Source organism: Coffea arabica, chromosome 10e, assembly GCF_036785885.1.
Source record: "Coffea arabica cultivar ET-39 chromosome 10e, Coffea Arabica ET-39 HiFi, whole genome shotgun sequence".
NCBI lineage: Eukaryota > Viridiplantae > Streptophyta > Magnoliopsida > Gentianales > Rubiaceae > Coffea > Coffea arabica.
Window position 1 is genome coordinate 41,125,915 of NC_092328.1, and position 72,089 is coordinate 41,198,003.

General features: G+C 35.7%; 6 protein-coding genes, 1 non-coding gene and 1 pseudogene across 7 annotated transcripts; 5 read left to right on the plus strand and 3 right to left on the minus strand.

Moving 5' to 3' along the window:
- Window positions 1–1,234: 1,234 nt before the first annotated feature.
- LOC140015237 (uncharacterized) lies at window positions 1,235–6,577 on the minus strand. The gene is made up of 5 exons (XM_072067152.1): window positions 6,338–6,577; window positions 5,030–5,584; window positions 3,101–4,915; window positions 2,279–2,313; window positions 1,235–1,880 (listed from the first exon to the last, which is right to left on the minus strand). The coding sequence occupies exons 1-5, from the start codon at window positions 6,575–6,577 to the stop codon at window positions 1,235–1,237; spliced, it is 3,291 nt and encodes a 1,096-aa protein (XP_071923253.1).
- Window positions 5,934–6,040, plus strand: LOC140015546 (small nucleolar RNA R71). Its single transcript, XR_011822199.1, has one exon. It is a non-coding gene; the product is annotated as a small nucleolar RNA R71 (small nucleolar RNA).
- A 7,168-nt stretch (window positions 6,578–13,745) lies between the features above and the next one.
- On the minus strand, window positions 13,746–14,267 carry LOC113711471 (protein SRC2 homolog). Its single transcript, XM_027234635.1, has one exon. The coding sequence runs from the start codon at window positions 14,265–14,267 to the stop codon at window positions 13,746–13,748; it is 522 nt and encodes a 173-aa protein (XP_027090436.1).
- A 13-nt stretch (window positions 14,268–14,280) lies between these two features.
- Window positions 14,281–17,125, plus strand: LOC113711472 (kunitz trypsin inhibitor 5-like; annotated as a pseudogene).
- Window positions 17,126–20,096: 2,971 nt separating this feature from the next.
- LOC113711864 (kunitz trypsin inhibitor 5-like) lies at window positions 20,097–20,874 on the plus strand. The gene has a single exon (XM_027235092.2). It carries the CDS (start codon window positions 20,137–20,139, stop codon window positions 20,749–20,751), a length of 615 nt encoding a protein of 204 aa, XP_027090893.1. The 5' UTR covers window positions 20,097–20,136; the 3' UTR covers window positions 20,752–20,874.
- A 6,779-nt stretch (window positions 20,875–27,653) lies between these two features.
- Window positions 27,654–31,259, minus strand: LOC113712148 (pentatricopeptide repeat-containing protein At5g56310). The gene is made up of 3 exons (XM_027235438.2): window positions 29,180–31,259; window positions 28,045–28,124; window positions 27,654–27,907 (listed from the first exon to the last, which is right to left on the minus strand). The coding sequence occupies exon 1, from the start codon at window positions 31,202–31,204 to the stop codon at window positions 29,720–29,722; it is 1,485 nt and encodes a 494-aa protein (XP_027091239.1). The 5' UTR covers window positions 31,205–31,259; the 3' UTR covers window positions 27,654–27,907; window positions 28,045–28,124; window positions 29,180–29,719.
- Window positions 31,260–55,513: 24,254 nt separating this feature from the next.
- LOC113711470 (protein SRC2 homolog) lies at window positions 55,514–56,032 on the plus strand. Its single transcript, XM_027234633.1, has one exon. The coding sequence runs from the start codon at window positions 55,514–55,516 to the stop codon at window positions 56,030–56,032; it is 519 nt and encodes a 172-aa protein (XP_027090434.1).
- Window positions 56,033–64,408: 8,376 nt separating this feature from the next.
- LOC113711474 (probable prolyl 4-hydroxylase 3) lies at window positions 64,409–71,686 on the plus strand. Its single transcript, XM_027234637.1, has 8 exons — window positions 64,409–64,429; window positions 64,790–65,100; window positions 67,919–68,009; window positions 68,729–68,826; window positions 69,196–69,293; window positions 70,011–70,107; window positions 70,334–70,515; window positions 71,589–71,686. The coding sequence occupies exons 1-8, from the start codon at window positions 64,409–64,411 to the stop codon at window positions 71,684–71,686; spliced, it is 996 nt and encodes a 331-aa protein (XP_027090438.1).
- Window positions 71,687–72,089: the final 403 nt, after the last annotated feature.

Consider the following 72,089-nt stretch of genomic DNA (forward strand, 5'->3'; position numbering starts at 1 on the left):
CACAAATAAGCATGAAAATAATTATTACAGCTGATTTGAGCACAATGTAGCACAATTATATCACGAATTTGCAACAATTAAGCAAAATGTATTGAAAAACTAAAAATATACAAAAATGAGAGATATAAAATGTCACAGAAATTCGAAATTTGTTACCTCAAATAGATGGAGTGATGATGGAGGATGATAATGATGCAAAAATGGAATAGAAACAAGCCCAAATTCGACCTCAAATTGCTAGATTTCAGTTTGGCCCTATTTTGCGTCTTGAAGATCAAAACCCCTCAATTTGATGTTTTTGATTCTAAATTGTTGAGGGTTAATGCTCTCAAGAGGTTAGGGAAGGTTTTATTGTGAAAAATTGGGAATTTTATGGATGAAATGGAAGATTGGAGGAAAGGGGATAGGGTTTCGAAGAGAGAGAGAAGAGAAATCTGGAAAAAATGAGGAACCGAGGCCTCGTTTCCTTTCTTATCGCGAAGAGATCCGAGGTCGGATCCTTTCTGGAAGGCCTCGGATCCTACATGGCTCGGATCAGCCTCAACAGAAACACAGACGAGCCCTCGGATTTATCTGGGTTGGAAAAGATCCGAGCTCGGATCTATGGATCCGCGGTCGGATCTGTCTGGGATTTTAGGATCCGAGCTCGGATCCTGACTTCTCTGCACTAATTGCAGAAACTGCAATTTTTCAAACTTTTTCTCCCTTTTCCGGCCAATTCCAAAACACACATTGGACAAACTTTTATCAATTCTAACCTCCCACGCACATGCAATATACCTTAAACACAATATCCATCCTCTCAAAACACAACAAACACATTTACATTGAAAATCGAGGGGTGAGGTTCTTTGATCATTTTTGCATTTTTACATCAAAATGGCATTTCTGAGCATTAAATACACATCAAATGAATCCATGAACCTTTATAACCATGATATCACCAAAACTCACTTGAAATGCACAATGTATGTATAGGCATAGAAATTTTAAACACTTAAAACACAATTTGGTAAGAAAACTCCCTGCCAACATGATCTTCAAGTGCACCTCCAAGATGGATGATAAAACTCCCGTATCTCCTATAAACAAGTGAAATACATCTAATTAGTCAATTAACTTACACCAAAATGTAAGAAACACATAAAAACACACAAATACATTATTATTATTAGGTTGCCTCCCAACAAGCGCTTTTGTTTATAGTCGTTGGCTCGACTTTCCTATAACTTCTTTAATTCTCCATTGCATTTCCTAAGGAGTAATTTACTCCTTTAGGAACCTTTTCTCCGGCCAAATAGGGCTTCAATCTTTGCCCATTTACTTTAAATGGAGAACCATTTTCTCCTTTTATTTCCACTGCTCCATAAGGAAATACTTGAGTTACTTCAAATGGTCCCGACCACCTTGACTTCAATTTTCCTGGAAATAACCTCAGGCGTGAATTGAACAAGAGTACCTTTTGCCCTACCAGAAATTTTTTAGGAATAATATGCTTGTCATGCCAATATTTGATCTTTTCTTTATAAATTTTGGCATTTTCATATGCATGTAGTCGGTGTTCCTCCAATTCACTTAGCTCAAGTAATCGCTTTTCTCCTGCAAAATTACAATCCATGTTAATAGATTTAATTGCCCAATAAGCTTTGTGCTCAATCTCCACAGGTAGGTGACAAGCTTTCCCATAGACTAAACGATACGGTGACATCCCTAGGGGTGTCTTAAATGCCGTTCGGTAAGCCCATAGTGTATCATCTAGCTTTGTAGCCCAATTCTTGCGTGATTTATTCACAGTTTTCTCCAAAATGAGCTTTATCTCTCTATTAGCTAGCTCTGCTTGTCCATTGGCTTGAGGATGATATGGAAGTGATGTCTTGTGCCTACAACCATATTTAAACAATAAGGAATCCAATTGTCTGTTACAAAAATGTTTCCCTTCATCACTTACTATGGCCTTGGGTATACCAAATCTACTGAAAATATTCTTTTTAAGGAATCTAAGTACAATTTTAGAGTCATTAGTAGGTGAAGCGATTGCTTCAACCCATTTAGAAACATAATCCACTGCTACTAAGATGTACTTATTATTAAAAGAACTAGGAAATGGTCCCATAAAATCAATACCCCATACATCAAATAACTCAACTTCCAAGAACGTAGTCAGGGGCATTTCATTCTTTCGAGATATATTTCCAGTTCTTTGGCATGCATCACAATTTTTAACATATTCCCTAGCATCTTGGTACATAGTTGGCCAATAAAATCCTGATTGCCATACCTTTGCCACAGTCTTTGAAGTACTGAAATGACCACCTGTTTCAAGGTTATGACAATGATATAAAACATTATGTACCTCATCTTCAGGAATACATCTACGTATCATACCATCGGCACAATGTCTGTATAGCAATGGTTCCTCCCAAAAGTAACTTTTTACGTCATGTAAGAATTTCTTCTTTTGATGATAATTAAATCCCTTTTGAATCTCTCCACTGACCAAGTAGTTAGCAAAATCTGCATACCATGGAGAATTTCTAAGTGCTAGGACAAACTCATCCGGAAAATTCTCTTGAATTGGAACCTGATCTTTGATTGGGATATATTCCAAACGTGATAAATGATCTGCAACTAGATTCTCCGATCCCTTTTTGTCTTTTATCTCCACATCAAATTCCTGCAATAAAAGAATCCACCGAATTAGTCTAGGTTTTGCATCCTTCTTATGCAGCAAATATTTAAGAGCTGAATGGTCCGTATATATAATGACTTTAGATCCTACTAAATAGGATCTAAATTTGTCCAAAGCAAATATCACTGCCAATAGCTCTTTTTCTGTCGTTGCATAATTGAGTTGAGCCTCATTTAGCAACTTGCTAGCATAGTAAATGACGTGCAATCGTCCTTCTTTCTTTTGTCCCAAAACTGCTCCAACTGCATAATCACTTGCATCACACATCAATTCAAATGGTATTGACCAATCTGGTGAAGTTATAATTGGGGCAGAAATCAATTCCTTCTTCAACCTTTCAAATGCAACCAAACAATTGTCATCAAATTGAAAAGGAGAATCTTTACATAATAAATCACATAATGGCTTTACTATTTTAGAAAAATCTTTAATAAAACGTCTATAAAAGCCAGCATGTCCTAAAAAACTCCTTATCCCCTTGACATTGCTTGGGGGTGGCAATTTTTCGATGACTTCTATTTTGGCTTGATCCACCTCAATTCCCTTGGAGGAAATCTTGTGTCCTAAGACAATTCCTTCTTTTACCATAAAATGACATTTCTCCCAATTCAGTACAAGATTTGTTTCCTCGCATCTCTGCAAAATTAATTCCAAATTATGAAGACACTGATCAAAAGATGAACCATACACAGAAAAATCATCCATAAATATCTCCATAATTTTCTCAATATAATCAGAAAAAATAGCCATCATGCATCGTTGAAAAGTTGCAGGAGCATTGCATAAACCAAATGGCATTCTTCTAAAGGCAAAAGTGCCATAAGGACATGTAAATGTGGTCTTTTCTTGATCCTCTGGAGCTATAGCTATTTGATTATATCCTGAAAAACCATCAAGAAAACAGTAAAATTCATATCCAGCTATTCGCTCCAATAATTGATCAAGAAATGGTAGGGGAAAATGATCTTTTCTTGTTACCGTATTTAACTTACGATAATCAATACACACTCTCCACCCTACCACAAGTCTAGATGGAATTAATTCATCATTTTTACCCACGATTGTAGTCATTCCACCCTTCTTTGGTACCACATGAATTGGACTAATCCAAACACTATCGGAGATAGGAAAAACTATACCTGCGTCAAGCCATTTAAGAATTTCATTTCTTACCACCTCTTTCATGTTTGGATTGAGTCTTCTTTGTGTTTCCACCACTGGTTTGCAATTGTCCTCCAATAAAATTCGATGCATGCATATAGAAGGACTTATACCTTTAATGTCTGAAATTGTCCATCCAATTGCCTTCTTACACCTTCTTAGAACTCTTAGCAACTTTGCACACTGTTCATCATCAAGGTCAGCACTAACAATTACAGGTAAAGTTTTATTTTCTCCAAGAAATTCATACCTTAGATGAGTCGGAAGTGGCTTGAGCTCTAACCTTGGAGGTTCAATTTCTGAAGGTTGTGAAAACCCTTTTCCTTGGCCAAGACTTTCATACAAATTACCCCTTTTATAAGGTGCTTGAAAATCCAAGTACTTGGCCAATTCTTCAATTTCTTCACAAACATCTTCTTGCTTACCTAAACTCATTAAACAATGCTCAAGAGGATCTAAGTCAAGGTTGACTTGACTCATCTCTTGGGTTAGTTTATCAATTGTGCCAATAGAATAAGCATGATCGGTAAAAGAAGGGTATTTTTCCATTTCATTCAAATTAAATTCTACTTCTTCTTCACCTACTTGAAACTTAAGCTTGCCATTTTTTACATCAATAATAGTACCTGCAGTAGCTAGAAATGGTCTACCTAGAATAATTGGCATAGATATATCTTCTTCCATATCTAATACCACAAAATCCACTGGAATGATAAATTTTTGAACTTTTATCAATACATTCTCCAACACTCCCACTGGATATCTAATAGACCGATCCGCTAGTTGCAAAGTAATATTTGTGCGTTTAAGCTCATGCAAACCCAATTGTCTAGCCACCGTTAAAGGTATTAATGATACACTAGCACCAAGATCACACAATGCTTTAGAAAAATCAACGTTACCTATGGTGCAAGGTATAGAAAAACTCCCTGGATCCTTCAACTTCGGTGGTAGCTTATTTTGAATAATTGCACTACATTCCTCCGTTAATGCTATTGTTTCGCAGTCTTCCAACTTTCTTTTTCTAGTCATGATTTCCTTGAGAAATTTCGCATAAGACGGAATCTGCAAAATAGCATCGGCAAAAGGAATGTTAATGTGCAATTGTTTGAAAAGTTTAACAAATTTTTCAAAATCTTTATCAAACTTATTTTGCTTTAATCTTTGTGGGAATGGAACCGCAGGGGGTATTGGAATGGTAGTGGAAGATGATGGTTGCTTTTCTCTTGGATTCTCCCGACTATTTTCCTCCACAATCGCCTCTTGGTTCCACTGCTTTTCTTCTTGTTTTTCATTCTCATCCTTCTCAACTTCCTTCACTGGAGGATCTTCTAATTGTCTACCACTACGAAGAGTAATGGCTTTCACATGCTCCTTAGGATTGACCTCTGTTTTGCTAGGTAATTCTCCTTGATTTCGATTATTCAAAGAACTAGCAATTTGACCAATTTGGACCTCTACATTCCTGTACATTGTAGTGAGTTGGTCCAACCTTCCTTCTACTCGCTCAAATCTGTCCGAGGTAACTTTTGCAAGCTTTTCCACTGCCATCTCCCAACCAGATTTAGTTTCAGCTTGTTGTTGCCTTGATTGAAATCCCGGTGGATTGGTTGGCCTTGGTTGATTTCCTTGATCCTTCCATCCAAAGTTTGGATGATTTCTCCACCCCGGATTGTAAGTATTCGAGTAGGGGTTATTTTGAGCATTACGATTGTAATTATTGACGAATTGTACCTGTTCAGAATCAACACACTCATTAGTATCATGTTCACCTCCACATACAGAACAGCATGCTACATGTGCATTAGATGAGCTTGGACCTTGTCTACTTAGCAATTTCATCACATTATTCATTTGAGCACTCAGCATATTAAGAGTGTCCATTTCTATCATACCTGCGTGACGTCTTGCATTACCTCTCTCATTGGCCCATTGGTAGTTATTTGCTGCCATTTCTTCTATCAAATTATGAGCTTCTTGGGGTGTTTTACCCATTAAAGCTCCACCTGCAGCTGCATCGATCATAGTTTTAGTAGAAAAAACTAAACCATTATAGAAGGTTTGTATGATTAACCACTCCGGCAGTCCATGATGTGGACATTTCCGAAGCAGATCTCTAAACCTTTCCCATGCCTCATATAATGATTCACCTTCTAATTGGCTAAAACTAGTGATATCCATTCTAAGCTTAGCAGTCTTACCTGGTGGAAAGTACTTATTTAAGAATGCTCTTGATAATTCATCCCATCCAGTGAAAGTATTGGGAGCATGAGAGTGTAGCCAAAGTTTGGCCTTATCTCTCAATGAAAATGGGAACAATCTTAGCCTTATAGCATCATCACTAACTCCATTCATTTTAATTGTATCACAAATTTCCAAGAATGTAGCTAAGTGTGTATTAGGATCTTCTACTGCATTACCTCCAAATTGAGATTGTTGAACCATTTGGATAAGTGAAGGTTTAATCTCAAAGTTGTTAGCATTTACCGCAGGCCTTGCTATGCTCGTTTGTGAACCTTGTGTTCCCGGTATAGTAAAATCTCGCAGAACTCGCCTATTTAGGTCATTTTCCGCCATTTCTTCTTCAAATGGTAATTCTATCAAGATATCTTCTATTGGCTGCCAAACCTCTTGTTCCTCTTGATGCAGTGTATTCCTCCTTTGTCTCCGCAATGTTCTTTCAATTTCAGGATCAAAATGTGCAACTTCTCTATTTGATCGGTGCATGCACTACAAATAAAAATAAGAGAAATTTTTGTAGTTTTAATTCAACAACTTGGATAAAAACAAATGAAAATGTCTAAATTAATAGAGATGACTAGGCCCTAATATTGCCGCTCCCCGGCAACGGCGCCAAAAACTTGACGGGTTCTTATTGTATCAATGCAAGTTTAATTCCGATTTTACACCCGTTGGACTGCAAGTATACAGGTCGAAATTTTAGTACAAGATGTGTATCGGGTCGATCCCACGAGGAGCAATTTAAACAATTACTAAGCCCCTGTTCTCTCTATTATTTAGACTTACCATTAATTTTGAGCAGAGAAAATCTAATGCTGTAATCTACAAATCTGATGTACAAATCTAGTTTAACAAATGCTGAATGCAAATAGAGAAATTTCACTTAATGAAGATTCTAGGGATGTAGATTCCACTTATGGCATAAACTACACAAATAAATGGATTTACTTATTGCTATTATTCTTGCTTAACCAGAGATTTATTTCCAAGATTACCAAGTCTCATTTCCATGATGAAATGGCTTAGAGCAATATAGATTTCCCTATTTCCATGGTGAAATACTACTACAACTCTGTTTTAGTTCATGAAATACTAAGTAATCCACTTAAGTGTATTTCTATTTTCATGAACATACAACTCAAGCTCTACTCATGTGTTTCCATTGTTATTACCAATTCTCATTGAACAATAACAACTGTAAACAAGTTATTGGTGATCAAACAATAACAAGAAATCACAGCTACACAAGTAGACAAGTTAACTCAAGATATAACAAGTGTAAATCACATTCAATTAGTATTATTTAGCCATAAGTTTCATCTACTCCCTAGATGAAGGAGTTTAGCTACTCATGAATGATTTAACAATCAAATTCACAAGTTTATTAATACAAAACATCATAAAGTACAAGTATAAGAAAGATAAAAGAAAGCTTAGCCAATTGAAGGTGAAGCTCTCCAATTCCTGCTATGTTCTTGCACAATATGATTACAAGTGAAAACTCTCCAAAAAATGCTTCTCCAAGTACTCCTAACTAGAGAGAAAACTTGTTGCAAGAAGGAAAACTAGCTACGTATGGTTATCCTTGCTTCTCCCTTGTGTTTCTGCATAAAAGGTGGTAGAAATTCCATTCCTCTCACTTCATAATTTCCTCCACTTAGATTTTGTAAAAAGAAGTCAAAGATATGATGTTCCTTTTGTCCACACTCATTTGGTCTTCTCTTTTATTGCAGAAGCATGTGCCACCGATTTCTGTCCCTCAAAATAGCTGTAAAAGTTGTGAGAAAGGTAAAGAAAAACGGCTGTGCCACTTGCTGAGGAGAGAGACAGATCCGAGCCTCGGATCCGAGGAGTGATAATGGATCCGAGCTCGGATTATAGGATCCGAGGCCTTCCCATGATGGATCCGAGGTCGGATCGTCCTGACCTCGGATATACTCCGCCAGAAGTACAGACGAGGGGTCGGATCCCTCTTGTACACACGGATCCGAGCTCGGATCCGTGTTGAACATTTTTCCAGTTTTTCACTTCTTCCCTTTTTCTACATTTTTGCTCCCACTTTCTTGTGTACTTTGTCCTCTGGATGACCCTGACATTTCTTTCAACTTGTGCATGAATTTCATACATCAATTACCTTCACAATTTCACAAAATTACGCATTAATCACTCATTTATCAATTTCTTAACTCTTAAACAATATTTAAGCAATTATCACCAAAAGAGTTTAAATATGGCTTTAATCTTCTCAAAACATACCAAAAATTCATGCCAAATTCATACAAAATGTACGTTAAATATTCACTTATCAGACTTTGGGGGGCATTTGAATTTCACTAGACCCGTTGATCAGCAGCGATATGCTCAAGTCTGTGAGAGACTTATCATATCCTGCAAGTATTGTGAGAAACTTGCTATGACTGCTCTAGGGCTACGGGAGGAGGTTGAGCAGATGTTTACAGCCATCGGATGGCACCCTTATCTTGATATCTTCTGTCCCGTTTTTGTCGAGCTGATTCGGGAGTTTTACTCCACTTTTGAGTTTGAGTTGCCTACGAGATATACTGTTGAGACCCCAAATGTCATTCATTTCCGTCTAATGGGTCAGGAGTTCAATTTCTCTATTACCTAGTTTAATCGGCATTTGGGTTCATTACTCAGGAGTATGTGGAGACTAGAGAATATGCTGAGAGCGCATGTGATTACGTAAAGACATTTCTCTCCTCTTACCACGAGGTGTGGAAGGACATGTCTGTCGACAGGCATTGCTATAACCCTTCTCGGTCTAGGAGCTCCTACCTTAAGGACCCCAGTGCCTGGTATGTTCAGCGATTTCTGGCCTACAGTTACTCGGGTCGCAAAGATAGCTTGGGTATACTCTCCCGACCCGAGTTCTTCTTCATCTGATGTATGAAGAACAATGTCAAGGTGAATTTGGGGCACAGTTCAAGACCGTTTTACCAAAAAAGAACAAACCCCTGATCCTCGGGTCCTACATCACACACTTGGCAGTACAGTTGGGGGTTCTTAATCTCCAGGATCATGACCTTCATTTGGCATTTGAAATGGAATTTCTGAATGCGGAGTGCTTGGAGAGAATGGGAGTTCTTGAGTACGTCGATGGTTCCTACCGATTCACTCCTCCGGGACCTCCTCGCGCCCCCCATCGATCCTCATTTGCCCATTCGTCCCCTATTGGCGATGATGCCGACCCTTCTACCTCCGCTCCGCCTCCTCCACCCCCAGGGGCTGACGAATGGCATCAACTCCGGACGCAAGTTCAGAATCTGGAGGCTTGGATGACCAACATCGATGCTAACGTGCATAGCATGGCGCAGAATTTGGCGGCATTCATGCATCATGTGGGTCTTGCGCCTCAATTTGATTTTCACCCACCACTTTGACTTGATTTCAGGGCAGTTTTGTTGCTTTTTCTCCTACTTTTAATGTTTATTTGCTACATTGAGGGCAATATATCGTTTAGGTGTGGGGGGGATCAGTTGTGGTGCTAGTTTTTCTAGTTTTTAGTTTTTAGATGTTTGTCATTTATTTTTAGTTAGTTATTTGTTTATCTTTCGTTCATTCTCTTTCTTTCTTTTTAGTACTTAGCTCTCATGTGATTACCAAGGTTTGATGTTGGGTTGTTGACTCTAATTCTACTATTGCCAAGTTTTAATAATAAAAGTGTATCTAGTTAATGTGATTGAATCCAAAAACATCTCTTTGGTGAATATCGGTGATTGCTTGACTTTTTTTATTTTTTTGTTAACTTTTCTAAGTATAGGGAATGATTGTTGGTATTTTCATGTGAATTGATCCAGTATTAACTTTAGTTCTCCATATTTGAAGAAATGAGGCTAACGGCTGCTATTTTTGTTTTCTTTTACTGTGTTATTTTGAGTTATTGTGTTATCTGGCTGTGAAATAAAGTTGACTGTACTCCGCTAGTCGTTACTACTGAGTAACTGGAGGTTTTCACCAAAAGTATCGATTCCCGTATCAAAAGGTAGTAATTTCTATGAGTACATGGTCGTATAGCGATAGGAACTGAATAATCGGGCTCTTTCATCTGAAAAATGTTGGAGATCGCGTCAAAAGACTCTAATTGCTAGAGACTAAGTCTTTTGTGCTATTAAAAAAATAATAATAATAGAAAACGTGAAAAAAAGAACAAGTGAAGGTTGTGTTAGTGTGTGATAGAAGTCAGCTTGTCGATTTATGGATTTAATGTTGAGATTTTGGTTAATATTTGGACCATTTGTTGATAAATGTTGTGCGCCATTCCTTTTTCTTGGATTAGTTAATCTAGATTTGAAGGAGTATGTGGTTGAGAAACTAACCGGGGTGATGTTTCTTGGATCTTGATCACTGATGCTTGATTTATGTTTTTCTTGGTAACTTGGCAATATGATAGATAGAGCAATAGCCACTGTCAAATATTGGTGTTTGTTTGCTGTTCTCATGCTTGTGAACAAGCATGGTTTAGATGTGGGGGAAATTGATAGGTTACAATTTTATCATTTATTTTATTATTAATTTCCCCTATTACCTGATCTGATGTGGATCAATTGTTAGATTCTACTCACTTTTGAAAATTTGAATTTATTACAGGGAGTAGAACGAAAATACCGTAACAAATACCAATTTGGCAGTCATCAGGAAGGAGTTCAAATAGCAGGCGTCCAAAGGCATTTTTGGAATATCAAGACTCGACCCTTTTTGGTAATTTGCGGGAGATAGCATTGGAAAAAAAGAACGAAAGGCTGAAGTCTTCCTGACCGCTGGGGACGCCGCACAGTAGCTAGGCATTAGACAGAAGTAGGGAAATTAGAGTAGGAACTAGATATTAGATAGCAGAGAACAAGCACTACGGAGGCTGAGCCTTTGACTTTTTCGTTTTGTCTTTTAGTAGCTTTTTCTTCCTTCGTATATCCAGATGAAGTGAAGACATTTAATCACTTCCTGTAGCTTTGCTTTTTCGTCAGTATTCCAACGAATTGAATTTACCCAATTGATGGCCGTGACTGTTGCTTCAATTTTGTGTGGGTTTTTCGCATCCGAGATGAATTAAATCCCCTTTGTCAGTCCAGGAACAATGGAGGCTTTGATTCGCCTAGAAATTGTGAGATCGATTTAATTTTATCTTTTTCTTTTATTTATTGGTATTCGCATATTCTTTGATTACAGTGCTTATGGGTGCCTAATTAATCGATTGTCTTGGATCCGGATAATTAGTTAATTTGGTAATCTATTGTCAATTAGGGCATTAAATCCGTACTTGTTTAATTGTCTTGAAATAGTGACAACTGACATGATTGGGTTGTGGCAGGGGAATACGCGAGCTAATTTAAAATAACCCTGATAGTGCATTATTTGGTTAGAATATGGCTCTTCTAATACGTAAGGCAATTGGGGAATTAAATCTTACGGGCTTACCTAGAATTATTTCTCAATTAGAGAAGTGATTAACGGGCGTACCTTAATCACCGATACAGTAAGGAGGGGTTGACTGTCATTGCTAGTTTGGCAGTTATAACCTATTTATTAATAAATAATTGGAATTGCTTGTGCATCGATGATCAATTAGGTGAACCATTGCTGATGTTATTTCTTGGCTAAGACCTTTAATTATTATTACTCTGATTTAAGTGAATTGTCATTTAATTTTTAGTTGGCTATTTAATTTTTAGTTGAATTGTTTTAATTGTCATCCTTTATACAAAAACATCCCCTGTGTTACTTTGGATTTCAAAAGAGACAAATATCCCCAGTTCTTGAGGATACGACCCTACTTACCCTGTTTACAAATTAATAATTATTTGTGAAAATGTTATCCCATTCGGGTATATCGGATCAAGCAAATTCTTTGGGTACAGGGTGAATCAAGTAACCCATTGTACACCTAGAGTCCCTGCTCCGGTACTTGGAATCGAGTTTTGGATATTTTAATTGGCAATTAGGTTTAATTTTATTATTGCACAGGCATCGACAACCTGTCACCTATTCATAAGAGTCATTATATTTTTTGATGTTCTATGCTTGAGCCATGTTGACCTTGCAAAATTGGAATTGAAATTAGTTATGGGATTGGATTGGTGAAAAAATTGGGCATAATTTATGTACAAGTTGAAAAGAAATACACTAGTTTCTTCTACGCCTGTTAGCTATTTGAATAAATGCCCGAACGAGGAAAATCTCTAATTATGACAGGATTTTGTGCTTCTGGTCTAGGAGTAATTTAGGAAGTTGAGGCTTTTACTTATTTTCCTGGATTTTTCTTTTCTTTAAATCCTATTAAGACCTACCGACATCGTTTGGTGATAATATTTGGTTTTGGCAAGGTAAAGGCCATGTCCTCTCCATTGCTCAAACATGCTTGCAAGAGCACATCCTCATAAAAAGGGATACATAAGCCGCAATCTCATGATTTCTCGCCAATAACATAGAAACTTTGGCCCACTAGAATCAGTATTTGGAGGGAAGCTTTCCCGCAATCCTTTTGGCGGAAATTTTAGGCTGGGTATAGGATGGCTCCAATCTTTGGTGAGGTCTTGTTCTTTTCCTTGCTATAAGCCTCTTAATAGCGTCAAGCCTTCTACTTCTTGCTAAAGTTGTCGTCGCTAATGCCTTTTTTGGTTGTAGTAAATCATCCAATAAGACTAACGCATGTTATAATCTACTATGGGAGGATGTTGAATTTCAATCATTTGTAAGAAAAACATGTGGGCGTTTATTAGAAAATAAGTTAATTGAACATAACCTAAATGAAACTACTAACTGAAATTTTGACCAATATGGTAGTTGGTTGATTAAGTTAAAATTGTGGATGTGATCCTTAAATCGTGGACATTATATTTAACATAAAGGGCTTGTTGTCAACTGATTTTGATTAGAACTGATTCTTAAAAATTAGAATTTTTAGAATAACTTATGTGTTCTTGTTTAATATTAAAAAATCTATTTTAGTGAATGCATAATTATTGCAAAAGAAACTAAAAAGCTAGTTTTGAAAAGAGATAATCGAGTTACCCCTATGTGCTGCATAAATCGATTTTTGTGATAGTTAAATAAATATTTGGTTGTGATTAATTACTTTGATTATGGAGACTAAATGTTGCAGGAAACAGGGTAGTAAACTGCCTAAAGACACAGGCAAAATGGGCTATGAGCTCATGCAAACAAAACAAATCTACTAGCAGCGCTATGTAATAAATAAATTAGGTTTGGACTTTTGTTCCAACAGTATTCATTAATTAATGATTTGAAGAGCATAATCTTCTTTACATCACCAATCTTTATCTTCTTTATATTACTATATTTTTTTTTGGGTGAATTAGATTAGCAATTCCATTTCATAAATGTTTGTAGTACTTGCCTGTGAAATTAGGCACTGGATCATGTATTTTGTGATTAGTTGTGGTTGACAACTTGATACAAGATATGTGTTCATTATTTTCTATGTCAACTTATGCTTTGCTAATATAATATAAATGAGACAAAGTTGTGATAAGCAATTCAAATGTCATTAATTTATTCTTCAATCACCAGACTTGTAATGATATTTCAAATACAAATATTTCAAATTCTCCCAAAACCACTTTCTAGCAAAAAACAGCTCAACCTGAAAATAACTCTGGTAAATTTCTGATAGTAATACTCAATGCAAAATGATATGTATAGCTCCATGGATAACTGCATGTAAAACTCCATGGCCAACTGCTTCTAGTACTTGCCCCCGAAGACTAGATTCACTCTTAGAAACTGTAATCTTCGTTTTTGCGAAATCATATGAAAGTTTCAGTTTGCCAAATATACCATCAGCATCATTCCTATCCACATCATATTCCAGGTTTTCTTGTGAAAATCCACAGTCGAAAAGTTTCTTCAATGACAAGTTCACTTCCCCTACGTATTTATCAGGCAACAAAGATCTTTCACAGTACAATTTGATAACAAGAATAACACCATCCTTCTGCACAGCTATCTCAGGGAGAGTGTACTTAATCTTGCAATTCCAATAAGGATTTGTCTCTCTTTCCCTATCCACAGGGGTAACCCAGACCGAATTTGAATGTCCTTTTACTGAAACCTGCGCATAAACTTTCATTTTGCCTAGCTCTCGAACATCTGGGAGATTATTGGCACAAATTAGAGTGACCTCGAACTGCCTACACTCCATGCTGGAAAATAGTATGAGATGGATTAATAGTGTAACTAGGAATATTGGAGGGGTTGTTGAAGAAGGGAAAAGAAAGCTTACTAATAAGGAAGCAATTGGTTATGTGAGTTTATGCAGTGCTTATCATGGAAAAGGAATGGTATATATAACCATGAAAATGTTGAAAAGGTCAAATTTGTTTAAGATGCATGACACACTTGCTGTTAAAATATAGAGGCTAAAGATACATGGCTGTAATTCAGAAACATCCAAGCGAATTTCCTAATTGCAACTTGAATTGGATTAAGTAATTCAAGTTGTTAAGATGAGAGTTTTGATTTGGTATAATAGGTATGCATTGTATGTTTGCAAAAGACTAAATGAACTCTATTTGGTTAAAAATTCACCTTAATTCAACTAAACATTTTTTGATGCGTTAATAATGGGGTTTGCCTGGCATGGTCCACATAGTTAGCGGGTATCTCAAATATTAGCTTTTATCCAAAGTGAAATTAAATTCAGAAATCGTCTGGAGATAAGTGGGCAATAGATGCTTACTATATACGGGTAAATAATAAATTAGGCATAACTTATGTACATGTACGATAATCTGTTTAATAAAAGCTTTAATAGTATGAAAAGTATACATTCATAAACTACCTCTTTATTTTTATAGTTATCGCTGTATGAATTAATTTTATTTAAATATATAGACATTAAATGGCCAAAATCATATGTAACAGTTTTCTTTTCTTTTTTTTTTTGGGTGGGTACATATACAACACTTGTTATGTCGTGTACGACTGTACGGTGTACCTATTCTTGCTGAAAAGCACCAAATTAAGAATTCCCAACTATTAGTCTTTGGTAAAAACAAATGGATTCTGTATCCATCCAAGTTGTCCACTAATTTTATTAATAAACAGCAAGTTGTCCTCCTAGTTGTCCACCTGTATTACGAGTCAACTTAGAGTAGTTCGGCAGATAAAGCCAACCTCCTAAGCTGCCCTAAAAATTATTGTTGCATCCCATGAATAAGATACCATTTCAGCTCTTGATCCCAAGTTCATAAGAGTAAGCTCGAAGAATAATACATAAGCGCTGGATCTTTGGGAATATATTGGAGGACATAAAACAGGCAAAGAATAAATATTAGCAGTTTCCTTAATTTGCTTGATGGCACAAGACACATTCCATATTTCTGGCTAGACTGTATTGCCTCAATTGATCATTGGTCGTCAAATTCCCCTTGCAAAGCAATAGAATTAGGTACAGAAGCAAATTAATATTGCGTACAATTCTTCTGCCACACCACAGCATCTGAGTACTTCGTCAATAGGGCTCCTTTGGGTGCCAATTATCAAGCCAAACAAATTATCCCTTTTGTTTCAAAGATGCACCTTATTCTACAGTCTACCAATAGATCTTTTTTGTAATATATTCCTCCATATCCATCCATGGTCATTTGGAATTAGCCAATCGTGGAGACACTGTCGGGGCATTGAGGAGGGGACAAGGGGCCGGGGATAACGGAAGCGGGCGATGAGGCGAAAGCGGGAAAGATTTTAGAACGCGATGGGGGACAAGAGAGGATTTCTTTACCCCAAATTTGCCATTTTTAGTTATTATTTTGTTCTTTTCACTTTATACCGATATTTTCACCCGTCAAACAACTAATAAAAACGAAAATCTTTAAAATAAACTTGCAAATTCCAAACAATTATTTTAAATTTTGTAAAGCATTCTCTATGAGACCCAAAAATTACTTAAAACATGAATACCTAGATTATCTCCGTAAAGCATTAAACTACTATATGTTTTCTAATGGAACTGAGTAATTAAAGGACTGAAAAGTACAGAGCTAATCTGTTTAAAGGATGGATTACAGACAGTTGACCAAGTGCTAGTTGAACATTTTGTCATTCAAAACTCATCTAAGATATTTTCTTAACACCCACATGCCGTTTTCCGTACCGATGTGGATTTCGAACAGCTCCGGAGTCAATCGCCCTTATCCGTGTTATCTTCTCAGATTTATCTACATATAGCGAGTGATTATATCTCAAGATCCAAATCATTCATCTATTCTCAGAAGTCAAAACTCCAAACTTCAAAACTGTACTACAGTCTACAGTGAAGAAAACCCTTTTCTTTCTTTTATTTCTTTTTTTCAATATTGTCCTCTCGCCAGCAGCTGAAGCGCCTGATCCGGTGCTCGACATCGACGGAAAGAAGTTCAGGGCAGGCTTGGACTACTACATTTTACCAGTCATCCGTGGCTGAGGTGGCGGCCTTACTCTAGCCAGCCCGGCGGGGGATACTTGCCCTCTCAGCGTGTTTCAGGAGCAATTGGAAGTCAAACCCGGCCTCCCGTTGATTTTCACACCAGTCAACCCTAAAAAGGGTGTTGTTCGTGTTTCCACTGATTTAAACATCAAGTTCTCAGCTTCAACGACTTGTGTTGAGTCAACTGTGTGGAAGCTTGAGTATGATGAAATATTAGGGCAGTACTTCATATATGATGGTGGAGTTGAGGGAGACCCTGGTCGTGACACTCTAGACAATTGGTTTAAGATTGAAAATTTTGATGATAAAGACTATAAGCTTGTTTTTTGTCCCACGGTTTGCAAATTCTGCAAGGTGATATGCAAGAATGTTGGCTTTTTTGTTCAAGGTGGAACTAGACGTCTTGCTTTGAGTGATGTACCACTCAGGATTATGTTCAAGAAAGCTTGAAAAACGAAGATGTGTCGTTAACTTGTTATTGTAATTTTATCCTTGACTTTTTTCTTCCTCCTTTTCATGTGAAGGCGTGACATAATAAGGAAGCATGTATGATTTATATTTGTCTAGTGAATAATACTATATCATTTAATCATATAGAAGCCTTCATCTGGTGATCCCTTCCTTCTGGGCTTTTTGGGTTCAAATCCCTATTGGAGAAATTACTTATTTTCAACTTCCCCTCAATTCATCTCATCAATTGTTTGAACCACCATAATTACAAGTAATGTAATTAAGCCTTGAACGCATGGATGTAATTTAAGTCTTACAAATGCTCTCTCGTCTTGGTTAACCACATGCATATTTTTTTAGTTTGTAAAAATAATATGTTACATTAGAAATGTCAAAATGGGTGACTTGAGCAGCTTTAGGCGGGTTATAATTGGGTAATGGACATAATTAGATCAATCCATTTATATTCATTTAATAATTGGATATGGGTATATCCAATTATCCATTTATAAGTCACTTAAAATTTTACTTATTTCTTTTTATTTTTCGGATGTTGTTTAATAAGAAATAACGGTATTTTGTTGTTATTAAATTGATACAAAATTTAAATTTATTTACTTAACATTCACTAAAAGTTGAGTTTAAATGTATAATTATTTTTAAATGGATACAAATGGATGAACCAAAATCAATCCACTATTCACCAATTAAATGTATTTAATTGAATACTTATTTAAATCCATTCAAATTTAATGAGCGGATTTGAACAAATTATTAGTGGGCAGATCTGGACGGGTCAATGTAATTGAGTTGTAATTGACATATCTAAATTACATGCAATAAACCGCTCCTTCAATAAATAAAATTACATGTAATTGAGTTGTAAGTGACACGTGGTATCGTTTTGTAGCTTCTCACAAAAAATTGTCAAGTGTTCAAAAAATCTATGACCACAATGATATGGTAACTTTTCAAACACTGAACGCGTATAGTTTTAACAAACAACGAGAATATCTGTGAGAAGGAACTACGCCTGTTGCCCCCTTTCTATGGATCTGGGGTGGTACAGTTGGGTCTACCCACTTCAAGTTATTGGACATTGTAGGCAGGCTAATCGATCCTTTCTGTTGGGCCTTAGTATATTTGGATCAAATTCATCTCTCACCTTTGTCAACCACGCTGAAATTTTTAGGTTATTGAAGGACTCAAAAAAAAAATGTTCATTACCCACAGTTGAAGGTTAGTACAAGATTTACATTCAAGGTCTCGTGTGATATTACATATTTCTAAAATGTTTACAAAAAGGAGAGATTTGCACTTTGCAGTTTGGTAAAACTTGCAGTTTAAATGCCTGATAAATTGGGCAAAGTCAAATTGACATGAGAGGACAGGTTCTATCTAGTTTTCTGCTTTATTCTGTATTTTGTGATGATACCACCACTTTGGCACTTAGAAAGATGTAACAACTTATTTTTTTATGAATGAATGATTTGATTATCAAAAAATGAAAAATAAAAGTGTCTGATTCATCGGAGGAAAATTATTTACACAATTTTTTCCTGGATCAAAACTGTTACTGAGCCTTTCTTGTCAAGCATTCTTTATTTTTTTATTTTTCTTTTGGTTCTGTGTATAAGCCTTAGTGTTCTACCAATCCTGTTAGTAAACTTGATTCAGTTTTGCTTCAAATAAAAAAAAAAAGTGAAATATTTTCTTCAAAGACTGTTTCCTCCACACAATATTCCCTATCCAGCGACACCTACCCCCACACAATATTCCCTATCCAGCCACACCTACCCCACAAACATGTAAACAAACCACGTTAGATGCCCAGATGGATCAAGGGCGATATTCAAATATTGTACCGGCATTTTCTTCTGTCCGAGGATTCATAGTGAGAGTTTCAATAGTTTTTCCATTTTCTTTAATTATTAGATCTATGTTTTCTTTTTAAGCTTTGATTACCGGATTTGGAATTTTTTGACTCTATATAGCAGATTTTATCATGATATCTGAATTTGTACTGAATTAATCTGTAGATCTGACGATTGAAAGCATGTACAAACATTCTTGAAGTTATAATTATTTTATTTTAATTTTTACTCGTTCTTTGGATTTGTAGTATGCATTCTTCTCAAATCTATTTTTTGATATCTGTATATAGTTAATAATATAATTTCTACTATTAGTGCAGATTTCAATGAAATTATAATGTTTTATAAAAAAAAACAAAGTACCTGCATTATCATAGACAATAGACGTATATGTGAACACCGCAACCTGTAGAATCATAATAACACTTATGCCCACTTTGAAAATAATTTTTCTCATTCAAACTTAACAATCAAAATTTAGAACAATTCAATTTCCATAATTCCCATCACCAACCTTACTCTGACTCTAGAATCAATCACAAGGTAGGATTGTAGAGAACCCTCATACTTTTAAATCTAATTCAAGTGAGTAATTCCTCTATAGATGTACACCAGGATAAGATAATAAATAGATATGCCAGTCAGATAAAAGAAGAGCAATTAATAGAGGGGTTGACTACTATCATAAATAAGTGTTGATTGACCATACTCGATTCAAACTTCAAAGTCAGCTTTGGTAGATCCAATTTTGTTCGGTTATATCTTTTATACTGGTAATTTAGTGTATGCTTACATAATTTTTTTTTTTTTTTTTGACAAACATATGCTTACATAAGTTGTTTTATGATCACGGTTAAGATAATCTACACTAACAACAAAATTATATAAATTTAATTAAATCATGCAAAAAATACAACAACATAATATGATTGGACAAAACCCAACTTAACGTATCTTCTTTCCTTCGATGTTCATCGATTTGTCTTGTTTAAATGACAATTTTTCAAAAAAAAAAAAAATTTATTATTTATTATTATTATTTTTAATTAACTTTTTTATTTCTCATACATCAAATCATTACTATATATTTGTATAAAAAAATCTAAATGAGACTTTCTTACCTACCAAAAGTCATCAACCTTGTGCCATAGACTAGTAGGGTCACCTCCAAAGTCAATTACGTTTATCAGGGGAAAATCATATTAACCCTAGATCCCTATCAACTCCAATAATTCTCATAAATCTTCCAACTTCAAACACACTAGACATACAGCAAAGAAATGAAGGAAACGCTGCTACCTTTCTTCCTCTCATTTCTTCTCTTCACCTCATCCCCCTCTTCAGCCGCTCGACCAGCCAGTAATGCCGTTCGTGACATCGACGGAAAAAAGGTCATCGTCGGAGCCCATTACTACATATTGCCTGTTATTCGCGGCCGCGGTGGCGGCCTAACTCTTGGCAGCGCCGACAACGAAACTTGCCCTCTTGATGTCATCCAGGAGCAGTTTGAAGTTAAAAGGGGCCTCCCGTTAACGTTTACACCAGTAAACACCACTAAAGGCGTGGTCCCAGTTTCAACTGATCTGAACATCAAGTTCTTTGCTGCTACAATTTGTGTTCAGTCAACTGTCTGGAAGCTTGAATTTGACGCAGATATATCACAATACGTGATAGTCAGTGGCGGAATTGAAGGAAATCCAGGCCGTGAAACCATAAGCAACTGGTTCAAGATTGAAAAATATGATCAGGATTACAAGCTCGTTTACTGTCCTACTGTTTGTAACTTCTGTAAGGTCATCTGCAGAGATGTTGGGATATTTGTGCAGAATGGGAGGAGGCGTCTTGCTTTGAGTGATGTACCATTCAGGGTTTTCTTCAAGAAAGCTGAATATTGAATATTATCCTTGCTCCCTTCGATTTTAAGTTTCTTATCCCTTTTTGTTTCAAGTTAAATTATGAGTAATAAGAAAGAATGTACAACTCCAGTGAATAAGATTTGACTCGATCTTTGTTCAAAACATGTAAGTTATCTACATGTAAATCATGTTTTGGTTTTAATAGTATTTGGGATATCATGGAAAATTTTAGTGTCTTCATTGCATACGCCTAAGACAAGCAGGAGCCTTTTCTCAGTAAAAACATTCTTGAACAGTGTAACACTCTTTGGATAAATTGTAATTCAATTTTTATTACTTGTACAACTTTAAACAGAGACGTGATATTGAGTTGACGTTCGCATGGATTTGATACATATTAATTGTATGTCTATTACAAAATTGTATGAGTAGTTGACAATGAAATACAAGTTATTTAAATGTTGTTACATCAACTATTCCTGCACCTAAGTGTGCCAGATAATGGTATGGATCGGACGAAGAAATGCACAATTATTTCTTTTTCTTATTTTAGGCAAATGTATACACATGTTAATACAAATCATGAACTTGTAGCAGCATATAAACGTGTTTGGATTGAGAAGATTTGAAATAAAATAATTTGCTTCACAAATTTTAATTACCTTTTTATCTTTTCAATCATTTTTTTATCTCACATATATCACATCACAAAAATTATTTTAAATAAATTATCCAAATAAACTCCTATCCAAACAAACATGTGAATTTTGAATTTGAATACTATTATATATGGGCCTCGTGTTTTGAAGAGAGATTTAAATCATATAGTAGTAACACTACATTTTTCATACTTCGAAAATTTGGTCAAATATGGAGAAGGAACAGCACTAATCTAAACTGTGGACTATTTGGTTTCTGGATCCGGCCGATAGACTTTTCCGCAGTGTAAATCTGATACTTATATGCATATGTGCTTTGGTCTAATCTTTCTTATAGTGTTCAATTATAATTTTTTTTCAAAAGAACATTTAGATGCATATCATGTGTGCAGAAATAAAAATTTAAAACCTGAATAAAGATAATATGCCAAGTATCCAGGCCTACTAATGTAGAAAAATAAAATCTTTACACCAATGGTGTAAGAAAAATTGATCCTTGAAATTTTAATCGTTCTACGTTGAAAAGACAAAAGAAATTTTTTTTGAGCATATATGGACCATTGGTACTCAAAAAAATTTTTTTTTTTTTTGATAATTTGGAGCTCAATTGTTTAGTATAATATTTCTTCTCACTCTTTAAAGTTTAAAAATAAATGTGAGAACCACAACATAAATTTTCGGGACCATGTGTGTTAGGTACAACTTTTTTTGTCGGCTGATCTTCATTTATATTAAAGCTATTTAAAGAAATCCAGCGGAGTTGGTTAAAAGGAGGAGCTAACTAGTAGAACTATCAATAGGTTAGGTTAGCCTAAACTCGGTTCATCCAGTCTGAAAAAAGCTCACTAAGTCTAAGTTTTAAATGGACTATACAAAGTTTGAATCTAAATCTTAGGCCCAAACTAAACGTGAGCCTAGCTTAAATTATATTAACCTCAAATATGATCAAAGTCTAGCCCATATACGAGTATAGTTATAGAGGTAAAAAAAATAAGATCTATAATTTATAGTTATCAATATTATGACATAACATGTCAATAATTTCTATAAATTTATATAAATTCATAATTATGAAATATATATTATATATAAGGGTTACATGTATAAAACCCCAATGAGCTATTATCCGAGTTGCACTTTACACTCCTAAAGTATTTTAATAGGCACTTTACACCCTTGGTCAACTAAAACATAATTCAAAAATTAATTTCATCCAAGTAATTGATGAAATGACCAATTTATTCTCCATTAAAAACATAAGTAACAAAATACCATTTTGGTGGGAAAGATTACTACTTTAAATAGACTAATTTTTACTTTATATCTAAAAGTCTAATTGTTAACACATAAAAAAATACTGCTTTAATTTGAATGAGAATTAAGACAATTGGGGTCAAAATATGGAAATATTAAGTGATTATTGTTGCAATTTTAAAATCTCACAATTTTCTTCAATGCATCATAATGCCGTAACTTCATATAATCAGCAAAATTTCACTTGAAATCTTTACAAGAATCAAATTGGAGTAGAATCCAAAAATTTTCGTAAGAAATTAGAACAATAACTGCAATAAAGTTGTAGTACCAACCGAAATTGAAAACCACATATTAGTAACAAAATATTGGGCTCAGAAATTTCAATAAACTCCTAAATTATTTACTTTTCCTTCATACCAAACTTTTCTTATCTAGACTGTGACAGCTCCGCCTTCCCTTAGGGCGTACCCTAAGGGTTAGCGGACTGCCTGCCCAGCTCTCGCCAGGAGTACTAAGCTGAACACAGTGATCAAATCCTATAATGCAATCTTAAGCCAAAAATACGCTTCCATGAACTCGAAACGATTCAAATCAAGTACAAGTAAAATTTATATAACATTTGAGAAGGTACAATTTCAACCAATCCAGCCAAACATACCATATAAACATGACTAAACACTCTTATATACACCCGTCGGTTGATAGGATTACAAATCAAAAGGAAACATTGGGACAAAATACATTTAGGGTTTCCAACCACCAAGGAACTATACAAACAAAAACAAAAGAATATCTAACTAGCTCAACTCGCTTCTCAAAATCATGGTTCCAAAAGTGTTCCTGTAAGGAAAACAAAGATAACAAGGATGAGCTTACGCCCAATGAGGTACCGACAAGTCACACATCCAAGACTCACAAGTATATTCATGCTCAGTTATACATGGCCATTAAACACAGAAGAAAGTATCCCACAATAAAACCAGAAGAAAAGGATACCGTTGGTTCCCAAGAGCCAATTTCTCCTTTGCAGTACTTGATCTCAACTCGTTGACCCTTTGTCAACATTCGAAGACACGAACAAGACCGTAGATCCCACTTTCCACCAAACATTCCCCTTACCGAGCCCGAACACCTCACAGAAACAGAGAAGGTAATACTCGAGTATACCACAAAGTCGAGGAGATAACACTCCATTCGACTAACAGTAAACCCATGGTTCGTTATCGAATCGACCAACCCCTTGCCGGCTCAACCCGATTAACGACCAATGAGGTTTGAGCTCAAATATCACAGTAAAGTTGTTGGGCTCAGCCCCAAACGACATCAAACATGCACAGGTAACGAATTCACAGTTATACAGTATACAGTCACACAGATAAGAGATCGAGAGTGATAAAGTACACTCTCGTCTCATGCACAGAGTTCACAGTCATTCAAACCAAAGATTCAAGTACAAACAACCATTTAAACATTAACGCATGCAATGGTACACTCACCAATTAAACAAAGCAAGTCCACAAGTTTTCGTCCGACGTATTCCTTGGATCACCGACACGCCCTATAACAATCAAGAAAACACAATTGAGACTCGAACACAAGTCGAATACCTCTTAAATGAACTACTAAGGCAAAATCAAATATAGCTTGGAATGAAAAATACATAAAATTTAAGGCTAAAAGTATAAACAAACCCCAAAGCCTTTCACGTCTACCCAACCTCAATCTAAACTCAAAAGAACCCAATATCTTAAATATTTGGACAGCATTTCCCCTAAAATTTCAGATTTTCTATCCTACAAACAACCATTTAAATTCATCCAAAACAACCATAATTACACATACAAATCATAGGCTATTCAATACACCTCATTAGGGTTACAATACCCCTCAATCTTAGCCAATTAAAAGCTCAACAACCAACCATAGTAAAACCCTAATTAGAAGCCCTAAAATTGAAATTTTCCGCACAAAACTGAAATTTTCCGCAAGCAACCACAATTAACACACAAAGCTCCATTTTACCCAATCTAAAGCTATCATTTCATGGCCAACCATAATCATCATATGAAAACAGAAAAATCACCCAAAAAATCTGAAATTTATCTTACTCCACTTGAATCCATGAAATCTTCCATAAAACAACCTATTTAACCACCACAAGTCACTAATTTACCATTATTAGGAACAAAGAATGAGTTTCTAAGCAAAATACCTTGACACCTCAAGAAAGGTAGTAGCTTAAAGTTTCCTCCTCCAAAACAACTCCACCAAGACCTTTAATCTTCCTTAGCAAGTCACTTTTGTGGATAAATTTAAGATTTAATCGGTTGGATTGAGTGGGACTTAGAAAAACTTTAGAAAACTTTTCTGGATTTTAAACCTAACTTTCTTTAGTTAAATCCTGTATATTTTAATTTGAAAAACTTAGTGATGTGTTAACCTTAGCATGCATGATAAGAACTTGATTTAAACAAGAAACAATGGCTGTTTTGGTCTTCTAATAGTAGGGTTAAACCTGTAGTTTATCTGGTTGCTAAGTGCAATTTCGAATCTCATATCTCATCATCTTGGCTTTAAATGGCTAAAGTCTTGATGGATTACATGTCTACAGGATTTGACCCTGTCCAAGAGGACGAACCAGGGTTGAAGTGAAACGATTGTAATCAAGTGGTGAGTGTTCCTTGCATGTTTGTGCAATAAGTGATTATGTTGAATATTTGTGAATGAGTGTTAAATGCTTTCCAATGATTGTTAAATAGATTTTCAATGAGCAAATGTGTACTTTATCGCACTCGATCTAAGTGAATGTGAATTTTCAATGATCAAATGATTGAATGTTACTTGTGCATGAATGTAAACCATGTGTGCTTTATCGCATTAGCTGAATTGGGATGTTACTTTGTCGCTAGCCTATTCAAGCGGACTCGGTCGGATAGGTTGGTGACCCTGGGTCACTATTTTGATATACTCGAGTATGACCACGAAATCAGTTGGAGTACTGGTCAGTGAATGAAATGCAATGAATGAAATGATCACTGTTGGAGCTTTTATTTTCAAATATTTTCAAATGTCGGGGGTATAAGGAAGAGACTGAATGACTGAATGGATGAATGGCTTCAAGTGAGCACGTATCCTTCTACTGAATGTGTTATTGTTACTTGAATGCTCTAAATGTTTTCCTTGATTGGTTATTGTTAAAGGTAATATGTCCGTGATTTAACTACTTCAATGATTGTTTGGGAACCTCACTGGTCTTTTAGCTTGTTCATTTAGTTTGTTTTCCTTACAGGAGTGAAGGTCCGGAGCAAATAAGCGTGAACTAGTGTGTATAACCCTCTTGTACTTGTACATTGGATACATAGAACGTATTTTAGATATTTGATGTCGTATCTTACATTCACTTTTGGTTTGTAATTAACCTTGAATTATTGGTTGAATTGTAGAACTCTAGTGCTTATATGGAGGTTTGAACGGTTATTTTGAAAATTAATTGTAGTGGATGTAATGAGTCCTGGCAAGAGTTGGGCAGACGGTTCGCCAAACTCTTGGATACGCGCTAGGGGCAGGTGGGATCGTCACAGATCCAAGTACTTGTGAGCAGCTCAGTCTCGCAATCAAACTCTGATACCACTTGTTAGGATCCAACCACGGAATAAACAACTATTGAGATATTAAGTCACAACAATTTAATGACAAACAAGTCACAAGCATGAAAGATAAACGACACACAATATTTAATGTGGTTTGACTCCACCATTGAGTCTATGTCCACGGAGAGAAACCCATTCTTTATTATGAGAGAAAAGCCCTATATAAGAATATAATTTGAATCCAAATCCAACCCTTGTTTACCATCTCTCATCTCCCAAGAATCCTCTCTCACCACCCAATGTATAAGGCTACATGTCGCCCTTGTATGCTCTTGTGTTCCCTTGTGTAGTATGCCAGCCCACCTATTTATAAAGAACATTATTTGGTTAAAACATAAATAATAATAGGAAACCAGTACTAATTCCTAGACTTGTACAGAATAGGAAATAACTTCTAATTCTAAACAAAATAGGAAATTTCTTGCCTACTACTTCAAGTAACTAAAACCAATTAGGAAACTAATTACTTCTACACAAATAAAAAACTTGCATAAAAGAAATTAAGCCAATTTCTTAACAGACCTTTCTGTAGGATCATTGTTATATATACTACTCTTTTCCATAGTAAAAACTGCACAAACTCGCATAGTTTACTTGCATCCTTCTTCGGTTTTTTCTCTTCTTCGACAAGCCCTCCAGAAATATATGGAGATGAAGGAAGATTTGAGTGGTGATGGAAAAGTTTACGCAGCATGTGCATGTACTATAGTGACATGGTACAAGACCTCTAACTTCTTGAATGTAATATTGGGCTAGAGTGCCCCATAGGAGTCGGGACAACTTTTTTTTTTTTTTTTTTCTTTTGAGGTTTTCTAGTGAAATCGTGTGACTTTTCCCAGGTATTAAAGCAAAACTTTGCAAAAGTTTTTGTTGTTGTACGCTTTCTAAAAGTTTTAAAATGTGATGTAATGAGCATTGGAACGCTTTGGTTAATTGCTATGTAATGAGTCTAAAAGGCCCTCCAAATGGCCTTTTTTTTGGGGTTTTTTGACATTCCAGTCTATCAGAAGTTGCCCAGCAAAACTGTAGAAAAATATTCTTGAAATTAAGACTTGGGTCACTAATAACAAAAGTTTCTATAGGAGGAGGGTGTTGAGTTGGGTGGTACGGTAGGAGGGATTTTATATACGAAGTCTTGGATTCAAAATTTTTCACTTACAAGAGAGAGAGAGAGAAAAAAGTTCCTATTAGGCATTCTCAAATTGAGACTCGTAATCAGTGACCGTTGCTTCAAAACACTACTCATATCTGCTGAACTCTACCAAACGAACAGTTGAGCAAATTCCCAGGAAATTTTAAGTTCACTTTACTTTGAACTCCATGTCGATTGCAATAAGTGAGTTTTAGCCAACAGAAATAATGTTTGAGAATAAAATGACAATGAACTGTATGTATAAATAAACATAGAGCATTTGACATGTTCAGGGTTAAGTTGCAATGAGCTTATCCATTGCCATTAGAGGCTAACTGCAACTAGTTGTTGTAGATAATTTGTAATTGAAAGCCGAGATCTTCATCTTTGAGTTCTTCATCTTTGTTAACCATAGTATCATGAAGAAGTCAATTTCGCCCCTGAAAGATTGCTTCTCACTTCATTTGCCATGCCAATGAAATGTCTATCTTCACATCCTAACATATGGAGAATAATAAAATACAATCAGTAGAAAAATAGAGTTACAAGATCTACATGTCTCTTGACATAGAGAAAAAAATCAAATCAGCAAAGAATAGACACGTCTGTTGTAGCTTTAAGTAAAAGCAAATACCTATATAAGTAAGCTCCTTTTGAAGTTGGAAAAGGTAATCTCTGTTCGGTGCACAGGGGCCTTCCGCACGAGCAATTTGACTGTACAAATACAAGAAGATATCAGGATGCATTGGTTTTGCAATCCAAACCAATGTGTCACTCTTAGGAAATATCCAAGAGCACACTACCACCTCAAAGGCTATAGAAGCAACAAACATGAACGCTATACAACATTAGTTGTATAAGCAAAACCCTCCTTGGACCTTGACCCTTTAAAATTCAGTCATCTGGACAAATTTTAGGATCTGAAGGCTGGAAATAATAGTTTTAAAATCCATGGACAAACAGGAGCATTTTTACTAGAAAGAACTGAAAGGGCAAAGCAATGAGGGGTATGGAGAGGTAGAGAATCGGACCAGGTTTTTAATATGCAGATCAAAGACCTTAGATCACTGTGCTATATCCCAATCCGTTCAAATAGAAGATCCTCCTATTTTTAGATTTAGAAAGCGACCAGAAGTAAGTAAGTTTGACAGCAAAAATGTCTTTTCAACCCATAAATGTTTCAAGAACTGGCAACTATGTTTCTCGGTCTCGAGTATGGGTGTCAAATTCGGGTATGTGTCATAGTGTCTAATTTGTCAACCACCTAAAATTAGGATATGGGGACACTTCTAAAGACTCAGACGCAGGCACATGGGTGCGGCAAAATTTCTAGTAAATATAAGAATTATACTCTGCAGCCAACATACAAGTCATAGCTCACTAAGGATTGGAGAATTCTAAAGTAACCAACAAGTCATAGCTCAAAAGGATTCTAGTGTAATAAGGACTCCAATGCAACAAGTCTTCTATAACTATGAGTTTTCTCACTCAGGTCTTCTCCTCTTGCTTCAACATCAGACCTCACAAAAGTCAAAAGTGTCCAAAAATTTTTCAAAGTGTCGGACGCATATCCCATACCAGCACCAGTGTCGTGTCGACACGGTACTTTGGGGACAAATGAAGAGTTTAGGTAACATAGACTGGCAATGTCTAATTATAACATATTCGCACTGATAATGCAATTTTCAGAGCTTAATGCTCCAAGCAGACAACCCAAAACATGACAAAGCAGACAACCCAAAACACAACAAAAAGACAAATAGACTTACTTTGCAATATCCTGAAGGGATGCAGGATCAACGTAATTATCGTTGAGCTTCTTGTCTGCTGATTCAATGTATATACATTTAGACTTGATCCACTTCAGCAACAAAACATGTAGAATTCACTAAATTCTAACAGGGTTCCTGCAACTATGACTCTTGCAACATGCTTGCAGAATGTAGATAGAAGTGTGCTTCTCTGCCTTTCAAAAGAAAAAGATCCATCCCTAACCACAGACCTAAAGAGTGGTCAACTTGTGGACCAAAAAAAGCCATTTCTCTTCATACTTGCTATGACTTGACCACTTTCTAGACCTAGGACTTTTATCCAGCATTGATGGACTACAAACTGCACTTCTAGGTTAAAAAATTATCCATCCTTCAAATTCGCCAATGTGGCAACATGTTCAGATCTGAATTTCCTCGACGTCATCTTTTGGAGTGAAACTAAAATCTTACAATCATGATCTCCTTGCACGATTCTGATCCTCATCATGGTGGAGAATGCAATTAAAGCTTGCCCAGCAATCAAACATGCATACAAGATCAAGTAGCGCCATCCACTAGGCTCCACCCGGGTGTTTTCTTCATACGTCCTTCCTTCATAAACTTCCTCAGCTTTACCACATCTTCCCATCTGCCAGCCTCTGCATACATGTTAGACAAGACAACATAAACCCCATGGTTATGTGGATCCAAAGCAAGAATTTCCTTTCCTACCCTTTCAGCAACATCAGTATTCTTGAAGTTCTTGCAAGCTGTCAACAGGGCTCCCCAAATCACTACATCGGCTTTCCATTTCATTCCTTTTATTAGCTCCTCAGCCTCCAGTAACTTCCCACTTCGGCCAAGAAGGTCAACCATGCAACTATAGTGCTCTATCTTAGGCTGAATCCCATACACCCTGCTCATAGAATGGAAAATTTTCCCACCAAAATCAAACAATCCAGCATGGCAGCATGCTGACAAGACTCCAATAAATGTAATATCACTCGGTCTCACCTTCTCTTGCTCCAGCTTCTTAAAGAAATCCAGGGCTTCTTTAGCATGGCCATGAACAGCCAATCCACATATCATTGAATTCCAAGTTGCTATGTTCCTTTCTTGCATACTAGCAAAACACTGGCGTGCCTGCACAAACGCTCCATTCCTAGCATACATATTAACTAGTGCCGTCCCAAGAATGACTCCGAATTCAATCCCTTTTTCCTGCATATAAGAATGAATCTGTCCTCCCAATTCCAAACCACCAGACTGAGCACAAGCCGACAATACTGAAGCCAAAGTAACTCCATTGGGCTCAAAGCCATGGGTGATCATTGCATGAAACAATTGAATTGCCTCGCTGCCACAATCAGATTGTGCATACCCGCTTATCATCGTAGTCCAAATGCTCAGATTTCTTACAGACGCTTGGTCGAACAATTTTCGGGCATGGCTCAAACAGCCGGAAACAGAGTAAGCCCTGATCAAGCCATTAGCCACGTGCAAATCCGAGTCTAGCCCAAACTTCAAAACGTTGACGTGGATTTGAGTAGACGCACACAAAGATTTTAAGTTAGAACAGGCCTTGAGAACAAAAGGGAAGGTGTGTTTACCGGGAGCAATGCAGAGCCTTCGCATTTGAACAAAGAGAGACAAAGATCTCTGAGGCGTTGGGCTGCTAGCTAGCGCTCTGATCAGAGTATTCCACATGAAAGAATTCGGTTGTTGGATGCTAGAGAATATTTTGAAAGCATGATTAAGGTCTCCATCATCCGAGAGGGAGCAGAAGGCGAGCAAGCGGCTGGCCGCGTAGTTGTCATCGCGGATGCGACCGGTGATGATCATTTGGGCGTGGATTTGCTTGAGCTGGTGCATGCAAAGGCATTGATCTGCCAGATTGGATAAGCTCGTAGGCTTCGATGGTGGTGGTGGTGGCGGTGGCGACCGCGACCACGACCGCGACGGCGACGGAAGCGAAAGGGGACACGAGGTAATGGTACGAAGGTGGGGAGTGAGAGAGAATTGGCGGGTGCATTTGAAAATCATGAGCCACGCGGCTGGCTTCCTAAGGCTAACTCGTTTCGCCAGTGTTTGTGAATGCTCCACTAAATACTCCGCCAGAGCAGTAGAGGATTCAACTGGAGTCGAACTTTTAAGCTGTCATACTCGACTCTGACCTTAGGACTCGAGCTCGAATCACAAGATTAAATTTTAAGCTTAAGCTCGATTGGATTTAATTTTTAATAAGTTTGAGTTCAATGAAGTTCGATATTTATTGAAAATTTTAAAATTTAATATTTTTATCTATAACACATTTATATAAAAATCTATGATAAAATATAATTGTATGATATTATATACAATAGTAATAAAAAGTTTTTAAATAAAAATATAAAAATTTATACGTGTACAAATTCGAATTCGATTTCGAGACCTTAAATAAGATTTAATTTTTGTTTGAATTCGAGCTCGAACTCATCAATATTCGAAACTCGAGTCAAACACTTAATGAATTTACTCTGAACTATTCATTAAGGGCTTGATTGATTTATAGCGCTATCCTCCACTAACTAATGCCCAATTAGTAATATTCCTACAAGAAACAAACAAGTGCAACTTACTCTCAACTATTGCTAAATGTTATTCTCAACTTAATTCCATGGCTATGAAAGAGGCTATTCAATACTAAATTGAGTTCGACTCAATAATAATTCATTTAAACTTAGTTCGCCAACTAATCAAACTAAATATGAATGAAAGTTTATCTTAATAAACTTTCAAACTTGATTTAGCTCTGCCACAATCAAATTTTACATTTATAACATCATAAATATCCTACACACGATTTTTCTGCAAGTATATAGGTCGTGAACAAGTATAGGGTATTTAGGATCGATCCCACAAAGAAGATTTTCAATTACCTGTGATTTTCGAACTCCTTTATTATTTAGACTATAAACATGAAGTAAAAGTAATAAAATTAACACTAAAAAGTTCCTAGAGGTATGGAATTCCTTATTACTCTCGCTAGTGAGATTACCGGGTAAGTGAATGCTTTTATCTTGGCTAGTTGTGGCGTCATTTCCTAATGTATGTGAAACCTACTCTCATAGTGAATCAACTATACTTATAACTAAACCATACCTACTCTTGTGGTTATGAATTAACTACAAGTTCATTTCTTATATGAAATTACATGAAACAAGTCACTAAAGCCACATAGGTGTACCTCTACTCTCGTAAGTGTACTCCTTAAGTTTATCACTTTCTTGAACTAGTGTTAAATTTCAATTCTCATTGCAAACTTAACACCTTAAGATAATCACAACTAATGGCCAGTAAATCATGATTAGAAAAGCAAAAGTGATAAATAACTTGCTAAAAATAATATCATCAAATAATCAATTAAACATTACTAACAAGATATAGCAAGTTCATCCATAACTCTAGGCATAAACTTTAACTAAACATGATAACAAACACCAAACTTGTATTATAGTTAAACATGAAATCAAATACAAAAGAAAAAGTTATAGGAGAGATGTCACCTTTGTCACTTGAGCTTAAAACTCTCCATCTTTGCTCCTCAATCTTCATCCAAATCTAACTACAAATACAAGATGGATAAACTACACTACCTATACTATACTACTCCAACTAATGAACTAAGGAAATTCTAGTGAAGACTATATTTTTGTGGAGTTTCTCTAGCCTTCCAAAGTTTTTTAAAATGTTCTCCAAAGGCCTCTATTTATAGAGGATTCAAGAGCCAAATAAGTGGTTTCTAGTTGTCATTTTTGACTCTTGAAACTCTCATGAGTTGTCTTTCCAACTTTTCACACTTTTCTTTATTGGATACAGCCGACATTGATAGCTAGAATTGAGGTGGAAAAGTTGTGTGAAAGCAGGGCAAATTGATGAGCAAGTTGCAGAAAACAGAAGAGAATACGCGACCTCAAGAATACGCGACTTTAGGTCGCGTATTAATAGCTCGTGTTTTCGTTTCTGTGCATTTAGCACCACTTCAACTGCTATTTTCTCAATGATGGAGGCCGAAGTAACTCTTGTATAAAACATGAAAGTTGTACTACTTTGAGTTATATAGACTGAGAAATGACCAAAATACCCTCAATTGGTCAGAGCTCTATTTCAGCTTTCGACAACAGAGTTGCACTTCTGTATTTTGACATTTTGACAAGGACAACGACTAAACTGGATTTCGATATTTTCATACCAAATGTAGATATATCTCTTAGCTTCAAAATGGTACAAGAATCACCTCAATCCAATCCTTGTAGCTCAAGATATAGCTAAAATACCACAAGGTGTCAAAGCTGAAAAACTTGCATTTCTTTTGTTCTTGATTTCATTTCCTCTTTTGCATTTCATATTCTCTTTTTTATCACTTCAAACCATCATCAATCATCCAATTGTTTTCTCAATTCATGCCATTTGATGATGGAATCCTTAAACCTATATAAAACATGAAATTTTCACCATTAAAATCCATAATAATGCAATTTTTATATTTAAACCACAAAATGCATATTTTCACTAGAATCCTAACTAATTAGTTATAAAACTAAATAAAATACACCAAAACTAACTAATAAAACATACTTAAAACACGTAAAATATACTCTTATCAAATTCCCCCACACTTGAACCATTATTTGTCCTCAAGCAATAAGAAATACAAACCAAAAATAATCCAACATTTTGAAAATAAACATACGTGCACTATTCAATTTCATTTACTCAAAACAAGGTAAATGACCATTATGCAATCATTCAACTAAGATCAAGTACTCATAATATCAAGTAAAGGAGAGTCAATTATACCATAATTTTAACTAGTTCAATTCAATTTCTCATCCTTACCCAATTTTACCAGTAAGTAACTCATATGGTCAATAAAAATGCTAACTAAGCCCATGATCATCTTCTTATTCATATTTAAAGAGGGATTTATTCATATATCATAGTTAACTATATTTTTCAAGTTGTGAAAGTGTCTTTTGACACGATAATCGACATGTTTAGATGAAAATTACTGGTTACTCAACACTTCACATACTCAAATTGCCTTGCCTACTCTTAATTCAAGTACAGTTTTACTCGAAAGTCGATATTTGTAGATGAAGACTCTCGGTTACTAAGTACAAGAACCATTGGAGTAGAACAACTCTTATTTTCTTATTTTCTCTTTTTTTTTCTTTTTTTTTCAAGGTAAAGATAATAAACATTCTCTCAAAAGAATAATCATGAGAAAAGTATTACACTTATTGACCATATTTATCACTTAACTTATAAAATCAAGTAAAGAGAAGAAATTTCATCAAAATTTCAAAATGGAGGCATAATTTTCTCTATTTTACATGATATACTTTCCTATAAATACATAAATTATAATCACTTAATAGTCATTTTCAAATTAAATGAGAAAAGAAGTTTTCAATCCACATATATTTATCTCAAAAGTAGAAGGAATTTGAATTACTAATGGAATGGAACTTGTTACCCTTGGGTAAAATTGAAAAAATTTAAAACTTTTGGGGCAAATTTGTAATTTTGGACAAGATTTTGAAAAAATTTTGGCAGAGTTTTCCCTAAAAACTGGACAAAACTCCTGCCAACAAACCCAATTTTGAACAAATTAAAGCACAAGAAATATTTCCAAGGCAAGTCCAAATCATTTCAATCACAAGTCAATCACAACCAATGCATATCATCTCAATTCTTCCTCCCCCCTCCCCCCACACTTAACATGCACATTGTTCTCAATGTGTAAAAAGGGAAACCAAGCTAAAGAAAGTAATACTCACCTGTTGTTGCGATTGAAATTGTAACATTGAAGCTTCACAATCCATTGTCCGTGTTTCTTCAAAGCTTCATGAGTTCCATTGGAATCCATTAGCAATACAATCTAACATGCAAAATAGCAAATAAACTAGGTAAGGGTCAAGGATGCAAAAAATGGCAAGGACATGAAGAATATTTTGCAAATAACTCTTTGCCAAAGTCTCTCACATCATCACACCACATTCCCGAAACTCTTAAAGTATTTAGCACAATTATCACCCTTCTTACCTAGAATAAGAAGTATAAATATGTTTCCTTCTCTAGGTAATTATGACATCACCGTATAATGACAAAATTAGGAGCAAAAATAAATATAAGAAACATACATTTTGCACATGTTTAATTTTACCCTTAAATTATCACCAAAATTGCTAAATTCTTCACATATTCAAAATTCATCATCCAATCATACTCTATATGAAGATTAAGCAATAAAATGTCATAATATAAGGAACGTGTACATGTAAGCATCATAAACAAGTCACATTTTAGCAATTTAAATCGTCCAATTATGCTTAACAACATTCCAGGATCAAGTACCACATTGATCATAAATAAGAATATGCATAAAGTAAAAATTGCATAGATCATCACATTCCCACATTTGATCATCTAAACATGCTTAGAGATGTTAAATAAGCATAATGGAGCTTATATACATCAATAAATAACATCACAAATTCACCATCCAAAGTGTATCAATAAACTCATAAGATATGCCAATGGTGAATTTAAAGTGCTAAGCTAAGTTAAAGAAATTTACATCAAATTGGTAGAGTGATGTTCGATGATGCAAATGATGCAAAAAGTCTATGAAAATGACCCCATTTGAGCTCCAATTGAAGAAATTAAGAACTAAGAGCCCTAGCCTTCAACCAATTTTTGAGATGCTTTTCTTGAATTTTATTGGTTAAAAAGGCTCTTTAAAGGTCAAATGATGTCAGTTGGATGATGTCATGCAAGGAAAAGGTGTATAAGAGGCGATTGGTGAAGTGTGTGTGAGTAGGGGTGAGAAAACGCAAGGTGAAGCAAGAAGAAGAAAATGGAAATGAACCTGCATTTTGTCTTTTAAATTGGTCCCTAAATATGCGAGTTGAATACGCGGCCTTGAAGTCACGTTTTGATTTTCAGTTGAAAAATCACAGGATCGAATACGCGGGCTTATGAGAACACGACTTGGAGTCGCGTTTTCTGTTGAAAGGTTGCAAAACAAAAACACGATATGAAAACGTGACCTTAAGTCGCGTTTTTATGGTCGCGTTTTCTTAAATCTGCAATTTTCTGCAGAAATTCCTAACTTTCCAAAAATTATACATATTGCCCCAATTATCCAAAATGCATTCTAGATCATTTCTTTGTCAAAATAATCAATACGCGCACATGTAAAATGATCAAAACATGCATTTTAACCCTCTTTAACAAATTAAAAATAACTTTTACTCAAATCGAGAGGTGGAGTTCCTTGATCGAATTTCGCCTTTTTTACCTCATTTGGTCACTTTTGCCTCTATTTCCCAAACCTATAAAAGAAAAACAACAAAATAAATTAAACACATAATTTAAACATAAAATAACATAAATTTAAACAAACATTGAGTTGCCTCCCAATAAGTGCTTTTGTTTATAGTCGTTGGCTCGACTATTTTGCCACATTTTTCAAGGAGACTTTGTCAATGAATAATCCACCATTTTAGATCGTGGTAAATCATTAAAAGGTGACTTAACAACTAGAACCACGTGTTCTAATGATATGAGAGGTGGAAGTAGCTTACCTAACTCAAGTGAGTCGTAGATATTACCTTGAATATCCACCGCTTGAGAGCTCACCAAAGGAACATCCGTATGGTTTTCTTGGGGAATAATACCTTTAAAACCTATATTCTCAATACATTCCTCAAGAGGGATGAAAAATGAGTCGTTAAGCCTCACCTCTTGGGGTTCAAGGTTAGCTTCAAAGGTACTATCACGTGAAATGGACATTTTCTCATTAAAACACAAATTACATTCATCATTTTGATCAAAATGCAATCCACTTTCACTTGCAACAAGCTCACCATTCATGTGCATATCATTAGAAGAAATAACTTCACATAATGCATGTAATTGGTCTCGTATTCTACCAAAGTGAGAAGCTAATTCATCTAATCTTTCCTCAACCCTATCAAAATGGTCAGAGGTTGCATTTGCTAACTTTTCTATAGCTAATTCCCAAGATGGCTTAGAATTGTTAGCTAATGGTTCACTTTCTAGTTGCCAAGATGAAGGTGCATTAACTAATCTTTCTATTGCTAATTTCCAAAATGGTTTTTATTCATATTGGACACATTTGGGTGGATAATCATAAAAACATGGAGAATCACCATAAGTACATTGATTATTCCAACCATAAGCATAAGAATTCCCCTGATTAGGACCATATTAATCAAAACAAGAATTGCAATGGCCTAATTCATCATAATAATCAACATTTTGTGCTTGTCTACATGTATGAGTAGCATGATAACCTCCATACAAGTCACAAATCATAAGATTAGAATTAAAAGTATTAACATTCCTCTTTTGTTCAATCTCATGCATAATGGTGCCCAATTGAACTTGTAACATTATAATATCAAGTTTAGTCTTTAAACACCTCAAACCATTTTCAAATGACATACTTTCGGTAATTTCTTGGTTAGCTCTATTCAAGGAGCTTTGCACGTAATAACTATCCTTTGCCGATCTTCCTTCGCTCATGCATTGTCTCATGTTTTCTACTCTCATTGAATCCCTAAACATGCTTTCAAAGTAATTTAAAAACAAGTTTAGTCAGAAGAATAGATGACTCTAAACATACAAAAACAATACACTAAACACAAAATAAAAGAGTCAACAAGAAACTAAACATAACAAAAGCAAGAAAAACAAATAAAAATTTCTAAACTAATAAAGTTGTTCTTAGCACCGATATTGACAAATCTTCTGCTGCAACAGCACCAAAAAACTTGACGAGCGTGGGATATACATATATCAATTAGCTCATCCACAATCAAGTTTTACATTTAAAACATTCTAAATACCCCACACGCGATTTTCTACAAGTATATAGGTCGTAAGTGAGTATAGGGTATTAAGAGTCGATCACATAGAGAATATTTTCAATTATCGGTAACTTTCAAACTTCTTTATTATTTAGATTATAAGAATGAAGCAAAAGTAATAAAATTAACACTAAAAAACTCTTAGAGGTATGGAACTCCTTACTACTCTTGCTAATGAGATTACCAGGTAAGCGAATGCTATTATTTTATCTAGTTATGGCGTAATTTCCTAATGTGTGTGAAACCTACTCTTGTAGTAAATCAACTATACTTATAGCTAAACCATACCTACTCTCGTGGTTATGAATTAATTATAAGCTCATTTCTTCTATGAAATTACATGAAACAAGTCACTAAACCCACATAGGTGCACCTCTACTCTCGTGAGTGTACTCCCTAAATTTATCACTTTCTTAAACTAGTGTTAAATTCCAATTCTCATTGCAAACCTAACACCTTAAGATAATCACAACTAATGGCCAGTTAATCATGATTAGAAAAGCACAAGTGATAAATAACTTGCTAAAAATAATATCATCAAATAACCAACTAAACATTACTAACAAGATATAACAAGTTCATCCATAACTCTATGCATAAACTTTAACTAAACATGATCACAAACACCAAACTTGTATTATAGTTAAACATGAAATCAAATACAAAAGAGAAAATTATAGGAGAGATATCACCCTTATCACATGAGTTTCAAACTCTCCATCTTTGCTCCTCAATTTTCATCCAAATTTAACTACAAATACAAGATGAATAAACTACACTACCTATACCATACTATTCTAACTAATGAACTAAGAAAATTTAAGTGAAGACTACATTTTTTGTGAAGTTTCTTTAGCCTTCCAAAGTTTTTTAAAATGTTCTCCAAAGGGCTCTATTTATAGAGGATTCAAGAGCCAAATGAGTTGTTTCTAGTTATCATTTTTTACTTTTGAAACTCTCACGAGTTGTCTTTCCAACTTTCCACACTTTTCTTGATCAAATACAGTCGAAATTGATAGCTGGAATTGAGTTGGAAAAGTTGTGTGAAAGCAGGGCAAGTTGATGAGCAAATTGTAGAAAACAGAAGAGAATACGCGACCTCAGGAATACGCCACTTCAGGTGGCGTATTGATAGCTCATGTTTTCGCTTCTGTGCATTTGACACCAATTCAACTGCTATTTTCTCAACTATGGAGGCCGAACTAACCCTTGTACAAAACATGAAAGTTGTAGCCCTTTGAGTTACCTTTCTAATGTCTTAAGAATCATCTTATTTGGAGCTCTGTAGACTAACAAATGATTAAAATACCCTCAACTGGTCAGAGCTCTGTTTCAGCTTTCGACAACAGAGTTGCACTTCTGTATTTCGATATTTTGACAAGGAAAATGACCGAAATGGACTTCGATGTCTTCATACTGAATGTAGATATATATGTTAGCTTTAAAATGGTATAAGAATCACTTCAATCCAATGCTTGTATCTCAAGATATAGCTAAAATACCACAAGATGGCAAAGCTGAAAAACTTGCATTTCTTTTGTTCTTGATTGCATTTCCTCTTTTGCATTTCATATTCTCTTTTTATCACTTCAAACCATTATCAATCATCCAATTGCCTTCTCAATTCATGTCATTTGATGATTGAATCCTTAAGTCTATAAAAAAAATATGAAGTTTTCACTATTAAAATTCGTAAAAATGTAATTTTTACACTTAAACCACAAAATGCATATTTTCACTAGAATCCTAACTAATTAGTTATAAAACTAAATAAAACACACCAAAACTAAGTAATAAAACATACTTAAAACACGTAAAATATACTCTTATCAAGCCAAGTTACTATATAGTTTGAAATTTACATGTAAATAATTCATAGTTTATGCTAGTAAAATTAATTTCATATTCGGTTTGAGCTTGCCCTAGATTAGTATGAAATTTGATATTCATATTTAAATAATTGAAGTTACTCATACTCAGCTCAATCAAACTTATTTAAGTTTGGCTCCATAAATAAATACATCAATCTTGAACACCATTTCAAGTTCTTTGATTAAAATAAACAAACAAACTTGAAACTATAATGTTTGCGTTGAATAGACTTGTTTGCCCCGAATTTTTATAAACTTATCAAATAAAATAATTAAATGTAAATTTCGTAATATACAAAACCTTACTTAATTAATGACTGTGTTCTTTAAATAATACTCCAAATGTCTCATCACATGAATGGCTTGAGAGTATACACTTTGTAAACAAAGAAATTTTATTTAATTATTTAGTCAAGATTTATTCAAATTAAATTGATCTTGATTAAATTAAATTAAATTATAGAAGTCCATTATGTTTTGGACTGGCAAATTTGGCCGATATTATATGGGCTATTAAATCAAATTAAATCTATAATGTCCAATTAAATTGAAGTGAATTAACTGATTTATTAATTCACCATGGACCATTTGGATTGACCCACTATTTTTAAGTCCAAGTTAAATGGGTTTCTTGAGTTACAAGTTACCCAAAATGCAGGGAGGTTCTAAGGATTTTTCTTGAAAACTTAGCCTACATATTTTGGCTATAAATAAAAGATCTTCCCTCAAGACAAGAATACAAGAAGAAAAATTTCAAAACTTCGGAGAAACTCTGGCAAATTCTCTCAAGGATTTTCTCTCTCAAATCTAAGTTCAAATCAAGTTGAACAAATTCTCCTGCTATTAGTGCTGAAAACTGAAAGTTCCAAGTGTTTGATGCCATCATCAAATCATTCATTTTTCTACGCCAAAGTTGTAGGAAATACTCTTTTGATTGGAGAACAAGCTTTTTTGGCTCTTCAATTGAAGCCATTCGAAGAGAAGAATTAGGGGATTAAATTTTTTGATTTAAGAACTTTCAGAAATTGTAACCTGCTTATTATTTAATTCAATAAATTTGATATTTGTGCAAGTTTTTTTGTTTTTTATTTTAGGCAACAAAATTTGTGCTTTTAAATTTCTGGCACGCCTGGTGGGACCATCTCTACCTCTCATCTCTTTTCTTCCAACAACTTATCAGTTTCAAAAGTCAATGGAGTTCAAGAAGGTGAACTTTTCTCTTGAAGGCTTAGTTGCCGATACTCCAACAAATCAAAAGATGCAATATACTGCACCTCTGACAAGGAGCAAGGCTAAGAAGTTAGCAGAGAAGGCTAAGGCGAATGTTGCAACTGAAGAAACAAATCTCGAGGTGCGTCCCAACAAGAAAGGAGTCCATGATGGATCTATCGATAGCCCAAGTGGTTCGGCTGCCTCTGTGGTGATGCCTGTCATGATGACCAACACCACGACTGTGAAAGATCAAATTTCGTATCTAGCCAAAATTGTCGAAGGGCTAGTAGTGCATGCGCAAGGTCAAGACACCAAGATAGTCAAACTAATGCCTATGGTGAAAAATATAGGTGAAAATAGCCTTAGTATATTCAAAGAGAAAGCCAAAGTGCAAGATGAATGTGACTCATCGTCAAGGGAGAATGAGAAAGAGGATGCCAAGTCACAAACAATGAAGGAGTTTTCAATCTCGCCCAATGGTACCATTCACATTGGTAATCTGAAGGAGTTTATCGAAGGTGCAATCAAGGACAAGATTGGTCGAAGTACCAAGTCATATAGCGGTTACACCAAACCTTACACCACTGGAGTAAAAAGTTTGAAGATACCTGCGGGATATTAACCTCCAAAATTTCACCAATTTGATGGCAAGGGCAACCCTAAGCAACATATTGCACACTTCGTGGAGATCTGTAATAATGCTGGCACTGATGGTGACCTGCTCGTTAAGCAATTTGTTCGTTCATTGAAGGGTAATGCCTTTGATTGGTATACAGATCTGGAGTCTGGAACCATTGACAGTTGGGAGCAGTTAGAACATGAATTTCTTAGTCGCTTTTATAGCACAAAGAGAACTGTCAGCATGACTGAACTCTCTAATACACGTCAATGGAAGAATGAACCTGTCATTGATTTTATCGACCACTGGAAGAATCTGAATTTAAATTGCAAAGATCAAATTTCTGAATCTTCTGCGATCGAGATGTGTATTCAAGGTATGCACTAGAGATTCAGATACATCTTGCAAGGTATGCAACCAGAAACGTTTGATGAATTATTCACAAAAGCTCACAAGTTAGAAATTAATCTTGATGGACAAGAACTGCCAGTTCCTGACCCTCACAAGGCTAAGGAGAGACAAGAAGTGAGGAAAGGAGGCAAACCACCAATCAAAAATGAAAGGAAGGAGGCTATGGCTACAAGTATAACACCTTTTAAGGTTGTTCCCAAAACTGCCAGGAGAGAAGACAGAAAAATCAATGCATATCAAGAGTAAGAAAAGAGGAAATCGACTCTTAAGAAGATGCAAGACAAGGAGTACCCTTTCCTTGATTCTGATGTCCCTGATATGTTTGATGATCTATTAAATATAAATTTGATCACGCTTCCTGAGATAAAGCGACCTGACAAGGCCAGGAACACTGAGGATCCAAATTATTGTAAGTATCATCAATTGGTTGGACATCCCATTCAAAAATACTTTGTCTTCAAAGACAAAGTAATGGAGTTGGCGAGACAAAAAAAAATTCTCCTTGAACAAGACAAGGCAAGTGTGAATCAAACGTCCATTGATTCCCTGCAGTCCCTGGAGGTTGAAAGGGTCAAGGTACCTACATTGCCAACAATTCAATTTGGATCACTTGATCTCATAGAAATCAAACAAGAAGATGCACCTTTAACTCTTTAAGAACATGCATATGAAGAAGAGAAGACGTTACAACTTGATGTGGATGATGAAGGATGGACTCTAGTCATGCGAAAAAGGAGGTAAAAATCTTGTCATCTAGTAAGGCGAACAAGGCCTTAATAAGAATTATGGTGATCTGAAATGGGAAAGAGAAGGACGTAAAAATAAACAATGACTGTCGTAATCTTCAAGAAAGTTGAATCTTCAAACAAAAGTCGCGAACTCCTATCCCTCTAAAAGAATTCATGCTAAAAGAATTATTTGATATTGATGTGGTCGCAAGTCACACAACGCGAGTAGATCATATTGAAGAACAAAAAGATAATACTCGTGAATCTCTCTGTGAGATAGCCCGTGAGTCTATCGGCAATGAAGAAAGTCGTGTGCTTACGAGCAATGAAGAGGTGAACGTCACAAGTATCACTTTTGCTAGTGAAAATTTGTTGCTTAGGTCAACGCCGCATAACCGCCCTTTGTTTCTGACTGGTTATGCAAAGGAGTAAAAGGTGAATAAAATTTTAATAGATGGAGGTTCCGCAATCAATATTCTTCCTTTAAAAATTCTGAAGGAACTTGGCATCCCTATTGATGAACTCTCCAACAGCCGACTAATGATTCAAGGCTTCAATCAAGGAGGGTAAAGAGCTCTTGGATAACTAAATTTAGAAATAGTCATTGATGACATGTCGTCCAGAGCACTGTTGTACGTGATAGATGCTAAAATAACATACAATATACTGTTGGGAAGGCCCTGAATTCATGAAAATGGAGTTGTACCTTCAACTCTTCATCAATATTTCAAGTACTGCCAAAATGGGGTGGCAAGAAGTGCGAAAACCGATGATAATCCTTTCATTGAGGCGGAAGCATATATCGCCGATGCCAAATTTTACATCAAAAAACACAATGCGAAGGATAAGTTTGAGCAACCTCTATCTGTGGATAAAATTCAGAACCCCGAATCTCCAAGTGCAAAAGGGGAGAAAGTGATAATTTCAAAATCAAAAGAAAAATTTCATGAAGAAACTAATGTTTCATTACTAAACAATGAATCAATTGTCTTTCGTGTCCTTCTAAGTTAGGGATGGAATAGGAACAGTTATCTGTAATTCAGCATGAAGCTCTAAAAGGTTTGACTCTTTCTATGGCACATTTTGATGCAAAGAAGGTGTCATCTTCTCCACTTAAAAGGTCTAACTTTTTAAGCATAGAATTTGAAGTTGAACAAGACACCATACCGAAGTCAAGAACCAAAGAAGGTTTTGATCCTATTGCTTATAAGCTTCTTGAATAAAGCTGGATATGATATCAAAAATCTGTAGTGTTAAATGTTCCACCCTCTCAATCTACTAGTGACATGATTCATGAGTTGAATCCTACCCAAAAGATGTTGAAGAAAAAAAGATATGCCGTTGAAAATCTCATATTTGGTCTTGGCTATTCCTCTCCTACACCAATCCGCATCAAGATCAATAGAGTTAATAGCCAATATATTGCTGTGGAGGATGAGTCTTCTCAAATAACTGATAAATTTTAAACTTTTCACGAAAAGGAGAATAAAGCTCCATGGATATCCGTTTTTAAGAGATTAGGACCGCAAAAAAGACAAAAACGTTAAAACTCTCATAAGAGTAAAGAAAAAATGGCAAAGTCATTGCAAAATCTTGAAGAACCTTCTGATTATCCTCATAAATTTGGTAGCATCATTCCTTCAAAAATGAGAATATGCACAGACCTTGTAATAAAGTGTGTGACTGAGCTGAAGGTCAAGGAGCATACCGTGGTGTACACAAGACCAAAAGAGAATGATGAAGAGAGTGTTGCTTCCTACAATCATATAACTATAATTGACGGTGACTCTCCTGAAGAAGAAGAAGATGCTGAAGACGCTCCACCTGAATTGGAAGAAGGCGTTAAGACCACTGTGGATGATCTAAAGGAAATCAATCTTGGTACTTCAGAGAACACACGTTCAATATATATAAGTGCTTTATTGAGTCTTGATGAAGAGAAGGCATATGTCGACCTCTTGCAAGAGTATCGAGATGTTTTTGCCTGGACTTATAAAGAAATGTCGGGTTTAGATCCAAAAGTAGCCATCCACCGTTTAATTGTCAAAAAGGAAGTTCGACCTGTAAAACAAGAACAATGACGATTTAGACCAGATTTGATTCCCTTGATCGAAGTTGAGGTTAATAAACTCATTGAAGCGGAATTTATTCGTGAAGTTAAATATCCTACATGAATTTTGAGTATTGTGTCTGTACGAAAGAAAAATGGGTAGATCCACATTTGCGTTGATTTTAGGGATCTTAATAATGCCTGTCATAAAGATGACTTTCCTTTACCTATCGCTGAACTCATGATTGATGCAACTGTTAGACATGAGATTTTATCATTTATGGATTGCTCTTCTGGTTACAATCAAATTCGAATGGCACTTGAGGATGAAGAGCTCATTGCATTTCGCACTCCTAAGGGTATTTATTGTTATAAAATAATGTCCTTTGGTCTTAAAAATGCCGGAGCTACATATCAAAGAGCAATGCAAAATATCTTTGATGATATGCTTCATGAAAATGTCGAGTGTTACGTGGATGATTTGGTTGTCAAATAAAAAAAAAAGAAATAATCACTTGCGAGATTTGAGACAAATCTTTGATCGATTTAGAAGACATCAACTCAAAATGAATCCCCTCAAATGCGCATTTGGAGTAACATCGGGAAAATTTCTTGGTTTTATGGTTCGTCATCGAGGTATTGAAATTTATAGAGCCAAAATTGATGCTATATTGAGGATGCCTGAATCTCGTGATATTCATGAATTAAAAAACCTTCAAGGACGGTTAGCGTATCTGCGGAGATTCATTTCAAATTTGACAGAAATGTGTCAACCATTTAGTAGCCTTATGAAGAAAAGTGTGCCGTTTCAGTGGGATGAGAGATGCAGTAATGCGTTTAATAGTATTAAATCTTATCTTATGAAAGCACCTGTGTTGGCTGCACCTATCCATGGAAAGCCATTACTCCTTTATATTGCTGCCCAAGAACGGTCAGTGGAGGCATTACTTGCTCAAGAAAATAATGAAGGGAAAGTGGTTGCCCTTTATTATTTAAGCAGAATGATGACCCCAAACGAACTAAACTATTCGCCAATTGAAAAGTTGTGTTTAACTCTTATTTTTGCAATACAAAAGTTAAAACATTACTTTCAAGCACATGATGTAAGGTTCATTTTCAGGGCGAATCCCATAAAATACGTGATGAGCAAACCAGTACTATCCGACCGTCTGGCTAAATGGTATCTTTAGCTACAACAGTTTGAAATTATTTATGTGCCTCAAAAAGTTATGTAAGGACAAGTTCTGACAGATTTTCTCTCTGATTACTCGATACCTGCGGAATGGGAGTTAAGTGATGATCTACCAGATGAGGATGTACTCCTTATTGAGATTCGTCTACCATGAAAAATGTATTTTGATGGTGCTGCTCATCGTCATGGAGTTGGAGCGGGTATTGTATTCATAACTCCTGATGGAGGAATATTGCTATACTTTTTTACTCTAAATCAACATCGTTCAAACAATGTCGCTGAGTACCAAACTCTCATACTCGAATTTGAAATAGCTGTCGATATGGAATAGTTGGAACTTCAAATCTATAGTGACTCTTAATTAGTGGTTAACCAACTCTTGAGAAGTTATGAAATCAAAAATTCTGAATTAATTCCGTATCACAAATATGCAACGCGACTTATGAAGCAGTTTGGAGGTGCAAGTATTAAGGATGTTCTTAGAAAAGAAAATAAGCAAGCCGACGTATTAGTTGTGCTATCCTCTTCACTTACTATGTCGAATCGTGAGATACAAGTTCATGTATGCCAAAAGTGAGTAGTTCCATGACTAGTTGATGATGAAGATATTGAAGGAAGCGATGTTCATGTAGTCTCAACTTATGAAATTGACAAAGAAAATTGGAGACAACCTCTCGTTGATTATCTCAAGTATAAAAAATTACCTGAGGAGGAACGTAGGAAAACTGACATCCGTCGTCGTGCCTCTCATTTTATCTTGTACAAAGATACGTTGTACCAAAATCATTTGAAGGTGTACTGTTGCGCTGTCTGAGCGAAAATGAGGCATATCGGACAATACACGAGGCACATTCTGAAATATGTAGAACTCATCAATCCGGTCCCAAACTGTATTTTCGGATTAAAAGGATGGGCTACTATTGGCCTACTATGGTCAAAGATTGCATCAAATATGCTCAAAGATGTCAAGCTTACCAGTTTCATGCCAATTACATTCATCGACCCCCTGAGCTGTTACACCCGACCGTTATTTTTTTGGCCTTTCGATGTTTGGGGTCTTGATGTTATGAGGCCGTTACCAAAGTCGTCCGGTCAACACTTATATATATTGACTGCGACCGCTTACTTTTCTAAATGGGATGAAATCATACCGCTCAAACAAGTTAGAAAGGAAGATGTGGTAAATTTTATTTGTGTGAATATTATTTACCGTTATGAAGTTCCCCGGTACATTATCACTGATAATGGAAAGCCCTTCTCTAATAGTTTAATGGATAAGTTGTGTGAGAAGTTTAAATTCAAGCAACGCAAGTCCTCCATGTATAATGCCCCTGCTAATGGCCTGGCAGAGACATTCAACAAAACTTTGTGTAATTTGGTGAAGAAGGTGGTGGCCAAATTAAAGAAGAATTGGCACGAAAGGATAGACGAATCTCTTTGGGCTTATCGCACCATATATCGAACTCCAACGCAAGCCACACCATATGCCTTAGTCTATGGCATAGAAGCTGTCTTGTCCTTTGAGTAACAAATTCCTTCTTTGAGAATTGCTATCCAAGAAGGGCTCACGGAGGAAGAAAATGTTCGTCTACGCCTTGAAGAATTAGAAACTTTAGATGAAAAGAGATTGGAAACCCAACAAAATCTTGAATGCTATCAAACTCGTCTCTCTAGAACTTTTAATAAGAAAGTTCGGCGCCGCTCCTTTCAAGTCGGAGGCATGGTACTTGCCGTTCGAAAGCCAATAGCTATGACTCATTGTATTAAAGACAAATTTGTTTCCAAATGGGATGGACCATAAGTTGTTCGAGAAGTCTACACGAATGGCGCGTATAGACTAGTGGACAAAGATGGAGTAAAAGTTGGTTCTATAAATGAAAAATTCATGAAGTTATATATGCTATAAAAAAATGCAGTACTCCATGATGCATGAGTTTAAACTACATGTTGTTCCAGACCTGCATGAGCTAAAACTGTGGATAACAACCACCAATAGTGTAGCACGTGATTAAACTGCTGAAACACTCCACCAAATCTAAGGTGGTAAATAAATGGATACTCCTGACTCGCAAGACTTTAAACTGTGAACGGTAGGAACTACGTGTGACTTGATTCCCTTTTGGGTTACAACCTTATAAAACTAAAGTTTTTGCCCGGATGATTCTTTTGTTGCAAAAGAAAAAAAAGGAACGGTCCTCTTTAGGACAGTTCAAATTATTTTGCAGCATACACTTGAAAGTGTGTTATTCAGATTATCAAAATTATTTGGACAGTTATCTTTTCAAGTATGATAAAAAAAATACGCAAAGATGGAATTGTTTATACTACGGTTGATAGCCTAAAATGGTGGCTATTGAAAGAGAAAGTAAAAATGAGGACGTCTACAAGAATGCGATGAAGAAGGAAAAAAAATCAAGTTTCATTATGAAATGCTTGTGCTCATTGCTACACGCTTTTAGTAATTAACAAAAGATGAAATTTGAAACAAAATAAAAGATTGCAACTATTCCTAAAATTCAAATGACCACAGCTCCTTTTGGTTGTTTTCAAGTAATGCTTGCATCTTGTTCAAAGTTTGACTCTCCTCAACAAGTAGGGGCGGGGAATTCTCAATCTTTCGGATTTCATTTCGTAAGTCGACCATCACACCTTGCATTCGGGTAAATTCATCTTACTCTTCTCGTAGCAGTGAAAGCGTCTCCTTCTTGAGAGTATTTAAGAACTCAAGTCGCTTCCTCAACTCTACTTTCTCACGATCAATCTCCTTAAATTTCAACATGTGCATTGAGATCTTTTCCGCTTGTTGTTTCTCCTTATTCTGAGCATCTCTGAGATGTTGGGTGGCCGTAAAAAGCAACCCATTAAATGATTCAGCTAAAATTTTATTTGAGAGAAAAGACTTCACTGCGATGTAACGAGCTGTATTTGCAAAGAAAGCCTTTAAAAAACCTTGCAAATTTGAGATATCGGTGGCATTGAAACTTTGCATTTCCTCTATGATTTCGTTTGCTTTCATTTCAAGAGCAGGCATGCGCTCCAGGGCTGTTTGAGATATCATGACCCTCAAATTATTCCACAGCATTTGAATGTAGTCTCGACGACATGTTGAGATTACACTTTGGAAGCAAAATTCAGACACTTGAGGTGCCCTTGGCCACGATAGTGGATCGAAAACTTTGAGTTTTTTTTTTGGCTGATGGAGTCATGTATTCTGCCTTCTGTGGCGTGATTTGCTGGATCGCATTTTCATCCTCTACCGTCTTTTTGGAATTCTCACTAGCATCTTTTTGTTGGGTAGAACTGACCACTTGTTTGGCCAAAAGTTCAAATGCAGTAGGTCCTTCAACTGATGCTTGGCTTGGCTCTCCATCATCAATGAATATCAAGTCTTGATCATCCAATTGTAGGGAAAACGTCATGAGACAAATCATGAATATGAAATTAAGGAGCAAAGTTTAAATGCTAAATTAAAGAAGGCAAGGAGGGTCCTTACAATATTGGCACGGCTTATACCAGGCACAGATATATCCGAAATATTTTTAAAGAGTTCTTTAGGATCTAAACCAATATCATCCAAAGAGAGAGTCATTACCTTGGATTTCTTGCGCTTCCAATGCTAGTCCGTGCTGTGGATTGCTCATCCTCCTCATCAAAAGGCTCGCTCCTCTTCTTCTCATATGAATTGCAAGAATCATGATCAATAGCCTTCACAATGTTTGAAGGAAGATGAAATGAAGTACCCTTCGAAAATTCTTCATTAGGAGTAAGGTTCTCAGGGGTAGCAGTCTTGTTGTTTGAACTCTTCAAAATTTTCTTCTCGCTTCTCACAGTCTTTTGCTTCATCTCAAGACTATTGCCAACCTTGGAAGGATTGTTCAGGTTTGCAAGTTCTATTCCTTTTGATTTCTTCTGCTTCCCATTTGATTGGATACTCTTAATCAAAGCATCACGCCATTTGAGAAGATAATCATCATGCACCATAGACCACCATATTTGAAAGCCTGAAGATGTATGCTTGTTAGTATTCAAGGGATAGTTAGGAAAAAGCACCTTAGATGCTGTTTTATTGCGGATAGCAGTGCGCCAAAGTATTCGACTCAAATCGTAATTTGTGGAACGAACATCTGCTCCAAGTTCCTGTGGGGAAACTTGATAAAACCCGAATTGCCGTGCGAATCTATAGGGGCTATATGGCTTAACGAGGAAGTCTCCATCAGTATGCAAAACTAAGTAATTTAAGCAGGCGCTTACAAAATAACTTAGTTCTGGATTCGCTAACTTGCCATTATCAACAAAAAGTTCATTTTGATTCTTCACAAGAGAAGTCATCCCCCAAGTTGCTTTGTCTTCTCGATGAATGAGGTCGCGAGCACTGTTTTCATCAAAATACCGTGCACCACCCTCTCCGGAATAATTGGTCATTGTTGGTCCAAGCATGGTATTTGGAGTTAAATAATGGGTAGAGAAGTAACTCGCTAGCCAAGTATATACGTAGTGCCCCGGAAAAGCCGCACGCGCACACCTTGGGGTAGATGAATTTGAAATTTTATTGAGTTTGCGGTAGATATTTAGCAAGACAGGAACAGCAAGGCAAGTCTTACGACAGGCAGCCATCATACTAGCCATCTTGAAAGTAGATGGTCTAATGTAATAGAGGTTCTTATCTGGTAAAATAAAGACGCAGAGCCAACAAGATATAAATGTTGCAAGATAAGTCTCTTCTCGCAAGTGAGATTTAACTCCGATGGTATCAAATACGCCATTGTCTTGACTTGATAACTTGCGGGGTTGTCCAATTTCTCCATCCGGATTTTGGGTCGCTTGAGCATGAGAGGCCCTCTTTATCTTTCATTGTTTTGGTTTTGAGTATCTCGTTTTACCTTTAAACCAAAAGGTAACCCATTGGTTAGCAGAAATTCCAGCTTTGTTAGATTCTCCATGTTGAAGGTAATACAAGGCCACGAACAAATACTCGCAACTTTGTGGAATATGCCTTAATTTCTTTTCATTAACTCCAGTTAGCTCCTCTGCGCATGGGATTACCACTTCATAGATACCCCCGATGATTGAAAGTCCTCCTAACTTGTGCAAATCCCAAAGTGAGACAGACAATTCCTCGGCAGATGTATGCAAGGTATTAGTGTCCGGGCACCACGCCTCGCAGAATGCCCCAAGTAAATGGGGATTCTTATCATATGTGAAAAGTGAAGCATATAAGGCGTCAAACAAGTAATTTTCACGGAGCACTTGTTTGCTCCTGTCTAGGGTATCCTCCAACCACTCTCAGTAATTCTCGATGTAACCGAATGTACCACTAAGTCTCAAGGAAGGGCCCCAATGTGCATCTCTGTCTACTATCCGCCTGCCAAAGGTTTGAAAGGGAATTGTCCTTGGCTCCTTACTATGAATAAGGGATCTCAAGGAGTGAACTTTTGTGCCGTCATCTTGAGAAAATTCAAGTGACCAATCCTTCAACTCTGGGTACTGGTGAGAAGGCCACTTACCAAAGTAAGTTCCTTGTATAGGAGAATACACCAATAATGTCGTCCCTTTGTTACCAGGGTCATCATAGCTATCGGCAATAAGAAGATACTTTTCGTCTGAAAATATGACTTCCTTGAAGATCATCATTGTATCAAAATCAACCTGCAACAAAAGCAAGAAAAATAAAATTTGGTTAAAATGGCATGATCGAAAGTAGTAAAGGGACTTCTCGAGTTTTGGCGAGTTCTCATTGAAGTGGGTAATCGCGCTTCCTTCTTTGTACTCCTCAAGTCATAATAGGCTCTCGTGGGAGTTTGCGGTTGCGCCTTTTTGAAATTTTGGTCGCACCTCCTTCTTTGTACTCCTCAAGCCACAATAGACTCTTGTGGGAGTTTGCGGTTGCGCTTTCTTCAAATTTTGGTTGCACCTCCTTCATGTACTCCTCAAGCCATAATTTGGCTCTCGTGAGAGTTTGCGGTTGTGCCTTCTTCAAATTTTGGCTGCGCCATCTCCCATGTACTCCTCAAACCATAACATGGCTCTCATGGGAGTTTACGGTTGCACCTTCTTCAAATTGAGTGTCCACCGTGTATGTTGTAACGAGAGATCCTCCCTTCATGACAAAAAAAAATGGCATTGACAAAAAATAAAAGCTATAAAGTACGTTAATTACCTTAGCGTTTTGAATTCCAAGGGCTATGGTCCTAAAATTGTGGACACAATTGGAACATCAATTTGCTCCAGCAAGAAGTGTCAATGTCAGCTGCAACTTGAAAAAAAAAAAAAAGAAAGTCCATCAAGAGCAAAATTTTGCCTTGCTTCCTAGGAAGGGACATTCAAGAGAAAGACACGGCACGTCGCATGTGTTGCCCTAACCAATTAGCATCAGTGGGAAATTACATGCAAATAACTTCAATTGCAATTTAAATGAAGAAACACTGTGGACTTTGCGTGAATCGAGAGGGCTATGGTGTGCAACAATGAGAAGAAAACGGGTATACTTTGCGTGCGAAGTAACAACCGAAGTTTAAAGTGGTCTTGGCACTAGGTTCAATAATTAATCTGTGCTCACTAAGTTTTGTTAGAGTTGTTTGGCAAGTAATTGAGCTACTTGAACAACGCATGCAATTTTTCAGCAGTAAAAAGTGCACAAGAATCAAATTTACAGCGGCGACATGCAATATGTCTATTGAGTTAAAAAGAAAATCTTAGATCCCTTGATACTATGTGGTGAAAAAAAAACATAGCCCATTTGGCAAGCATTGCGCGAGTGTTAATAAAAAAAAAGCTGGAAATCAAGACTAAAAGAAGGCTCGACGATTACCTCGGTGGTGTAAAGAATTTTGCTGGTTTGTTCTCTCCTCACAATGCTGTGATTTGTTAGCTGTACTTGAAGCCGTAAGGGATCTTATTGGTTTCTTTTATAGAATTCAAACTGAGCAATAAAAAAGGGAAATCAAAGTTCATTCGGAAGTTGCAGAAATTGAGTATTATGACATTGGCTTCCAAAAGTCATTCAATTGATAGTTTCCAATTGTTTACAAGTTGATTTTAGCAGTTGTCGGTTTGCTCCCATGGTGCTTGATTGAATGTTCATTCTAGGCGGTGGACCTATTTTGATTGGTTGTGTCTCTTCATATAGAAGCAAGGAAATCAATATCTTACTCAAAGTTGCACGGAAAACTTTTGCAATGTTTGGATTAGGAAGCTGCTAAGATCTGGAGAATGCCACATTTGCCGAGAAGTTCGTGTATGGCGCAAGTTGGTTTTAAGCACTTTCTAGTTTCAATACTTTGCTAGTTACGTGGCTTTGGAAAGTGGAACAATGCATGTTTGATTGAGCAATTGTCTGAAAACTTGGTTCCCAAATATTTGTGACAAGTTTCTCGTAGCATTTGGAAATATAAAATTTAATGGGTCTTGCTCCTTTAAATTGAGCTGGTGCTAGGTTGCAAAAAAAAAAAAAAAAGGCCATTTGGAATTTGCAAAGGCTGATTATAGCAATGTCATGGATTTGGAAGCCGCTAACTTTGAGTAACTTCCAATTACTTGAGAGGCAAATTGGAAATTATCTACTCAATTTAGTATCTGCTGCACATAGTTTTGAGTGCTGAGGTGTGAAGATATTTCCTAAACTTAGCACTGCGTTTCCATTCTCTAAAGTGAAAGTTTCATGGTGAATATTGAATGGAAAGTTTCCATCGAATGATTTGGTGGCCATGTTTGATTGTTGAAGATGTTTAAGCGGTGCCGCGGTCGTAGAAAATTTCCCAAGTGCAAGATTGAAACCAAGTTGCAATAGAAGCAGTGATACCCAATTGGATGTTTCCATTTCTTGCTTCAACATACTGCCGGTTACCATAGTCATTTGAGTGATTTTGGAAAGTGGAGCATTAATTTTTTTTTTGGTATCATTTTCGAAGTCGTTTCGCATCCTTTGGTTTCCAATGTCTGTGGCTAGTATCTTAGGACATTTGGAATTCCAAATATCAACGAGGTAGCCATTTGGATAATGGAATTGATTTTGGCAATTGCCAAGCCACTGAGCTTCGAGACTAATTGCAGTAGAAGCAACAATTGCATTGTGATAACATGGGGAATAATCCTGTGCATTGCATTTTGCCGTAGACCACATGAGATACGTGAATGGTGTAGACTTCTTATGATCTTGGATCACACGTATTAATCTAGGCTCTAATTGCTCGCCACCAAATTGGCAAAGGAATTGGCTTTTCTTTTATTAAAAAAAAAATCAAGTACTTCAAGTCTCAATTACAATCCTTGACAAGCAAGTCCCAATTGAGCCTTGAAGTGGGGGCATTTGTAGACAAAGAAATTTTATTTAATTTATTTAGTCAAGATTTATTCACATTAAATTGATCTTGATTAAATTAAATTAAATTATAGAAGTCCATTATGTTTTGGACTGGCAAATTGGGCCGATATTATATGGGCTATTAAATCAAATTAAATCTGTAATGTCCATTTAAATTGAAGTGAATTAACTGATTTATTAATTCTCCATGGACCATTTGGGTTGGCCCACTATTTTTAAGCCCAAGTTAAATGGGTTTCTTGAGTTACAAGTTACCCAAAATGCAGGGAGGTTCTAAGGATTTTTTTTGAAGACTTAACCTACATATTTTGGCTATAAATAAAAGGTCTTCTCTCAAGACAAAGATACAAGAAGAAAAATTCCAAAATTTCGAAGAAACTCTGGCAAATTTTCTCAAGGGCTTTCTCTCTCAAATCCAAGTTCAAATCAAGTTGAACAAATTCTCCTGCTATCGGTGTTGAAGACTTAAAGTTCCAAGTGTTTGACACCATCATCAAATCATTCATTTTTCTACGCCAAAGTTGTAGGAAATACTCTTTTGATTGGAGAACAAGCCTTTTTGGCCCTTCAATTGAAGCCATTCGAAGAGAAGAATCAGGGGATTAATCTTTGATTTAAGAACTTTCAGAGATTGTAACCTACTTATTATTTAATTCAATAAATTTGATATTTGTGCAAGTTCTCTTGTCTTTTATTTCAGGCAACAAAATTTGTGCTTACACACTTATTTTTTCAGTTGATCCAAGTCAAGTTGCAATTGCGTAATGTGATGTTAAGTATTCAGAGTCATGCATCTTTAAGTTTCTTATCTTAATTGCAGGTGTCATCTTCTCAATCAAATTTGACATTATCTACATTTTCTTGGTTATAAATACTACTCTTTTTCCATGGTAAATATTGCATAAACTCACATTACTTGCATCCTGAGTTCTACCCCTCCCCAAACCCTCTGAACAAGCCCTCCTAAATACGTAGTTGAACTTTTGATCCATCCTTAGTATCGGCCAGGCATGGAGTGCAGGCAGTTTGAGGTCACTCTAATTTCTGCCGTTAATCTTCCAAATGTTCGAGAACTTGGCCAGATGAAAGTTTATGCGAAGGTTCTAATAAAAGGATATTCAAACTCAGAGTGGATTACTTCTGTGGATAGGGAAAGAGAGACAAACCCTTATTGGAATTGCAGGATTAAGTACACACTCCCTGAGAAAGCTGTTGAGAAGGACGGTGTTCTGCTTGTTATCAAATTGTACTGTGAAAGATCATTGTTGCCTGATAAATATGTAGGGGAAGTGAACTTGTCACTGAAGAAACTTTTTGACTATGGATTTCCACAGGAAAACTTGGAATATTATGTGAACAGGAATGATGTTGATGGTAAATTTGGGAAACTGAAACTCACGTATGATTTTGGGAAGACGACGGTTACAATTTCTGAGAAAGAACCTAGTTTTGGGGAGGCTGTGGTAGGAGCAATGAATGGAGTTTTACATGCAGCTATACACGAAGTGCTATCAGAAATTTTGTTTTAAGTTGAGATATGTGTGATGCGAGATTGAGGTTTTGGTCAATGTTTTAAAAACCGGACCGTTAATAGAACCGGTGAAGTGAAAGGGTCGAGGTTCAACCGGTCGGGCCGGTTCAACCTCGGTTCAATGAATTTTTTAAAAAATAATTTATATAAATATATATATGTACAAAATAAGACATGTAATGGACTAATTTAATATTTTATATGATGAAAAGTTTACTATTTTTTAATAACTTGGATTTTAAAAATAATTTTTTTAAATTATAAGTTAAAATAAATAAATTTCATCTCAATTTCAATTATATCTAAATTCAACCCCAAAATATCACAATATTTTGAAATTATACAAAATCCATGTCTCTGAGAATTTAGATATTATGAATTTTAATTTTAATTTACGTTTTGGGATTTAGAGATTGCAATTTAAAAAAGAAAATTTGGAGTTCGAAGGAAATCAAGAAAATCGAAAATAGAAATGTAAACTTGATAAGAAACAAAAAATAAGATAAAAGTGAGTGGTTGTGGCATTAAATAATTTGGATTAAAAAAAATTCTTTTTTAACTTTTTTCAATTTAATGGACAAAAACAAAATTAAAAGATGGAAGAAAACATCAATAAATTAAAAATAAAAAGGTTTGATTAAAAAGGGAGTGACAAAAGAAAAGAGGATAGAGAGAGAGAGAGAGAGTTGAAAATTAAAAAGAAAGAGCCATGAGGGAATGAGATTTTGTAAGAAAAATGGAAAAAAGAAATATGAGTGTTTGCTTTATATAAATAAGTTATCAAAAAAAACTAATAAGATGTGATGGTGCAATGGTTAATACATTGGTCTTTTATTACAAAGGTCTTGGGTTCGAATCTTGATTGCTACATTTTGCAAAACTTAAAAAAAAAAAAAAAAGGGGAAAGCTGAAAACCGGAAAACCGCCGGTTCGATCTGGTTCGGCGGTTTCACGGTTCAACCGGTCTTTGACCGGTTTTCAAGCAAAGTCAACAATGTCATTGAACCGGACCGGTGCCATGCCGGTTCGACAAAACATTGGTTTTGGTGTGATACTTGAATTGCTATGTAGGTATCTATGCCTGGGGATTGAAGAATTAATCAACAGATGCTGTATGGTGTATCACAAGTTTGTCTAGTTTTTAACGTATCGGAAAGTAGAAGTTACTGTTGAATAATGTATATAGATTTTGTAAATATCTATCTATTATGAAATGTAAAACTTTTGCGTTATAGTTTCACCTTTCAACCATGCGTACAAAATGTACCATAAGTGTAACTTTTGTACCATTTCTCCTTTGTGCCTAAAAAAATACGATACTATATTTGGTGCAATTATTTTCATTTGCAACCATTCTTTGGAGTAACAAAAGTAAAGAGTTTTCACTTCTTAACAATCGTCGAGTGCAAAGAACTTGTAGATTTATGTATTGCTTTTCTATCTCCGAATTTGCTCCCTTCTAGTCAAATCCTATCTCTACCGCTAAGTGTAATGAGAATTTGGCTAAATGTAACCTAGAAATGTAATATACTATTGCACCATAAAAGCAGCATGACTCTTCCGAAGTTAGTTTTTCCGATTCATAATCTGTCCTACATTTTACCATACAACAATAGAATATTTAGTCATTGTGTTACAGTTTCTGAAACTATTGCTCTAATGAAAATTTTTAGAAATTCTTTGTTACAACGATAGTTTCAAGGAAAGGACATGATAGAGAGTCCTTGTATTCCTTTTGCTTATTGTAAATAAAGCTCTAGTCAATTCCAATATATTTTTGTATCTTCTTCAAAGAAATAACTCCATGATCTTTGTCCCAAATTCACAATTTCTAAGTATTAGGTGAAATAATTGTCTCCCGAAAGATGTATTTTATACTTCAATTAAAACATATTAAAATTGATAGAGTATGACCCAATTGTGAAAAAATGGTTGTGAAGAATTGGTTTAACAATGCTTTCCGAAACCAACTTCTAGGATAAAGCCAAAATCAACTATATGCAGAAGTCAAAATTAAACCAATTAATATGTTTTAAATTACAGTTTTTTAAAAGCAACAATCAGCTAGAGTTGACTTTCTAAAGAATGTAGGAGATTATCTCATTAAAGCAGTGGTACCACCTCCAACTCTTTCTAAGTTCATCCATTCCTATTTATTAAAAAATAAAAAAAAGGTTTAATATCTAGGTCTTGGTTGGCTGGGTTTTGTATCCTAAACAATTTGTTAGTATCTTTCTCACTATGGACTATATTCTGACCATTTCTGTTGTTGTACAAATGTAATTCTATGTATTCAATCCACCAGTGTGGATTGAGCTGATTATAATCTTGTACTCTTATCAAAAAAATAAATAAGTGAACATGAAATTCTTAAATTATGTAGAATGCAATAGATAAATTTCGCTCAGATCTCAATATTAATTTGTAGGCAAGAAGTGCTATCCTCGTCACCTGTTTTCATCTTCATTTTTACAAGATCCTTACCCGAAGTCAAAATATTTGGTGGTATATCGTTCTCATTACGTTACCAGAAAGAGTTGAATAAAAACTTGAGTGAAGATAACTAATTGTTTAAAATAAATTCAATAGGAAACCAAGCTTGCAATCAGTAATTGGTGAATAATAATGAGATACAAATTCCACCACATACAATCGGCATATTGAAATTGAGACCACGAAAAAGTTGTGCATAAGAAAGTCAACTTGTTCGACTTGATTTGACGTAATGGTGGTGCAGAGAAGGGGGCTGTAATAGGCTTCTTCTTGTATTATATTCAAGCAAAAAACGCTACTTCCCCACATAAGGAAAAAAGCTATAAAATCTCTCTCTCTCTCTTTTTTTTTTTTGTGACTCCTTAGAGTTTATGTATTTTACTTACTCCTTTAGTAGTTTTATTTGATATGTTAATCAAAAATGGAAACGATAAGTTGTTCGGAGGTAGGGTATCAACAAGCTCAAATTAGACTAATGCTATATGTTCAAAGTCTGGTCTGAATTTCTCAACAAGTTTTATATTTTTCTTTTGTACATGGTTTTGGTTACCATTTGAGCCAAGCTCATATGGGATTTCAAAAAATCAAAGTGAGGTTGAGTTCAAGTAGTTTAATTTACATGTATGTAAAATTTAGATTTTTTGTTTTACAAAATGAATTCGAGATGAGTTAAAGATTAAAGTAATATTAGATTTAGTTTTAACTTGGTTTTCTTCATTAATAAACCAATCTTGAACGAGCTATTGTCCAGTCAAGCTCAAATTCCCTTCCCTTAAAGGGAAAATTCTTTAATACCGATCTTTGTGTCATTTGAGAAAACCATATAGTTTTTTTTAGACTATTAATTTAGCCGGTTTTAGTTTGTTAAAATGGGGTTGTATGTTTAGGATTTTCATTTGTTGTGTTTATCTACATACTAGGTATAGGGATGGCAATTGAGACAAGTGCTCGTAAGGGGTTGGTGGGGCGGGGGGTAATTTTCACTCCCCGTCAAAAAAAACGGAGGGGGACAGAGGGTATACCCCTACCCCACGCCCACTCCTCTCCCTCCTTGAAATAAATAAATAAATAAGTAAATAAATAAATATATGTATATTATAAATACATGTATAACATATTTAATATTAATAGTTATAATAATTATATTTTTAGTTATACTAATAATTATATATTTATACTAATATAAATCATTGATTAAGTGTACTAATACATTTATACTAAATTAATAATTACATTTTTTACTAATTATACGTTTATATTAACTTACTAATTGCATTTGTTATTAATTACATATTTTTTATTTATTATAAACTCTTGGACAAAAAACCGCAGTGGTCCTCAAACTTTCAACTTTGCACACTTTTAGTCCTCCAACTAATAAGTGCGTAAATGTAGTCCTTCAATTAATAAAAATGTGTAGTCATAGTCCTTCCGTCTAATTTGACTGTTAAGATGGATGGGAAGATACAAAAATGATACAAAAAATAAAGGGATAATTTTAGAAACCTCCCTTGAGGTTTTTAACAATTTCATTTAGCTCCCTTGATGTTTTAAAAATTACACATACTTCTCTTATTGTTTAAAATGACAATACTACCCTTGAATATTTAATGAAATTTCCTTGTTTGGTATGTTTATATTTAGAATGACTTTTAAAATTATTTTTTATTCTTTTTCCTTCTTATTCCTTTTTTTAAAAATTTTTTGCCAATAAAACTGTAAAACTATCACTATTATCTCTAGTTTCTATTGCAATCAAATGTCCAATTAATGATTTTTTTGATGAGTTAACTTTATATGCAATCCAATGTTTTTGCTGATCTTTATTTTCTATTTTTTGGTATTAAAATTAACAATAAATCAAAAGAAAATGGTTCAAAATCACTATTAAATTATGATAATCCAACTATTTGAAAAATTCATAAGCACTAAATGAATTATTTCAACATTTTCTTTTCTATCTTATAAATTTAAATCCATAATAAAATACCATCAAAAGTATCCTATCATAATGATAAAATTATTATTATTGCCGTTTATCAATAGTAGGTACGAATATGAAAAATTTGGCACATTTTTATTATAATTATACTAGATAATCTTATAGTTGTATAGGGAAGTAAATTAAAACTCATTGCACAAGGGTATTTTTGGAAATTCATTTAAAAATTTGACCAAATCAATATTATTTTAAGATTTTGTTACTAAAACTATCAAATCGAGGGAAGTAGGTGTAATTTTCCAAACATCAAGGGGGCTGAGTGAAATTTTAAGAAACCTCTAGGGAGTTTTTTGTAATTATCCCAAAAATAAATGTCATGTGAGCAATGTGTGATGTGTTTCCCGTCTGTTTTAACAGTCAAATTGGACGGAAGGACTACAACTACACATTTTTATTAATTAGAGGACTACATTTACGTACTTATTAGTTGGAGGACTAAAAGTGCGCAAAGTAGAAAGTTTGAGAACCACCGCGGTTTTTTGCCCTAAACTCTTTTCCCTTGAGCAGGGTGCGGCGGGGGCGGGGGATGTTTAGGCAATGGGTAATCTAGGTTTTTTATGTATACTATCAATTTATAGGCAAATTTTACAACAACATTATTTTTATTAACAATTTGAGTGGCATTTTTTCTGCATCTACAACATATTAGATTCATGAAACCATAGCATACATTAAGTTACTCACTGCATTTGCATATGGTACCTTTGCCATATATTCTCGTTCTGCATCATTCTTTGGAGATAATGATGCACTGAACTTGAAATGAGGAGTAAGTGGAGCACTAACAGGTTTGGTCTTTTCATTCATGCCAAACCTATTTAATACTTTACTAAGATACTCTTTCTGAGTCAAATAAAGCCTCCCAAATCTTCTATCTCTGCTTATCTTCATGCCGAGAATTTTCTTGACTTTGCCGAGATCTTTCATTTCAAACTCTCGACTCAACTGAGATTTCAATTTTTCAATCTCACCTTGATCCTTCGAAGCTATCAACATATCATCAACATAAAGAAGAAGATATATGTAGGATCCATCTCGTAACTTGCGCAAATATACACAGTCATCATATTTACTTCTTGTGTACCTCTACCCCATCATAAACTTGTCAAATCGCTTGTACCACTGCCTTGGAGACTGCTTCAATCCATACAATGATTTGTCAAGCTTGCACACCATCTTTTCTTTACCAGCAACTTTGAATCCTTCTGGCTGAGTCATGTAGATTTCCTCTTCCAAGTCACCTTGTAAAAACGCAGTTTTTACATCTTGGACAATTTCCAGATCCAATTGTGCTACCAAAGCCAATAAAATTCTGATGGAGGAATGTTTCACGACTGGAGAAAACACTTTGTTGTAATCAATTCCCTCCTTCTGAGCGTAGCCTTTAGCCACCAATCTTGCTTTATAGCGAACACCAGACTTGTCAGGAAATTCTTCCTTCTTTGCACATACCCATTTGCATCCAATTGCATTCTTTCCCTTTGGAAGACTGGTTAGCCTCCATGTTTGATTCTTATGAAGGGAATGTACTTCTTCATCCATTGCAATCCTCCACTTTTCTTTATCCGAACTTTGAGCTGCTTCATTGAAAGTGGCAGGAATATCATCATTTATGGTTGGGGATGCATAGGCCACTATATCAGCAAAACGAGCAGGTTTTCTGATTGTCCTCTTTGGCCTACTGGTTGCAATTGATTCATGTTGCTGTGGAAGTTCTTCAACTGGAACATCTTCTTCAGTTGATTCTTTTTCTACCACAAGAGTCCTTTCATCTGCTCCTATATCCACTGCTGGTCTGATAATGCTTCTTTCAAACTCCACCTGCTTAGGAGTACTCTCCACCTGTTGGGGAGTACCATCATTCTGTTGTACATCTACCTTTGTTAACATGGTAGATTTATCAAAGGTGACATCCCTACTGAAAACTATCTTCTTCGTCTCGGGACACCAAAGGCGATAACCTTTAATGCCTGTCGTGATCCCCATAAAGAGCGTCTTCTCCGCCCTTGGATCCAACTTTGATTCTTTAACATGATAATATGCAGTAGAACCAAACACATGTAAGGAATCATAATCTGTAACATGTTTTCCCGACCATTTCTCTAATGGCGTTTTGCCGCCAATAGCAGTTGATGGTAAGCGATTAACGAGGTGATTTGCATATGCTAAAGCCTCAGCCCAAAATTGTCTGCCCAACCTAGCATTGGACAACATACACCGAACTTTCTCCACCAATATCCGGTTCATACGCTCTGCCACCCCATTTTGCTGTGGTGTATCTCTGACTATGAAGTGCCGAACAATGCCTTCATTTTCACAGACTTCCATGAACGGATCACTAGTGTATTCACCTTCGTTGTCTGTTCGAAGGCGTTTGATTTTTCTTTCTGTTTGAGTTTCCACCATCTTTTTCCACTTAATGAAAATTCCTAATACTTCACTTTTCGCCTTCATAGTATACACCCATACTCTTCGAGAGAAGTCATCGACAAATGTAACAAAATAATTTTTTCCTCCCAGAGAAGTTGTTTTGGAAGGTCCCCACACATCAGAGTGCACGTAATCCAAAATACCCTTGGTATCGTGAATTGCAGTGCCAAATTTTACCCTTGTCTGCTTCCCTTTGACACAATGCTCGCAAAAATCTAACTTGCAAACACTGGCTCCTTTCAACAGTCCTTGATTCATCAGAAAATTCAAGGATTTTTCTCCGGCATGCCCTAAGCGCATATGCCATAATCTGGTTACTTTCAATTCTCGATCATCACTGGAAGCCACTGCCGCTACTCCAACCACTGCATTACCTTGATAGTAATACAAGTTATTATTTTTTCGGATTCCTTTCACCAACATCAATGCATCTGAAATGATTTTCATCACTCCATTATATGCCGACACCTAGTAACCCATTGATTCTAGTACTCCCACAGAAATGAGGTTCTTTTTCAATTCTGGCACATATCGGACATCAGTTAGAATCCTAATTGATCCATCCTGATTCCTCAGCCGAATTGAACCAACCCCATTTGTTGCTAATGTGGTCTCATCTGCCGTGTAGACGACACCACCTTCTTGTTCCTTGAAATCAAAGAACCATTCCCTATTGGACGTCATATGATGAGTACAACCTGAGTCCAATAGCCATGCACTAGAATGACCAGTAGGCATGATAGCTAATGAAAAGTCTGAGTCTTGATCAATGTACTCAGCTACATTTGAATCCGCAACAGCTTTTTCTTTGTCAGGTCTACCCTTCAGTTTTGGGCAGTCCTTCTTCCAGTGCCCTTTCTCTCTGCAAAAGGCACACTCATCTTTGCTTAGTCTGGCTCTCGACTTGGATCTACCTCTCGTGCCCTTTCTCTGATTTTGTGAGCGTCCTCTAGTTACCAGAGTTTCTACTGCTCCATCTCTGCTACTTTGCTTGTCTTTTCTTCTGAGCTCATAGCTGTACAGGGCTCAGGTGCATTATATCTTCGAGCGGATGTGTAGGATCATTTGTCCTTCCATGACTTTATTGTATGCGGGACATGGGATAGCCGCTTGTTGTCTCATGTCCTTCCGCCTGATTTAGTCTAGGCTGTGGTGGGCATACCGATCCCTTGTATTTCTTCGGTGCACAGAATGGTATGGACGGCGTCATCTTCTGGGAGTTTCTCATTATCCTCGGCCCTCCAAGAGGTGCGACAGGCTAAACCCTCATCCTTCATGTTTAGTCAGGTTTGGCATCCGCACATCCCTCTAAAAATTTCCTTCTTCATGATGTGTTTGTTGCGGGGACGATTGCCTTTGGATGATATTTTAACCCGATATTGTTTTCACTTACTATCTAAATGCTTTTGCTGTTTGGAGCCTAGTGTTGAAACGCTACAGCACGTCTTCATGTCGGGTGATGTCGCAAAGGTAGTTTGGAAGTTTTTTGGGCCTCTCATATCTCTCTCTGGTCTTAACTTAGCGCAGGAGCATTTAACCGTACAGTTGGCGAATTGGTGGTACAAGCCTACTAAGTCCGCGAGGCTAAAATTTGTCTTTCGGCTCCTACCCGTATTTGTGTGTTGGAATTTGTGGAAGACGAGGAATTCAGCAGTGTTTGAAGGGGTTATCAAGGATGTCTGATCTATTTGTCGATCTATTTTTCAAAACTTGAAAGACGCATACTGGATGAAATTTGGGAAATTACAACAGGTCACATCTTGACCCCAATTCTTGGGTTTGGTAGAGCAACGCCTTGATGTGGTTAAGTTTCGTCTGGTTCATTGGCAGGCTCCACGGCTGTCAATGTTTAAACTTAACATAGATGGGTGCTCCAAAGGAAACTCGGGGTTGAGTGGTGGTGGGGGGATTCTTAGGGATGGCTCAGGAAAGTTCATCTTCGCTTTCGCTGATTGCTTTGATGTTGCTACTAGCTTGCAGGCCGAGGCCAAAGCATTAGCGCTTGGGCTGAGTTTATGTGCCCAGAGGAATTTTTTACATCAGTTGGTGGTTGAGTCGGATTCGCTAGTGCTAATAAAGATTTTGAGGAACGATTACCAATGCCCATGGACGATTAGCTATGAGATCGAGCAGTGTTGCGAGTTCTCTCAGGGGAGTATATAGTTCAAGCATTGCTATCGCGAGGCCAATAAGGTTGCGGATGTTCTAGCCAATGTGGGGTGTGCCTTGGTTGAATCGGTATGTATTTATGAACATTTCAGGGACTTACCAAGTGTAGTTAGGGGTGAATATCGGTTGGATAAACTATCCTACCCGTCTATTCGGCGACGTCGAGTAAAGTAAGTAGGTGTCTTGTACTTATCTTGTATCGTTGAGGTCAGGCTTCTGTCCCCCTCAAGAACTGTTCTGAGGCAATAAAATCCAAGCATCTTGGTTTAAAAAAAAAATGATCAATACTACAAGTGAAATGTTTAATTAGGTTCGCTAGTATAGATGTAATGTTGACGTGATTTTTTTAGTTATTCTTCTTTCCTACGAAATGATAATTCTCAAAAAATAATTTTTTAAGAATTTTTGAGCAGTAATTTTTTTTAGACCCGTTTGTATTTTCAAACAGCACAAGAGTACTAGCACTTAACATGCAACGTACCACACGGGATAATATATTTTAAGTCATTGATTTTAGCAGTTCAATAACTAGTACCTATAAAACGGGATATTTTTAGAATAAATCTTATATACACTGACAGTGCATATACTATCACCGTTGGATCCATAACACATGCAAAAATTGAATTTCAAGTTCAAATTTTGCATCATTATCATTTATCAAGTGTAGGAAAGATTAATCCTATCTTTTAAAGGTAGATTTTATATACACTAACAATGTCCACATTATCATTGTTAAATTTATGATACATGTGCAAAAGTTGGATTTCAAATTCAAATTTTGCATGGTTGTCATTCATTCAAAATTGACAGTATATACACTATTAGTGTAGGAAAGATTAATCCATCTTTTAATATTTCAAACATTCATTACTAACAAAAGATGCCAAAAAAATTAAACACTAACAGTGTATACACTATCACTGTTAATGTACATCAAGAGGCTATATTGTACTTGTGCAATACCATAATTGTACTATCTGTAACCGTAGAGTATACTAAATGGAAATGGTTTGAAACTTTTTTACTTGATAATAAGAAATTGCCTAGCTAAAAGATCTCTTTACATTGCTGAATGGTTTTATTACAATTCAACAGGGAAGTTACTAGTGCGGATAATAATTTTTCATTTCTAGATTTGGCAATTCAATTTTTTGCAATATTGAAAGTTAAGAACCTCTCTAAATTTCAAAATTTTTAACAAGTTGCATTAAGAAAAAAAAAAGCTAGAGAACCTGTGGAATTGGTAATTTATAACATACCTTATAAATAGCCAACGGTATTCTCCCCAAGTTTGGTATCTTTCACTCCTAAATTGGAAGGTGATATAACTATGGTAACTTCTTCAATTAAAATGTGTTGCTCTTGTTTAAACTTGTTTTCCTTATTAGTAAACTAACTTCAAACAAGCTATTGTGCAGTCAAGCTCCATTTTAGTATCTACAAATTTGCTTCCTCTTTCGCTCCTAAATTTGAGGGTGATATTAACTTTGGTAACTTCAACTCTTCAATTAACATGTCTTGCTCTATAAATAAGTTATAATAATTGTTAATATTTTCGAAATTTGAGTTGTTAAATTTTATCAAATTTATCTTCTCTCTGCAGAAATCAACATCACTCACACGACGGCCCCTGTCCAGTAAATTACCACATTAAGTTCAACCGCATGGCTGTTGACATTGTTGACCTTGGTCGATCAATCCTTAGTTTTGATGATTAACAAACCAAAATGTAGATTTGGGCTAATGTTTTTATGTGAGCAAATTGTTAGAACAGATTCTTGTGGCACAAAAGAAGAAGCAAAAACAGGGCACTCATGTGGGACGTCCGAAAGGAAGCATCGGACGTCCGAAAAGATGAAGAACATCAAGAAGGAAACTCTGTCGGACGCTCGTGAGGAAGCATCGGACGTCCGGAAGAATCGGACGCACGCCTCGGACGCACATCGATCGCATCGGACGTCCGAGAAATTTCGCAAAGATTTGATGACTCTCTGTCAACGTTCGGACGCAGGGTTCGGACGTCCAACAGGTGGTTTGGACGCAGGGTTCGGACGTTCGACAGGTGGTTCGGATGTCCGACAGGCCAACGGCTAGTTTTGACAGCATTTAATATTTGACCGTTAGAGAGCCTTTTGAAGCCATTTCTCACCTTCTATAAATACCCCAAAGCACAAGAAGACAAGGGACTTTTGCCAACACAAAATACAAGCTTACAAGTGAGATTTTTGAGTAGAAAGATTCTTTGTTGGTTGTATAAGGGGTTGGGGAAGTTGGGTTGTGAGGTTGCTCAAGTGAAGGTTACTCTCTAGGAGGAGTAAAACCTTGGTGAAGGTGAACTTATCACTTGGAGTGGTAAAACCTTGGTGAAGGTTGCCTCATTTGTATAAAATAGTTCTTTTTTGGGTGAGTGATCTTTCAAGTGTAGGTTGTTGAGGGTTAACTAGAATAGTTGTAAAACTCCTTGGCTCAACCAAAGTGTGTTTGGGGTGAGGAAGGAGTGAGCCTTCACATGTACATCTTGGTTAGCATCGCCATCTATTGAAGAGGCTATTGGATTGATATTTGGTTTGCATTTCTTATCTTTTCTCTTTAATTAAGTTTTCTTTATTGTGCTTAAATTTGATATATCTTTGTGCATCATTGTGAAATTGTTTGTACTCATTGGGTTGCATCGGGGCTTTCAGACATGTTTGTTTTCTTTCTCTGTGTGTTTTTTTTATCATTTGAATTAATGTTTCTTCAGTTATAAGTGATTTTTTATGTTTCGTTTTACAATGATATATGCAGCGTTGAGGGAGGAGGGTTGGGGCAAAGGCGCAAACAATGGACTGAGGTGCTTTCTTCAGAGCCTAGGGCTTCCATTTTTCACAATTTTTTGGTACTATTTCTTTTATGATTTTCTTTATTTTCCGGGGCACGACCTTTTTCTGCCTCAAATTAATTGAAAATAGTATGCTGAAATATAAAGTGAACTTTAACTCCCTGTTTGATTGTTATTTGTTTTTTGTTAACTCTTGTTGCGATGATAATGTAATAAAAATCAATTTATTAGTATAATTGACTTCAAAGAAAAGATCTTAATTTAGGTTTGTTCAATATTCCCTACTAGTCGAGGCACAAGTAGTTTTATACTTATGTAACCAAAATTTCTTGAGTATGTTCATTGGTGCTGGCGTTTCTTAATTTCGTCCATTTTTGCTCCTACAGGGCCCTACGATAAAAGCATCATAATCAGAACTATAGAACCATTAATCTACAACCCAAAGTTAACCTGTTTTCTCAATCAATAGATAATCTTATTATAACCGTCACTTTAACCTTTTGGTGCGATAGTGCAACTCCTTTCTTGAAGAAATTAATGCAAATTATTATTTTTAAAAACTATTTCTTATCATCACCAGAACAAAAAGTTATCAGGATTGTGGTTTTCCATGTACTATATTTTTTTGAGGGAAATACTTTAAAGCCTAAATTCTGAGAATTATTTGGTGTATTCATTTTCTGTAATTATTTGGTATATAAGAGAAAACCTGCTATAATAAAATTATGAATTGGGTTTCTTTTTCAAGTGCATTGACCCTGTTTGCAATTTAACAGTCTAAGGAAGAATGTGAATATCTTATAAATCTAGCCAAACCTCGTATGTCGAGATCAAAAGTGCTAGACCCAAATACTGGTCAGACTGGACATAGCAGGTTTGTAATGCCAAAATTTTCCTTAATGTCTTACACATTCACTTTCAATGCTCATTTGATCCTGTGGTTTTCTTTTTGTCCTTTTTTTCCCCTAATGACAGTTAAGTTTTTAAAGATTCATTTTATTCAAGTTTCTTCACTTTTTTCAAAATTTTAGAGTACTGCATATGAAATGTTTCAAATAAAGTTAAATCTCATTCAAGAAATTTCTCAACAGAGAGAGACAATTAAAAATTTTTACTTTTGAATGTAAAGTTTGGCTAGTTCTTATTCTTCGATTTTTTTAATTTCAGAATTTCTTGCTTCAACAATTTCTCCAATTTTCAGAATTTCTTGCTATGGTATCGTAGTAATCATGTCTTATGGCAGCTCGCGCACAAGTACTGGCATGCATTTGAAAAGGGGTCATGATGAAGTCGTTAGGGACATTGAGAGAAGGATAGCAGATTACACATCAATTCCCGTGGGTATGAATACCTATTTCTAATCCTTGGCTAGATAGCTACAATTCCTTGCTGCTAGTTTAACAAAACATATCTCTCTGTCTTTTCTTTCTACACACACACATACACACACACATACATACAATATTATCTTTTAGGTATGCTCAAGTCTCGATGGAATTAGTATTATACAAGGCATAGATGGTTTAATAAAAACATAGTAACAGTAGTTTGGATAGTTGTTTTTTGGGGTTTTGTTTTCTTAAGAAAACGCTTGGTTTATTTGGAAATCAATTTTGTGGAAAAACATTTCGGTATTACTCCTTACAAACATTTTTCAGCCAATTTTTTTTTTTTTTTTTTTTTTATCTTTTCAACTATCTTTTTTCACCACATATATCTATCAGTAATCAATTTCAAAAGAATTACCAAATAATCTTCAATCCAAAAACATATTTATCCTATAGCAACTTTTAGGGTAAATGTGTTCATAAAACAAAAAAATTTGGTAACCCTAACATGTTTGTAATTTCCTAAAACTTTGTTATCAAAAAACAACAAAACCTAGTATTTTGAGGTTACTCTGAGTCTTCTTTTGTATATTTACTTCCACATGCACTACATAGTGTGAAATTAAGGAATTTTGATCTTTAGTCTGAACATTCTATATGAGATTCCTTTCTCTATTTTATTTTATTTTTGGCTGGTTAAGGGTTTCTGAATGAGCTAAACTTTTTACAGAGAATGGAGAAGGTCTTTCCGTTATCAATTATGAAGTCGGACAAAAGTTCGAGCCTCACCACGATGTCCACCGTATGGCTACTCTTTTGATGTATCTGTAAGTTATGCAAGTATTTTTGTTCACGAGTTGGATTATCTAATTATATATCTTTATAAAAGATCTTAGTCTAATAACTAAGGTTGAAATATGAAGAATTCGAGTTCCTAAGTTTAAATTCCACCTCTCCCAAGTTCAATTTTTTTTTTCAAAAAAAAAAAAACTTTTCGCCGCCTTTGATCGATAAAATGTTTGCATTCGTTTTCTGTCACACTTGCATGTGCAGATCGGATGTTGAAGAAGGTGGAGAGACGTATTTTCCCAATGCTATCGCTAAGAGGAAGTGTTGCTGTTTTCCAGGATGCACAAAAAGAAGGGGGCTTTATGTGAAACCAAAAATGGGGGATGCATTGTTTTTCTGGACCTTGAAGCCTGATCGAACAACTGTGGATCCATCAAGCTTACATGGTAAACATGCCCCTTCACTTTACATGCCTTTCCACTGAATTTCCCCCACCTCTTTACCAGTTCTCTCCCTCTTTTGTGCCAAATATTGATCTGGCCAATACATAACTAGTAATGCTATTGGATGGAGAACTTTCTATGGGAATACTAACGTTTGTGAGATGGTGCATGTGAAACATAATCCATAACAGTGATGAATCTACTTATCGGTTAATAGGGGAATGTGTCTCCAGTGAGGAAAGGAAAATTTTTATTCTAGTCATAGAATTAATAGTTAAAAAAAAACCTTATTGTTGCCCTACTAATTTATCAATGTGCCCTTATAGACCAAAATAAAATATGGGTGTTAAAAAAATATTACTTTTTTCCTGGATAATTTGTAGAAATCCAATAATAACTTGTACGTATGAGCACTTTGATAAAATTTTTGATAAAAAAATGATTACTACAAGCACAAACTCAATAGTTTGGGGAGTTTATTTTATTTTATTTTATTTTTTGAAGTTTGTGCATACACTAATAAAAAGGTGCTTTAATGTGTTAATTCTGAGCTTTAGACGATTATTTGCATCATCTGTTTTATTTTTTTAATTTTGCATGTTGATACTTGCTATCACTTTAATTTTGCATAGATGCCCCCTCAAAGATATAAACTTCTACTCCCTCCGTCCCATTCATTTGGTTATACTTTTCATTTTGGGATTCCCATTTATTTGGTCATGTTAGAAAAGTCAAAGTAACTTTTACACTTTCTTTCTAATATAACCCTTTTTTTAATCATACATTCAAATTTAAAATTTGAATTTGAGGGGGTAAAATTGGAAAGAGAAGTACAAACATCACAATCAACCACTATTCTTGAAAAGTTGGATTCCCCAAATATAATCAAATGAATGGGACGGAGGGAGTATTAAAGTCTGTACTCAACCAATGGAAAAGATACCCTGTATCAAGTCATAATGTCAGTTGGAAAATATTTGCTCTCTTACATATTTGTCATTCTTCATTTATGTGCTTACTCAAATTCACTGCTCCAGAGTACAGAGAATTATGATTCTATTTGTGCTTTACTACAGGTGGTCGCCCAGTGATCAGAGGTGATAAGTGGGCATGTATCAAGTGGATGCATGCTGAAGAATTCAAAGCCTCCAAGAGTTATACTCGACATAGTTAAGTAAGATTACAAACCCAAGTCGATTCTGCAGCTGGTAATTCAACCAGTAAAATGCCACGCCATTTAGTATTTGCTTAAACGAGAAGTTATTTTCTTTGGTTGCAGCTGAGAACTTAAAGTACTGGACTGTTAGAAATTTTTAACATATTGGTAAATATGTCGAAGTTAGGTTGGTTTCACTTTGGCTTAATGTTTCATTTTCCCTCCCCTTTTGCTGAATAACAACATGAAGTCTTATGCCCTTTACAAAATCGAGATGAAGCGGATGAATGAAACATACCTTGGGTTAATTTTTTTTTTTTCTAATTCTTTATGTATTACTTTTCTCTATTAATCTTTTCCTTTATTTTCCTTTGATCTGTTCTCTAAAGATTTGATTTCTTTGAATCAGCCGAGTTCGGTT

Coding starts and splice junctions, on each gene's coding strand:
- LOC140015237 (XM_072067152.1), bottom strand. CDS start 6,577: ATGCACCGATCAAATAGAGAAGTTGCACATTTTGATCCTGAAATTGAA. Junction 5,585..6,337: donor CGAGCATAGCAAGGCCTGCG/GTAAATGCTAAC, acceptor GATTCTGAACAG/GTACAATTCGTCAATAATTA. Junction 2,314..3,100: donor TTAAAGATTTTTCTAAAATA/GTAAAGCCATTA, acceptor ACCTTGAAACAG/GTGGTCATTTCAGTACTTCA.
- LOC113711471 (XM_027234635.1), bottom strand. CDS start 14,267: ATGGAGTGTAGGCAGTTCGAGGTCACTCTAATTTGTGCCAATAATCTC.
- LOC113711864 (XM_027235092.2), top strand. CDS start 20,137: ATGAAGGAAACGCTGCTACCTTTCTTCCTCTCATTTCTTCTCTTCACC.
- LOC113712148 (XM_027235438.2), bottom strand. CDS start 31,204: ATGATTTTCAAATGCACCCGCCAATTCTCTCTCACTCCCCACCTTCGT.
- LOC113711470 (XM_027234633.1), top strand. CDS start 55,514: ATGGAGTGCAGGCAGTTTGAGGTCACTCTAATTTCTGCCGTTAATCTT.
- LOC113711474 (XM_027234637.1), top strand. CDS start 64,409: ATGTCGGGTGATGTCGCAAAG. Junction 65,101..67,918: donor GAGATCGAGCAGTGTTGCGA/GTTCTCTCAGGG, acceptor TGATATATGCAG/CGTTGAGGGAGGAGGGTTGG. Junction 68,827..69,195: donor GGTCAGACTGGACATAGCAG/GTTTGTAATGCC, acceptor GTCTTATGGCAG/CTCGCGCACAAGTACTGGCA.